Source organism: Hordeum vulgare, chromosome 3H (assembly GCF_904849725.1).
Source record: "Hordeum vulgare subsp. vulgare chromosome 3H, MorexV3_pseudomolecules_assembly, whole genome shotgun sequence".
Taxonomy (NCBI): Eukaryota; Viridiplantae; Streptophyta; class Magnoliopsida; order Poales; family Poaceae; genus Hordeum; species Hordeum vulgare.
This window is the reverse complement of record NC_058520.1, coordinates 450323543-450395631: the sequence shown is the minus strand read 5'-3', so window position 1 is coordinate 450395631 and position 72089 is coordinate 450323543.

Genomic DNA, 72089 nt, shown 5'->3' with positions numbered 1-72089 from the left:
ATATCATAGTTGGCGCAACAACCTCGATGGCAGCACAATGATGGAGATCATGGTGTGGTGCCGGTGACAATGAAGATCATGTCGGTGCTTTGGAGATGGAGATCAAAATCACAAGATCATGGCCATATCATGTCACTTATGATTTGCATGTGATGTTAATCCTTCTATGTGCCTTGTTTTTCTTAGGACGACGGTATCATTATAAGGTGATCCCTCACATAAATTTCAAGATAAAATTGTGTTCTCCCCGATTGTGCACCGTTGCGAAAGTTCGTCGTTTCGATACACCACATGATGATCGGGTGTGATAGACTCTACGTTCACATACAACGGGTGTAAGACAGTTTTGCACACGCGGAACACTCAGGTTAAACTTGACGAGCCTAGCATGTACAGATATGGCCTCTAAACACAAGAGACCGAAAGGTCAAACATGAATCATCTACTAGATATGATCAACATGAACATGTTCACCATTGGAGCCACCTCATCTCACGCGATGATCGGACATGGCTTGGTGGATTTGGATGATGTACCACTCGAATGACCAGAGGGATTTCAATTTGAGTGGGAGTTGTTAAATAATAATTTTAATTGAACTCATTATCATGAACATAGTTAAAACGTCTTTGCAAATTAGGTTGTAGATGATTAGCTTGCGATGTAGCTCCCCTTTTTTTTGGTATGTTCCTAGAGAAACTAAGTTGAAATATGATATAAGAAATTATGCAGACTAGGTCTGTAAACTGAGGAATGTCCTCAATGCTGCACATAAGGCTTATGTCCTTAATGCACCGCTCGGTTGCTACCCCCCCCCCCCCCCCCGAGCATCGCTTGTGGATGTTGGTAACGTCTGACATACACGTTTTGATGACTACATGATAGTTCAGTGTGTCTTGCTTTACGACTTAGAATTGAGGATCCAAAATGTTTTTGAACGTCACGGAACATATGAGATGTTCCAAGTGGTGAAATTATGTTTTCATGCTCATGACCGTGTTGAGAGGTGTAAGACCTCCGATAAGATTCTTTGTCTGCAAAGTAAGGAGGAAAACTCAATCGTTGAGTATGTGCTCAGATTGTGTGGGTGCTACAATTACTTGAATCAACTGGGAGTTGATATTCCAAATAAGATAGTGATTGACATAGTTCTCCAAAGTCACTGCCACTAAGCTGCTGAGCTTCGTGTTGAACTATAACATATCAGGGATAGAGATGATGATCCCGAGCTATTCGTGATGTTTGACACCGCGAAGGTAGAAATCAAGCAGGAGCATCAAGTGTTGATGGTTACTAAAACCACTAGTTTCAATATGGGCAAAGGGAATGAAGGGAAACTTCGAGAATGACAAGTCATTTGTCACTCAATGAAGAAACCCAAGGTTGAACTCAAACCCGAGACTAAGTGCTTCTATAATGAGGGGAATGATCAGTCTGGCGGAACTGCCCTAGACACTTGGTAGATAAGAAGGCTGGCAACATCAACAAAAATATATTGGATATACATGTTATTGATGTGTACTTTACTAGTACTCCTATTAGCACATGGGTATTAGATACCGGTTCACTTGATAAATGTTAGTAACTCGAAATAAAAGCTACAAATTAAACAGAGGCTAGCTAAAGGTGAGGCGATGATGTGTGCTGGAAGTGTTTCCAAGGTTGATGTGATCACCATCGCACGCTCCCTCTATTGGAGAACGTTGCATGGGAAACAAAAATTTCCTACGCACACGAAGACCTATCATGGTGATGTTCATCTACGAGAGGGAGATCAGATCCACATACCCTTGTAGATCGCTAAGCGGGAAGGTTAAGAAATGCGGTTGATGTAGTGGTACGTCTTCACGATCCGTCCCATGAACCGTCTCGCGATCCGTCCCATGATCCGTTCCGATCTAGCGCCGAACGGACGACATCTCCACGTTCAGCACACGTATAGCTCGATGACGATCTCCGCCTTCTTGATCCGGCAAGAGAGACGGGGAAGTAGATGAGTTCTCCGACAGCATGACGGCGCGCCCGTGATGGTGATGATCTATTCCTGCACGGCTCCGACCGAGCTCCGTAGAAATCCGATCTAGAGGGAGAACTACGAGGTATAGGTTTGAGTTGCACGTGGAAAAGTAGTGTCACAAAAATCCTAAAACCTCTAGTATATATAGGAGGAGCGGAGGGGCTAGCCTTGGGGCTCAAGGGAGCCCCTAGGGCGCCGGCCGAAGTGGAGAGGAGGACTCCAACTCCAATTCGGGTTGGGGAAGGAGGAGTCCTCCTCTCCCTTCCCACCTCCTTTTTTTTCTCTTTGATTTTTTCTTCCTAGCCGACATGGCCCTCTTGGGCTAGACTCACCAGCCCACTAAGGGCTGGGGCGCCAACCCTGCGACACCAGGCTCACTCCCGGGTGGGTGGGCCCCTCCCGGCGAAGATCCAGAACCCATTTGTCACTCCTTGTACACTGCCAGTAATGCCCGAAATCTTTTTGGAGACCAAATGAATCCATCCTATATATCAATCTTTGTTTCCAGACCATTCCGGAAACCCTCGAGACGTCCGAGATCTCATCCGGGACTCCGAACAACCTTCGGTCACCAACACCTATAACTCAACTATATCGAAACGTCACCGAACCTTAAGTGTGCAGACTCTGCGGGTTCGAGAACTATGTAGACATGACCTGAGACACTCCCCGACCAATATCCAATAGGAGGACCTGGATGTCCATATTGGATCCTACAGATTCTACAAAAATCTTATCGGTTGAACCTTTGTGCCAAGGATTCATATAACCCCGTATAACATTCCCTTTGTCCTTCGGTATGTTACTTGCCTGAGATTTGATCGTCGGTATCTCTATACCTATTTTAATCTTATTACCGGCAAGTCTCTTTACTCGTTCCGTAATACAAGATCCCTTGACTAACACTTGAGTCACATTGCTTGCAAGGATTATATGTGATGTTGTATTACCGAGTCGGCCCCGAGATACCTCTCCGTCACACGAAGTGACAAATCCCAGTCTTGATCCAAGCTAACTCAGCGGACACCTTCTGAGATACTTATAGAGCACCTTTATAGTCACCTAGTAACGTTGCAACGTTTGATACACACAAGGTATTCCACCGGTGTCAGTGAGTTACATGATCTCATGGTCATAGGAATGAATACTTGACACGCAGAAAACAATAGCAACAAAATGACACAATCACATACTACGTTTATAATTTGGGTCTTGTCCATCACATCATTCTCCTAATTATGTGATCCAGTCATCAAGTGACAACACTTGCATATGGTCAGAAAACCATCCTTGATCAACTGTCTAGTCAACTAGAGGCTTACTGGGGACATTGTTTTATCTATATATCCACACATGTATCTATGCTTTCATTTAATACAATTATAGCATGGATAATAAACGATTATCTTGAAACATGAAATATAATAATAACTATTTTATCATTGCCTCTAGGGCATATTTTCAACAATCTCCCACTTGCACTAGAGTCAATAATCTAGTCTCACATCGATATGCGATTTACATTGAAATCAATCTAACACCCATACAGTTCTGGTGTTGATCATGCTTCGCTCGTGGAAGAGGTTTAGTCAGCGGATCTGCAACATTCAGATCCGTGTGCACTTTGCAAATATTTACGTACTCTCCTTCGACATAGTCGCGGATGAGGTTGAAGCGTCGTTTAATGTGTCTGGTCTTCTTGTGAAACCTTGGTTCCTTTGCTAGAGCAATGGGACTAGTGTTGTCAGAGAACAAGGTTATTGGATTTAGTGCGCTCGGCACAACTCCAAGATCCGTCATGAATTGCTTCATCCAGACACCCTCTTTAGCTTCCTCCGAGGCAGCCATGTACTCCGCTTCACATGTAAAATCTGTTACGACGCTTTGCTTGGAACTGCACCATCTTACCGCACCCCTATTAAGAATAAATACATATCCGGTTTGAGACTTAGAGTCATCCGGATCAGTGTCAAAGCTTGCATCGCCGTAACCGTTTACGACGAGCTCTTCGTCACCTCCATAAAAGAGAAACATTTCCTTAGTCCTTTTCAGGTACTTCAGAATATTCTTGACCGCCGTCCAGTGATCCACTCCTGGATTACTTATGGCCAGGATGACGTCCGGTCTTGTGCACAACATTGCATACATGATAGACCCTATGGCTGAAGCATAGGGATGGTACTCATCTTTTCTCTATCTACCGCAGTTACTGGACCCTGAGTCTTACTCAACTTCATACATTGTAATACTGGCAAGAATCCCTTCTTGGACTGCTACATTTTGAACTTCTGCAAAACTTCATCAAGGTATGTGCTTTGTGAAAGTCCTATTAGGCGCCTCGATCTATCCCTATAGATCTTAATGCCTAATATGTAAGCAGCTTCTCCTAGGTATTTCATTGAAAAACATTTGTTCAAGTAATCCTTTATGCTCTCTAAAAACTCTACAATGTTTTCTATCAGCAATATGTTATCCACATATAATATTAGAAACGCTATAGAGCTCCGACTCACTTTCTTGTAAATACAAGATTTTCCAACAACTTGTATAAACCCAAATGCTTTGATCACCTCATCAAAGCGCTTATTCCAACTCCGAAATGCTTGCACCAGTTCATAAATGGATCACTGAAGCTTGCATACTTTTTTAGCATTCTTTGGATCGACAAAACCTTCGGGTTGCATCTTATACAACTCTTTCTTAAGAAAACCATTAAGGAACGCCATTTTGACATTCATCTGCCAGATTTCATAATCGGAAAATACAACTATTGCTAACATGATTCGGGCGGACTTAAGCATCACTAAAGGTGAGAACGTCCCATCGTTGTCAACTCCTTGAACTTGTGAAAACCCTTTGCCACAAGTCGAGCTTTATAAACGGTCACATTACCGTCTGCGTGTGTCTTCTTCTTAAAGATCCATTTGTTCAGAATAGCCTTGCGACCTTCAGGTAATACTTCCAAAGTCCACACTTTGTTTTCATACATAGATCCTATCTCGGACTTCATGGCCTCCAACCATTTATGGGAATCCGGGCCCACCATAGCTTCTTCATAATTCACAGGCTCATTTTTGTCTAACAACATGATAGATAAGACATGATTACTGTACCACTCAGGAGCAATACGTGATCTTGTCGACCTGCGAGGTCCGACAGTAACTGGATCCGAAGCTTCATGATCATCATCATTAGCTTCCTCCTCAACCGGTGTTGCCTCAATAGGGGTTTCCCCTTGCCCTGCGCCACCATCTAGAGGGAGCAGAGGTTCTACAACCTCATCAAGTTCTATCTTCCTCCCACTCAATTCTTTCGAGAGAAACTCCTTCTCAATAAAAGTTCCGTTCTTGACAACAAACACTTTGCCCTCGGATCTGATATAGAAGGTGTACCCAACTGTCTCTTATGGGTAACCTATGAAGAGACACTTTTCTGCTTTGGGTTCCAGCTTTTCAGGCTGAAGCTTTTTGACATAAGCATCACATCCCCAAACTTTAAGAAACGACAACTTTGGCCTCTTGCCATGCCATAGCTCAAATGGTGTCGTCTCAAAGGATTTTGATGGTGCCCTATTTAAAGTGAATGCAGCTGTCTCTAATGCATAACCCCAAAATGATAACGGCAAATCGGTAAGAGACATCATAGATCGCACCACATCTAATAAAGTACGATTATGACGTTCGTACACACCATTATGCTGTGGTGTTCCAGGCAGTGTCAACTGTGAAACGATTCCACATTGTCTTAAGTGAGCACCAAACTCGAAACTCAGATATTCACCCCCTCGATCAAATCATAGGAACTTGATCTTCTTGTTACAATGATTTTCAACCTCACTCTGAAATTGCTTGAACTTTTCAAACGTTTCAGACTTGTGCTTCATCAAGTAGATATATCCATACCTACTCAAATCATCAGTGAAGGTGAGAAAATAACGATATCCGCCGTGCGCCTCCACACTCATCCGACTGCACACATCAGTATGTATGATTTCCAACAAGTCACTTGCTCGCTCCATTGTTCCGGAGAACGGATTCTTAGTCATCTTGCCCATGAGGCATGGTTCACACGTGTAGTGATTTGAAATCAAGTGACTCCAAAAGCCCATCAACATGGAGTTTCTTCATGCGCTTTACACCAATATGACCTAAGCGACAGTGCCAAAAAAATGTGGCGTATCATTGTTAACTCTTCATCTTTTGGTCTCAATGTTATGTATATGTGTGTCATCCCAATCAAGATTCAATATGAACAAATCCCTCACATTGGGTGCATGACCATAAAATATATTACTCATAAAAATAGAACAACCATTATTCTCTGACTTAAATGAGTAACCGTCTCGCAATAAACAAGATGCAGATATAATGTTCATGCTTAACGCAACCACTAAATAACAATTATTTAAGTTCATAACTAATCCTGATGGTAACGAAAGTGACACTGTGCCGACGGCGATTGCATCAACCTTGGAACCATTTCCCACGCGCATCGTCACTTCATCCTTCATGAGCCTTCGTTTATTCCGCAGTCCCTGCTTCGAGTTGCAAATATGAGCAACACAACCGGTATCAAATACCCAGGCACTACTACAAGATTTGGTTAGGTACACATCAATAACATGTATATCACATATACCTGGTTTGGCGTTGGCCGCCTTCTTATCAGCCAAATACTTGGGGCAATTGCGCGTCCACTGACCCATCCCCTTGAAATAATAGCACTTAGTTTCCGGCTTAGGTCCAGCCTTGGGTTTCTTCGTCGGAGTAGCAACAGTTTTGCCGCCCTTCTTGGAGCTACCCTTCTTGCCTTTGCTATTTCTATTGAAACCAGTGGTCTTATTGACCATCAACACTTGATGCTCTTTCCGGAGTTCTCACTGTGCGACTTTCAGCATAGTGAATAACTCATCGGGTGACTTGTTATCCCTTGCATGTTATAGTTCAACACAAAGCTCTTGTAGCTAGGTGGCAGTGATTGAAGAATTCTGTCAGTGATAGCCTCTTGCGGGAGTTCAATCCCCAGCTCAGCTAGACGGTTTGAGTACTGATACGTCTCCAACGTATCTATAATTTTTGATGGTTTCATGCTAATATCTTGTCAAACTTTGGATGTTTTGCATGCCTTTTATTTATTTTTTGGGACTAACTTATTAATTCAGTGCCAAGTGCCAGTTCCTGTTTTGCATGTTTTTGACCCCTTTCAGAGGAGATTTTGAAACAGAGTCCAAACGGAAGAAAATCCCGAAAAAGAATTTTTCTGGAACGGAAGAAGATCGGAGGACTTGGGAGCCAAGCCAGAAGAGCCCCAGGGGCCCCACAAGCCCCCAGTCCGCGGCCAAGGGGGCCGTGCAATGCAGATTTGTGGGCCCCTGGAGGTCCCCTGACCTAGATCTTGCGCCTAGCAGGGGAACATCGTAATCACTTTTCCGCCGCCGCAAGCTTCTGTCTCCCCAAGATCCCATCTGGGGCATGTCCTGGTGCCCTGCCGGAGGTGGGATTCGGACACGGAAGGCTTCTCCATCAAGACCATTACCTCTCCGATGATGCGTGAGTAGTTCACCATAGACCTATGGGTCCATAGCTTGTAACTAGATGGCTTCTTCTCTCTCTTGGATCTTCAATACAAAGTTCTCCATGATATTCATGGAGATCTATCCGATGTAATCTACTTTTGCGGTGTGTTTGTCGAGATCTGATGAATTGTGGATTTATGATCAGATTATCTATGAATCTTATTTGAGTTTCTTCTGATTTTTCTTATGCATGTTTTCATATCCTTGTAATTCTCTTCGAGTTGTGGGTTTTGTCTGGCCAACTAGATCTATGATTCTTGTAATGGGGAATTGCTTGGTTTTGGGTTCATACCGTGCGGTGACCTCACCCAGTGACAGAAGGGGTAGCGAGGCACGTATCGTGTTGTTGCCATCAAGGGTAAAAAGATGGGGTTTTCATCATTGGTTTGAGATTATCCCTCTATATCATGTCATCTTGCTTAAAGCATCACTCTGTTCGTCATGAACTCAATACACTAGATGCATGATGGATAGCCGTCAATGTGTGGAGTAATAGTAGTAGATGCAGAAAGAATCGGTCTACTTGTCTCGGACGTGATGCCTATATGTATGATCATTGCCTTAGATATCGTCATGACTTTCTATTTTGAGAGAAGCCTCTAGTGAACATATTGCCCCGAGGGTCTACTCCACACCATATTTTCAGCCTTACACTTTTTTACTTCGTTGCACTTTCCGCCTTCAGATTTCACTTTGCAAACAATCTTGAAGGGATTGACAACCCCTTTGAAGCGTTGGGTGCAAGCTCGTTTGTGTTTGTGCAGGTACTCTGGACTTGACGAGACCCTCCTTCTGTATTGATACCTTGGTTCTCAAACTGAGGGAAATACTTACTGCTCCTGTGCTGCATCACCCTTTCCTCTTCAAGGGAAAAACCAACGCAAACCAGAGAAGTAGCAAGAAGAATTCCTACTTCCAAGGAAGGACTTTTGTTACCATAGCAGAAGAATTTTTGGCACCGTTTCCGCGGAGGAAGATCAAGTCAAGAACTCATCCAAGTAAGTGTCGCAAACTCATCTCTTGCATTTACTTTGTTTCAGTTGCCTCTCGTTTTCCTCTCCCCCACTTCACCAATTCACCTTTTTGTTCGCCCTTTTTCTCGCCTGCTTTTTGTTTGTTTGTGTGCTTGCTTGCTTGCTGAAGTCACCATGAACGAAAACACCAAACTTTGTGACTTCTCGAATACTAATAATAATGATTTTATTAGTACTCCGATTGCTTCCGCCACTAGTGCGGAGTCATACGAAATCAATGCCGCTTTGCTGAATCTTGTTATGAAAGAGCAATTCTCTGGCCTTCCTTGTAAAGATGCCGCATCCCATCTCAATACCTTCATTGAGCTCCGCGATATGCAAAAGAAAAAAGATGTGGATAATGACGTGATTAAATTGAAGCTTTTTTCCTTTCTCGTTGCGAGATCGCGCAAAAACTTGGTTTTCTTCTTTTCCCAAAAATAGTATCGATTCTTGGGTTAAGTGCAAAGATGCTTATATATCCAAGTCTTTTCCGCCGGCTAAGATCATCTCTCTCTGTAATGATATCATGAATTTCAAGCAACTTGATCATGAACATGTTGCACAAGCTTGGGAGAGAATGAAGTTAATGATTAGAAATTGTCCCGCTCATGGCTTGAGCCTTTGGATGATTATTCAAACCTTTTACGCTGGCTTGAATTTCTCTTCTAGAAATATCTTGGACTCCGCCTCAGGTGGAACGTTCATGGAAATCACATTAGGAGAAGCCACAAAGCTCTTAGACAACATCATGACAAACTACTCTTAGTGGCACACTGAAAGGTCACCTACTAGTAAGAAGGTACACGCTATAGAAGAAATTAACTCGTTGAGTGCTAAGATGGATGAGTTAATGAATTTGGTTGCTAGTAGAAGTGCTCCTTTGGATCCTAATGATATGCCTTTGTCTTCTTTGATTGAGAGTAGCAACGCTAGCTTGGACGTTAATTTTGTTGGTAGGAATAACTTTAGCAACAACAATGCTTTTATAGGAAACTATGTTCCTAGGCCTTTTCCTAGTAACTCCTCTAATAATTTTGGCAACTCCTACAACAATACTCATGGAAATTACAATAGATTACCCTCTGATCTAGAGAGTAATATCAAAGAGTTCATCAACTCTCAAAAGATTTTCAATGCGTCCATAGAAGAAAAACTATTCAAAATTGACGATTTGGCTAAGAGCGTTGATAGGATTTCTTGTGATGTTGATGCTTTGAAAGTTAGATGTGCTCCTCCCAAAATCAACATGGATGAAACTTTGAAAGCTATGCGTGTTTCCATGATTGAGAGCCAAGAAAGAACCGCTCAAGTTCGTGCTAGACATGAATGGCTTAAAAAGGCGTGTTCTCGTGATGAGAATCACGAAGATCTTAAAGTGCTTGGTGTGACTCCCATTGAATCTTTGTTTTCTTGTGTTAAACCTAATGATCATGGGGCTGGATATGAATCCACTTTGGTTGAAAAGTTCCCCAATGAGTCGGAGTCCATCTATCTTGATGCTAAAAGTATTAAAAGTGGAGTAGAAGACGTTAAAACTTTGAGTAGTAATGAAATTACTACCGTGGATTTCAAGGAATTCAATTATGATAATTGCTCCTTGATTGAATGCATTTCTTTGATGCAATCCATGTTAAACTCTCCACACGCTTATAGCCAAAACAAAGCTTTTACCGATCATATCGTCGAAGCTATGATGAAAGCTCTTGAAGAGAAACTTGAATTGGAAGTCTCTATCCCTAGAAAGATTCATGATGAGTGGGAACCTACCATCAAAATCAAAATCAAAAATTATGAGTGCAATGCTTTGTGTGATTTGGGTGCTAGTGTTTCTGCAATTCCAAAGTCTCTATGTGATGTTCTGGGTTTTAATGAGATTGAAGAGTGTTCTCTTAATTTGCATCTTGCTAATTATACTGTCAAGAAACCCATGGGAAGGATCAATGATGTTCTTATTATTGCAAATAGGAACTATGTACCCGTGGATTTCATTGTGCTTGACATTGATTGCAATCCTACATGCCCTATTATTCTTGGTAGACCTTTCCTAAGGACTATTGGTGCTATCATCAATATGAAGGAAGGGAATATTAGATTTCAATTTCCTTTAAAGAAGGGTATGGAACACTTTCCTAGAAAGAAAATAAGATTTCCTTATGAATCCATGATGAGGGCCACTTATGGTTTGAGCACCAAAGACGACGATACGTGATTCTATCGCTTCTATGCCTAGCTAAAGGCGTTAAACAATAGCTCTTGTTGGGAGGCAACCCAATGAATTTATCTTTTTATTTATGTTTTGTTGCGTCCACACTTTCATAATTCTGTTGTGATTGTGTTTTTGTGTTTCTTTTTGTGTTTAGCCAAGCAAAACCTTTATGACTAGTCTTGGTAATGGTTGTTTGATGCTGCTGGAAAAAGACAGAAACTTTTCGCTCACGAGATGATTTTTCATTTTTATTTAGAAAGAGATTTTGAGTTGATTCTTTTTTCTGCGGATTTATATGCTTTTTCCCGAGACCTTCGTAATGTTTCAGATATTTTGAGGTACCAGAAGTATACGAAGGACACAGATTGCTACAGACTGGTCTGTTTTTGACAGATTATGTTTTTGTTGGGTTGGTTGCTTGTTTTCATGAAACTATGGTTATTATCGGAGGGTACTAGCCATGGGAAAGTGAGAATACAGTAGCCCATCACAAATATAGATAGAATTCAAGTTTCCTACAGTACCAAAAGAAGTGGTAGTTTGTTTTCTTGTACTAATGTTATCACAAGTTTCTGTTTTAAGTTTTGTGTTGTGAAGTTTTACAGTTTTGGCTAATGTTCTCATGGAAAAAGAGATAAGGAGTGGAAAGAGCTCAAGCTTGGGGATTCCTAAGGCACCCCAAGCCAAATTCAAGGACACCAAAGATCCTAAGCCTGGGGATGCCCCGGGAAGGCATCCCCTCTTTCGTCTTCAATGCATCGGTAACATTACTTGGAGCTATATTTTTATTCACCACATGATATGTGTTTTGCTTGGAGCGTCTTGTATCATAGGAGTCTTTTCTTTTTTTGTTGTGTCACAATCATCCTTGTTGCACCCCTTTTTGAGAGAGAGAGACATGCACTCATTGTGATTTTGCTAGAATGCTCATAGTGCTTCACTTATATCTTTTGAGCTAGATACTTTTGCTCTAGTGCTTCACTTATATCTTTTGAGCTAGATACTTTTTCTCTAGTGCTTCACTTATATCTTTTGAGCTAGATACTTTTGCTCTTGTGCTTCACTTATCTTCTGAGCTAGATACTTTTGCTCTTGTGCTTCCCTTATATCTTTAGAGCATGGCGGTGCATTATTTGGTAGTTGACTTATGCTATGAAAGTAGTCCCATGTGCTATGTACCCAAAGAGGATGCAAAAACCTCCATCTTCATGTGCATTGAGTAGAAAGAGAAGTTTTGATTCCTCTCGATTAGTTTTGAGACATGGATTCTATGATATTAAAAGCTATGTTAGTAGGGTGTTGTGAATCTAGAAATACTTGTGTTGAAGTTAGTGATTCCCGTAGCATGTACTCATGGTGAACCTCTATGTTAGGAAGTCGGAGCATAATTGATCTATTGGTTGTCATCCTTTGTATTGAGGTCGGGATCACGCGATGGTTTACACCTACCAACCCTTCCCCTCGGAGTATGCGTTTAGCACTTTGTTTCGCTTACTAATAAAAACTTTCGCAACAAGTATGTGAGTTCTTTATGACTAATGTTGAGTCCATGGTATAGATGCACTTTCACCTTCCACCATTGCAAGCCTCTCTAGTGCCGCGCAATTCTCGCCGGTGCACAAACCCACCAAATTCCTTCCTCAAAACAGCCACCATACCTACCTACTATGGTATTTTCATAGCCATTCTGAGATATATTGCCATGCAACTACCACCATTCCGTCTCATGACTTGTGCCGTCACTCTCATATTGCCATTGCATGATCATACTAGATCATTGCACATCCCGGTACACTATCGGAGGCATTTCCTATGGAGTTATCATCATTGTGATCTTCGAGCTATGAGTAAATAAAAGTGTGATGATCATAATTATTAGAGCATTGTCCCTTGTGAGGAAATAAAAAAAAGAGTCCAAAGAGCCCAAAAACAAAAAAAGAGAAAAAAAGAGGCCTAAGAGCCCAAATAAAAAAAGAGAAAAAGAGAGAAGGGACAATGCTACTATCTTTTTCCACACTTGTGCTTCATGATTGCACCGTGTTCTTCATGATTGAGAGCTTCTTGCTTTGTCACTACCATATTCTAGTGGGAATCTTCACTATATAACTTGGCTTGTATATTCCAATGATGGGCTTCCTCGAAATTGCCCTAGGTCTTCGTGAGCAAGCAAGTTGGATGCACACCCACTAGTTTCCCTTTTGAGCTTTCATATACCTATAGCTCTAGTGTATCTCTTGTATGTCAATCCCTACTCATTCACTTTGATATCTATTAATGGGCATCTCCATAGCCTATTGATATGCCGAGTCAATGTGACCATCTCCTCCCTTTTTGTCTCACAACCACCACCACACTCTATTCCACCTATAGTGCTATATCCATGGCTCGCGCTAAAGTATTGCGTGATAGTTATAAAAAGTTTGAGAAAGTAAGACTGCGAAAACAATTACTTGGCCAAGTCCGGGGTTGTGCATGATTTACATTAGTTGTGTGAGGATGATGGAGCATAGCCAGACTATATGATTTTGTAGGGATAACGTTCTTTGGCCTTGTTATTTTGAAAGTTCATGATTACTTTGCTAGTTTGCTTGAACTATTACTGTTTTCATATCAATAGCAAACTATTGTTTTGAATCTTACGGATCTGAACATTCATGTCACGTGAAATAAGTTGCAAAGGACAACTATGCTAGGTAGCATTCCACATCAAAAATTCATTCTTTATCACTTCCCTACTCGAGGACGAGCAGGAGTTATGCTTGGGGATGCTTGATACGTCTCCAACGTATCTCTAATTTTTGATGGTTTCATGCTAATATCGTGTCAAACTTTGGATGTTTTGCATGCCTTTTATTTATTTTTTGGGGCTAACTTATTAATTCAGTGCCAAGTGTGAGTTCCTGTTTTTTCCATGTTTTTGACCCCTTTCAGAGGAGATTTTGAAACGGAGTCCAAACGGAAGAAAATCCCCGAAAAGATTTTTTCTCGAACGGAAGAAGATCGGAGGACTTGGGAGCCAAGCCAGAAGAGCCCCAGGGGCCCCACAAGCCCCCACCCCGCGTCCAGGGGGGCCGCGCCATGCAGGCTTGTGGGCCCCCTGGAGGTCCCCTGACCTAGATCTTGCGCCTATATATTCCCAAATATTCCCAAAAAATCAGGGGAGCATCATGATCACTTTTCCGCCGCCGCAAGCTTCTGTCTCCGCAAGATCCCATCCGGGCACGTCCTGGTGCCCTGCCAGAGGGGGGATTCGTACACAGAAGGCTTCTCCATCAACACTATGACCTCTCAGATGATGCGTGATTAGTTCACCATAGACCTACGGGTCCATAGCTAGTAACTAGATGGCTTCTTCTCTCTCTTGGATCTTCAATACAAAGTTCTCCATGATCTTCATGGAGATCTATCCGATGTAATCTTCTTTTGCAGTGTGTTTGTCCAGATCCGATGAATTGTGGATTTATGATCAGATTATCTATTTATCTTATTTGAGTTTCTTTTGATCTCTCTTATGCACGATTTCATATCCTTGTAATTCTCTTCGAGTTGTGGGTTTTGTCTGGCCAACTAGATCTATGATTCTTGCAATGGGAGAAGTGCTTGGTTTTGGGTTTATACCGTGCGGTGCCTCACCCAGTGACAGAAGGGGTAGCGAGGCACGTATCGTGTTGTTGCCATCAAGGGTAAAAAGATGGGGTTTTCATCATTGGTTTGAGATTATCCCTCTACATCATGTCATCTTGCTTAAAGCGTTACTTTGTTCGTCATGAACTCAATACACTAGATGCATGCTGGATAGCGGTTGATGTGTGGAGTAATAGTAGTAGATGCAGAAAGTATCGGTCTACTTGTCTCGGACGTGATGCCTATATGTATGATCATTGCCTTAGATATCGTCATGACTTTGCGCGGTTCTATCAATTGCTCGACAGTAATTAGTTCACCCACCGTAATGCTTGCTATTTTGAGAGAAGCCTCTAATGAACACTATGGCCCAGAGGGTCTACTCCACACCATATTTTCAGCCTTACACTTTTTACTTCGTTGCACTTTCCGCCTTCAGATCTCACTTTGCAAACAATCTTGAAGGGCTTGACTACCCCTTTGAAGCGTTGGGCGCAAGCTCGTTTGTGTTTGTGCAGGTATTCTGGACTTGACGAGACCCTCCTTCTGTATTGATACCTTGGTTTCTCAAACTGAGGGAAATACTTACTGCTCCTGTGCTGCATCACCCTTTCCTCTTCAAGGGAAAAACCAACGCAAACCAGAGAAGTAGCAAGAAGAATTCCTAGCGATTTTGTTGCCATACCAAGTACCCAGACATTTTGAGCACATGTTTGCTGATGCAACAAAAGACCTTCCAACGGCGCCAGAAACACGTGCTGACGGGAGACTGTTCTTGTCTTGATTCTCCTCAGCAATGGCACTAGGAATCCTTCTGCTACGGCTACGCCTTTAGGGACTTCCTAGGCAAATATGCAAAGGATTTCCCCGTGGCCTTGGAGCCTTGCGTTGGTGTTCCCTCGAAGCGGAAAGGGTGATGTAGCGCAGCGGTGGTAAGTATTTCCCTCAGTTTTGAGAACCAAGGTATCGATCTAGTGAAGGAGTATCACAAGTACGTGCACAAACACAAAGAACCTGCACCCAACGCTATGAAGGGGTTGTCAATCCCTTATAGATTGTTTGCCAAGTGAGAACAGAAAGCAAGAAAGTAACAAAGCAAAGTAAAAGCGGAGGTGTAAACGATAGGTGTGAATAGACCCCGGACCCTAGTGTTCATTAGTGGCTTCTCTCATGAAAGCAAGTAGACGGTGGGTGAACAAATTAATGTCGAGCAATTGATAGAACCGCGCAAAGTCATGATGTCATCTATGGCAATGATTATATCTATAGGCATCACGTCCAAAACAACTAGACCGATACTTTCTGCATCTACTACTATTACTCCACACGTCAACCGCTATCCAGCATGCATCTAGTGTATTAAGTCCAAAAGAACAGAGTAACGCCTTAAGAAAGATGACATGATGTAGATGGACAATCTCATATCTACAACAAAGCTCACCTTGTTACCCTTGATGGCAACTACACGATGTGTGCCTTGCTGCCCCTACTGTCACTGGGAAAGGTCACCACACGGTAAGAACCCAAAACCAAGCACTTCTCCCATTGCAAGAATCGTAGATCTAGTTGGCCAAACAAAACCCAAGACTCGGAGAGACTTACAAGGATATCAAATCATGCATATAAGAAATCAGCAAAGACTCAAATATATATCATAGATAATCTGATCACAAATCCACAATTCATTGGATCTCGACAAACTCACCGCCAAAGAAGATGACACCGGATAGATCTCCATGAAGATCATGGAGAACTTTGTATTGAAGATCCAAGAGAGAGAAGAAGCCATCTAGCTACTAACTACGGACCCGTAGGTCTGAAGTGAACTACTCACGAGTCATTGGAGGGGCAATGATGTTGATGAAGAATCCCTCCAACTCCAAAGTCCCCTCCGGCAGGGCACCGGGAAGGGTCTCCAGATGAGATATCGCGGAAACAGAAGCTTGCGGCGGTGGAAAAGTGTTTTCGTGGATGCCCTGATTTTTTCTGGATTTTTATAGAATTTATAGGCCAAAGACCTAGGGCCTGAGAGCGCCAGGGGGGCCACAAGCTTGGTTGCCGCGGCCTCCCCCCTGGCCGCGGCAACAGGGCTTGTGGGCTCCCTGTGGGCCCACTTGCTTGGCCCTCAAGCCTCCTGATCTTCTTCCGTTCTGGAAAAAATCATTTTGGGGATTTTATTCCGTTTGGACTCCGTTCCAAAATCAGATCTGAAAAGAGTCAAAAACACAGAAAAAAACAGGAACTGTCACTTGGCACTGAGTTAATAAGTTAGTCCCAAAAAAGATATAACTGGTAAACAAAACATCCAAAGTTTACAAGATTAGAGCGTGAAACCATCAAAAATTATAGATACGTTTGAGACGTATCAATGTTCACTGACAGACAAATTCTCCTCCATCTTGCAAGCATATAATTTATCGGAGGTCTCATACCTCTCGATCCGGGCGTTCTTCTGAAAGATAAAATTCAACTCGTGGAACATCTCATATGCCCCATGACATTCAAAGCGTCGTTGAAGTCCCTGTTCCAAGCCATACAAGACTGCACATTGAATTACTGAGTAGTCCTCCTTACGTGATTGCCAAGCGTTCAAAACATCTTGGTCAGACGTAGCGGGTGGTTCATCTCCTAGCACAGCATCAAGGACATAATTCTTTTTCCCAGCTTGTAGGATGAGCCTAAGATTACGCGCCCAGTCTACAAAGTTGCTACCATCATCTTTCAGCTTAGCTTTCTCTAGGAACGTATTGAAATTCAGGGTTGCTACTCGTGAGCAATTGATCTACAACATAAAATATTGCAAAGTGGACTTAGACAATTTTCAAGATAATTAGAGTTTAACTAATCAAATTACTAATAAACTCCCACTCAAATAGACATACCTCTAGTTACTTGAGTGTGGCATGATCCAAATTCACTAACTCAAATCCGATCATCATGTGAGTTGAGCGTAGTTTCAGTGGTAAACATCTCTATGCTAATCATATCAACTATACGATTCATGTTCGACCTTTCGGTCTCTCGTGTTCCAAGGCCATGCCTGCACATGCTAGGTTCGTCAAGTTTAACCCGAGTGTTCCGCGTGTGCAACTTTTTTTCACCCGTTGTATGTGAACGTTGAGTCTATCACACCCGATCATCACGTGGTGTCTCGAAACGACGAAATGTCGCAACGGTGCACAGTCGGGGAGAACACAATTTTATCTTGAAATTTAGTGAGGGATCACCTTATAATGCTACCTTCGTTCTAAGCAAGATAATGTGCATAAAAGGATTAACATCACATGCAATTCATAAGTGACATGATATGGCCATGATCTTGTGCTTCTTGATCTCCATCACCAAAGCACCAGCATGATCTTCATTGTCACCGGCGCCAGACCATGATCTCCGTCATCGTGCCGCCATCGAGGTTGTCGTGCTATCTATGCTATTACTACTAAAGGTACAACATAGCAATATAGTAAACGCATCTGCAAACACAAACATTAGTTTAAAGACAACCCTATGGCTCCTGCCGGTAGCCGTAGCATCGACGTGCAAGTCGATATTAACTATTACAACATGATCATCTCATACATCCAATATATCACATCACAAGCATACCCTGCAAAAACAAGTTAGGCGTCCTCTAATTTGTTGTTGCATGTTTTACGTAGCTGATATGGGTATATAGTATGATCGCATCTTACTTATGCAGAAACCACAACGGAGATGTGTAAATTGCTATTTAACATCTCTCCAAGGACCACCTCGGTCAAATCCAATTCAACTTAAGTTGAAGAAACAGGCACCCGCCAGTCATCTTTGTGCAACAAGTTGCATGTTAGTCGATGAAACCGGTCTCTCGTAAGCGTACGAGTAATGTTGGTCCGGGCGGCTTCAATCCAACAATACCGTCGAATCGAGAAAAGACTAAGGAGGGCAGCAAATCGAACATCAACGCCCACAAAACTTTTGTGTTCTACTCGAGATTACATCTACACATGAACCTAGCTCATGATGCCACTGTTCGAGAACGTTGCATGGGAAACAAAAAAATTCTTGCGCACACGAAGACCTATCATGGTGATGTTCATCTAGGAGAGGGAGATCGGATCCATATTGATACAAGTAGAGCTTTTCTTAACGGTGATTTTCACCATCATCATTAGTCTTCCTTTAAAGATCCATCTGTACTTAACGGTCTTACGACCATCAAGTAGTTCTTCCAAAGTCTACACTTTGTTTTCATACATGGATCCTCTCTCAGATTTCATGGCCTCCACCCATTTGCCGGAATCCGAGCCCACCATCGCTTCTCCATAGCTCGTAGGTTCAATGTTGTTCAATAACATGACCTCCAAGACATGGTTACTATACCACTCTGTAGTAGTACGCAACCTTGTCGACCTACGAGGTTTGTAGTAACTTGATCCGAAGCTTAATGATCACCATCATTGGTTTCCACTTCAATTGGTGTAGGCGCCACAGGAACATCTTCCTCTGCCGTGCTACACACTGGTTGAAGTGAAGGTTCAGTAACCTCATCAAGTTCCACCAGTCTCCCACTCAATTCTTTCGAGAGAAACCTTTCCTCGAGAAAGGATCCGTTTCTAGAAACAAACACTTTGCTTCCGGATCTGAGATAGGATATGTACCCAACTGTTTTGGATATCCTATGAAGATGCATTTATCCGCTTTGGGTTTGAGCTTATCATACTGAAACTTGTTCACATAAGCGTCGCAGCCCCAAACTTTCAAGAAACGACAGCTTAGGTTTCTCCAAACCATAGTTCATATGGTGTCATCTCAACGGAAATATGTGGTGCCCTATTTAAAGTGAATGCGGGTGTCTCTAATGCATAACCCATAAACGACAGTGGTAATTTGATAAGTGACATCATAGTATGCACCATATCAAATAGGGCGTGGCTATGACGTTCGGACACACCATCACACTATGGTGTTCTGGGCGGCATGAATTGCAAAACAATTTCCACATTGTCTTAAATGTGTACCAAAACTCGCAACTCCGATATTCATCTCTATGATCATATCATAGACAGTTTATCCTCTTGTCACGATGATCTTCACTCTAAGATAGCTTTGAACTTTTCAATATTTCAGACTTGTGATTCATCAAGTAAATACTCCTGTATCTACTCAAATCGTCAGTGAAGTAAGAACATAATGATATCCACTGCATGCCTCGGCACTCATTGGACTGCACACATAAAAAATGTATTACTGCCATCAAGTTACTTTATTGTTCCATGTTGTATGATTTGCATGTCTCACGTGATTCAAAATCAAGTGAGTCCAAACGATCCATCTGCATGGAGTTTCTTCATGCGTTTATACCAATAGGTATGGTTTGCATGTCTCAAACATTTCAAAAATGAGTGAGTACAAAGATCCATCAGCATGGAGCTTCTTCATGCATTTTACACCAACATGACTCAACTGGCACTGCCACAAGTAAGTTGTACTACCATTACTACTTTGCATCTTTTGGCATCAATATTATGAACATGTGTATCACTACGACCGAGATTCAATAAACCAATGAAGGTAATTATTCAAGCAAATAGAATAACCATTATTCTCTTTAAATGAATAATTGTATTGCAATAAACACGATCCAATCATGTTCATGCTCAATGCAAACACCAAATAGCAATTATTTAGGTTTAACACCAATCCCGATGGTAGAGGGAGCGTGCGATGTTTGATCACATCAACTTTAGAATTACTTCCAACACACATCGTCACCTCACCCTTTCTAGTATCCTTTTAGTCCGTAGCTATAACTTCGAGTTAGTAATACTTAGCAACTGAATCGGTATCTAATACCCTGGTGCTACTAGGAATACTAGTAAGGTACACATCAATATCAGGTATATCCAATATACTTTTGTCGACTTTGCCAGCCTTCTCATCTACCAAGTATCTACCAAGTGTATAGAAATATTGTGTAGTAATTTTATATTAAAAAGAAATTCCAGTAAATCACAGAAATTCTGCACTGTATGCTAATTTTTTTATTTTTGGATCGTATGAATTCTACTAATCATACAAGTCATCCCAAAGGTTTTACTTGGCACAAACACTAATTTAAACACAAAAGCATAATTATTATAGAGGAAACAATCATGTCATGAAACATAAATATCAAGTAAAATACAAAAAATAAAGATAACTATTGGGTTGCCTCCCAACTAGTGCTATTGTTTTACGCGCCTAGCTAGGCATAATGCATACGATCAAGTGTTGTCATCGTTTCAAAGATGACTTTCCATGCTATAATAATGTTATCTTCTTTCAGCAGAAAGTTTCCTAATTGGTAAGCAAAAATTATGGAAAGGACTGAATGTCACAACACAAGGATCCGTTTGGTCTACGTTGAGAGGAATAGGATGCCTTTGTTTAGTTTTTTCATAAGTGATAGTCAACTACTCATTGTAGAGGTTTAGATATAGGTATTTTCTTAATTATCTCTAAATCTCATAACCCAATCCAAGTTCTAGTATAGAAAATTTGTCATTATGTTCAGAGATCTTATCAACTAACACATTAGGTGGAACCTTCTTTCTAAGGTTTTCCTCATAAACAACATAGTCCGTGGATCTTAGTTTTCTTATTTATTCCAATTCATAAAGAATCCCTTCTATGGGTGGGCACTCACCACTAACCCTATAATGAGAAAAAGTATCTCTAGCCTCTTGTAGCGACCCGACTCAAAACGAGTCAAGCCTCTGTGTTTCTGTGCCATCCCTGGATCAGTATGCTGGCACACACAGTACATCAATGTATATATCAAAGTGCAATCACATGTAAATAGCGTAAAACTGATATATACCTTAAATATTTCAGCAGAAGCAGTCAAGGGAGTGGAGTCCCAATAAACACCAACGGCAAGTTGAGTGTAGACCGTAACCCTGAATCGTACTCTTACTCGTCGAAGAAAAATATCTGCAACATAAGACGTTGCAGCCGTGTAGGTCAGCATATTGAATATGCCGGCAAGTCACATAAGAGAGGGGTGAAATGTAATCATCTATACTATATGCATATATGGCAGGTGGGGCTATAAGCTTTTAGCGAAAAGCAAGTTTTCTCCTACATCAAGAGAGGGCTAAAAGCAAAATGTTACTACATTGTTGGTTGTTAACGAGATGGTTCCACCAACCAATTCTCGTACCCATGTTGTCAATAATACCCAAATCAATATTATTATTTGTGTTGAGAATTTCAGATAACTTCAGTTCCTTTGGCTCAAGTTGTCCATGACCGTGGACACGGCTAATCGATTAGGTTTGAGTACTCTGTAGAGTTTTGCACATGTTCCCCACAAGATTTGATCGCCTCCGTGTATGTCCTCGCACTTCAGGATGTTTGAAGACCAGATGATCAAAACATGGTCTTTCAACGGGTCCCTCTGAATCCCTGTCGGTGCCCATCCAATCCTACCGTCCTTCTACATCTCCTAGCACCGCCTGTCCAGAGTCGCCGCGTTGTCCAACCAAGCCAGAGCCCATAATGACTTGTGGCTGTGCAGGTAAGCCTTGGGTCTTGAAAATATCCATCCATCTCTTTGAGCCTGGGTGAAGCTTTCCGCAAGATTCCATTTATTCATGATGTTATTACAATCTCAGGGACTTCTGTTACAAAAAATTTCACTCCATGATCTCATGAAAAACAAGAGTTCGTCAGATTACACTAATTGTCACGGTCAAAACTTAACTACTCCTTTTTAGCTTTCTTCCTTTGTGGGCAATCGCTAGAGAAATGTCCTGCTTCCTTGCAACGAAAGCAAATGAATTCTGACAAGTCTCGAGGCGTCTTAGTGTTTGCTTTTGCTCCTTGGGTTTCCGGTTTCCTTCCTGAGCACATGTATTTGTGGTGGCCAAATTCCATACACTTGTAACATCTGACATGACTCAGGTCTATATCTGCAGAGATTTGGCTCTTCCAAGGGTACTTTTTCTTCTTTCCGGACTTCTTTATTTTGGCCAGTTCTTCTATTTCAAGTGGATCAAACTCCACTTTTTCCGTCGGGAAGTTTCCCAGATACTCTTGGCTTCCCTTCGTGCAATCCTGTGAATAATGTCCTTCTTCTCCACATGAGTAGCTTGCATTGGAGAAAAATCTAGTCAGACCTTGTCCATCAGGGTCTTCAATATTTTCGTTCATCACCAGCTCTTCTAGAATCTTCTTCTCGAGTGTTTCCTTCATTTCTTCTTTCTGCTGCTGGACAACTTGTTGTACCTTGGGGTAAATGTGACATTGAGTTGGGTAGTGGGTGGTCCCTTCACAAAGGAAACAAGTCATCTGACTACTTGGGCACTCCTCAGCTGGGTGATTTTCTTCACAATGAGTGCATCAATCCTTGTGTTCTTCCTGGGTGTGTCCTATTTCTCCACAGATCTTGCATGCACAAGTCTTCTCCTTTGGATTGTCATAGCATTTCTGAATAAGTCGGGATCTTAACAGAGTATTCTTGAATTCGTCCCAAGTTTCTGCTCCACTAAATCCTTGTATGGCATGGTGCATTTTCCACCAGATAGCAACACTTTGGGTAAAGTACTGAAGAGCATGTTCCACTTCATACTTCCTTGAGATCAAGTTGCTCCCGAAGTGGTTCTCCATGTTCTGAATCCATATATCCGCCTCCAGCTGGGTAATTGGTCCAGAGACTACAAGTCCAGCTTCATACTCCATCTGGTAGGGTTGAGGTTTTGGGGATGAGACGGGTAAGAGAGGGAGGGAGATACACACAATACAAACAATATTTTTGAGAATAGGTTTTATTTGTCGCCGTCGGAAAACACACACCAATGACGGCTCACAAATCATCGTAACTAACGTGGGTATATAACAGGGGTTTGGACTTCTAATGGTCATATAAATATTCGAACGTTTTGGGGTCTTCGAGTTCTTCGGGTCTTAAGAGTCTTCAATTGGTGTAGCTTCAATTGCATGATGAAATCCTCTTTACTTTGACGTAGAACTCCGTTGATTCTTCTTGAGGTTAAAGGGGTAAGGGGATTGTATAACTATTTGAGGTGAGAGAGAACATTTGATGAAATCAGAAGAGATGAGAAGTAAAGGATGTATTTGAAGAATTTTTAGAGAGATCCTATCCTAAGAAATTTCCTGTTTCTAGGGTCACGTCCTACAGTCAACATGTGCTCTGATACCATTTCTGTAGCGACCCGACTCAAAACGAGTCAAGCCTCTGTGTTTCTGTGCCATCCCTGGATCAGTATGCTGGCACACACAATACATCAATGTATATATCAAAGTGCAATCACATGTAAATAGCGTAAAACTGATATATACCTTAAATATTTCAGCGGAAGCAGTCAAGGGAGTGGAGTCCCAATAAACACCAACGACAAGTTGAGTGTAGACCGTAACCCTGAATCGTACTCTTACTCGTCGAAGAAAAATATCTGCAACATAAGACGTTGCAGCCGTGTAGGTCAGCATATTGAATATGCCGGCAAGTCACATAAGAGAGGGGTGAAAAGTAATCATCTATACTATATGCATATATGGTACGTGGGGCTATAAGCTTTTAGCGAAAAGCAAGTTTTCTCCGACATCAAGAGAGGGCTAAAAGCAAAATGTTACTACATTGTTGGTTGTTAACGAGATGGTTCCACCAACCAATTCTCGTACCCATGTTGTTAATAATACCCACATCAATATTATTATTTGTGTTGAGAATTTCAGATAACTTCAGTTCCTTTGGCTCAAGTTGTCCATGACCGTGGACACGGCTAATCGATTAGGTTTGAGTACTCTGCAGAGTTTTGCACACGTTCCCCACAAGATTTGATCGCCTCCGTGTATGTCCTCGCACTTCAGGGTGTTTGAAGACCGGATGATCAAAACATGGTCTTTCAACGGGTCCCTCTAAATCCCTGTCGGTGCCCATCCAATCCTACCGTTCTTCTACATCTCCTAGCACCGCCTGTCCAGAGTCGCCGCGTTGTCCAACCAAGCCAGATCCCATAATGACTTGTGGCTGTGCAGGTAAGCCTTGTGTCTTGAAAATATCCGTCCGTCTCTTTGAGCCTGGGTGAAGCTTTCCGCAAGATGTCATGGCCGTCTCCAGCATCCCGGGTCATCCACTGGTTTTCCAAGGAGCCGATCAACCGTCCTTCACCCAGAGTTGCATTGCATCACGAGGTCTTGAAAAGTCTTGATTTAACCGGTCTTGGTTATTAAATTACTCTCGCATCACTCGTAATAAACTCTCAACCAGAATCCCGTCTACTCAAGCATAGCAATATGAAATTTGTCGTCCCGGGCCAAGTAACGGGGTTGTTGGGTGCCTACCACATGATACTACAATATGTAACCATAATTTCCAAGTACCTACTCAGCATGCAATTGGGCATAGGATGGTTGAACTACGATGCATAAAACACAGGTGATACATGATCAAATGACTTGCCTGGTGATGTTGACGAAGAAGAATTTCTCGAGAAATAACTTGATAGACTACTCGCCACTCTCCGATGAAATCTATATAACAAACATATCATTCACATAAGCACTCATACTAGCAATCATTCTAGCAATCAAAACAAAAGAGAGAGCGAATAGGAATCCGAAGGAAACTTCAAATAAGACTAGGGAGTCTTCTACTACATCAAACACTAAATAATTTTTGTCTAACATAAAATAATAACAGGGAACTAAGATATAAATTTAACTAAGATAAAATAAAGTATTTTTCACAAAATTATTTGAAAGTATTTCCAAACGGGATTTGAAACAGTGGAGAAACCAATTGCAAGTTATTAGAGAACTAGAATTGATTTCATGACAACATATAAAAATAAAAATCAAAACTTGTTGCAAACCTACTGTTAACTAACAGAAACAAAACATAATCTTTCTGAAATATAAAAGAAAATAATTTAAAAACAATTATAGAAAAGGAAATGGCCATAATCCTAAAAGAGGTGAAACAGAAATTGTTTCACAAGAAACAATGAGCTAAAATACTCAAATAATTCTGAAACTTTTACCACCGATAACTAAGATCACTCGTGATCAGTAGCAAAAAGAATCAAATTAAAAGATATTTTTAAACTCCTGGAATAAGCAAAACAAGGTTTGAACTAAATCTGATCTAATTCAAATTTCAAAATTTTAAACATAGAAAAATTATATGTTTTTAAAAATTACAGAAACATTGTGATCTACTGGAACAAGTTTCAACTCCATTGGAATTCGGGATCAAAAGCTATGATCAGAACAATTTTGAAACTTTCTCTGTTTTAGAATTAAACAGAAAAAGAGAAAACAAATTCTAACACACATGGGTACACGTGGCAGCCCCTGATTGGTCGCGGGGTGTGTTTGCTGCGGGAGTAGTAAGCAAATGGCCGATAACTAAACAAAACTCCGGCTAAAATTAAGTGAGACAGAAAACCGTTCGGTTCTTTAACTAAAACCGAAGGGGTAAGTTGTTTTTAATGTACGCGGTTGGATCTAGATCTAACGATAGGCTACACAATACAAAAACAAAAACAAAACGGACAAAAGAAAAAAAGAAAAGGAGGAGTTACCTCCCGTGGATGGAGTTGCTGGGCACGACAGAGGTGCTCCGGCGAGGGGGTTACGCCGGCGTGGTGGGGGAGAGGAGCTCCGGCGTGGGGAAAGGGTCGCTGGTGGGGTGGGGTGGCGGAGGAGGGGGCCGGTGGAGGAAGGGGTCGCTGGTTGGGGGGGGGGGGGAGAGGCGCTCCTGGGCGAGGGAGCGCGAGCTCCTGGAGCTCCTGGTGATGGCCGAATTCCGGCGAGGGGTGGTGCGGTGGCGTGGAGCGGCGATGGGTCGGGCTAGGGGGAAAAATGGGACGCGGTGGTTGTGGGGAACTTGCTGGTGGTCTCGGTGGTGCGTGGGGGCGAGGTGGTGACCGGGGCGGAGCGGGGAAAAATTCATGTGGTGTTGCTCCGGTGAGCAACAAAGGCAGGGGCGAGGTGGCGTGACGGCGAGAGGAGGAGGGGTCCGAGAGGGTGGTGCGGCGGCGGTTTATATAGGGGCAGAGGGAGCCGAAGGAAGGAAGGGGGAGGGGGAATCGGGGGGGGGGGATCCCATCGAATCAGGGGTGGCAGGAGGTCACGCCATGGTTGTGCGCTAGAAAGGAAAAGTGTCACGTGGGAAGAAAAAAAGGAAGGAAGAAGAAAGAAGGAAGAAAAAAAGAAAGGAAAGAAAAGAAAGAGAAAGAAAAAAGAAAGAAAGGAAGAGGGGTGCGTTGGAGGGTTGGATGCTCGTGGGGATGGCCAGGAATCTCTCCCAGCGATGGGGTGATCTGCCGAGGAAAATCTCCCGATTTGTTTTTTTTAAAACAGCAAGAGAAAAAAATAAAAGGAAATAATTTATATGGAGTATTATATACCAAATCGATCAGAAAAATATTTCCTAATTGATTATCATTTTTCCAAAACCAAAATAAAAACTTTTCAAAAATGTTTTTTTTCAGAAAAAACCCCTTATGCTATATTTTCTTTTGGCAAAATATTTTCCCCATAAACTTGGGTCTTCTTGGCTTAAAATATTTCAGAAATGCCTCACATTTTGGAGGGCATTTTCCTCCGCTCTTTCTTGCGTGCAAGAATTTTGTCGGGGCATTTTCTCGGGGAAGAAAAATATGGAAGCAAGGGCAAATATTTTGAAGGGATTCAAATGCAAACTCCATTCAAATTCTTTATAGTTGAAGAAGTCATGTCATCTTCTCTCTTTGCTTTTAAAAGGTTGAATTTGAATTCATCGAAGATGGGGAAAGTCATTTTATTCCCTCTCATTCAAAAGTTTTTGAAAAGTTTCAAATTTCACTCAAGCAAACAAACAAACAATATAATAATTATATTAACATTCCAAAATTTGGGATGTTACAAAACTACCACACTTAAAATGAATCTCGTCCTCGAGATTCGAAGACGCTAGAAAGAAAGGTTAGGGTTTGGGGTCTTCTAACAAATCCAACTTCCGGCAAAGTGGGATGCTACCACACTTAAAATGAAGATTACTGGTCCCTCAAAATGTTTTAACGATCCTCTGGGGTTTTGGCAACTGACTTCGCACAGTCTTCATATTAAATCCTTTGGTGATGCTCTCCCGTTATATTCATAACGTTTCCATCAAAATCGAGGGTTCCTCTGTGGATATAAGCTTCTTCCATTACTGGGTCTTCTTAACTGACAGTCGCACGGTCAATTCTAAATAACCTATCGATGATTCTCATGGTGGTCTACCATTTGTGGTTATCCTGCAGAGAGAGAGGTCTTGTCTTCATCCTCACCGTAAAATTTCCTACGCGTGACAACAAGTGCCATGTACATGGGGCTTTCATCATACCATTCTAAGGCTTAAACAAAAGCTTCAAAGTACGTCGTCTCTCACTATGGGTAAGTCTCTCAGATTTACCATTCCGAATAGCAAGAGAATGATAATAGTAAGTCGTCATGGTGGCCAAGCCATGTCGCACTGAAATCATTACGTTGTATAAGGCTTAGTGAATCTCGTATTCTAACACTTGGGCATCCTCACAAGCGTTGCAGAGTTCTCTTGTCCACGAACAAAGTTCGGATAAATCCAATGATTCTACAAGCTGAACAAACGTCTATCGTTTCTTCACAACTCTTAGGTTTTCGTATGCTCCTAAGAAAACGTTTGCTGAAACAAGTTTCCTTCTCCAAAAAGATTGTACTTGATCCTCGTTAGTCCCGGGGTCTGTGGGTTTCAAGCATACTGGGGATTACTCCGCCTTTAAATTTCCATAGTGTTTCAATCCATCATATTCTTGGGGTAACCATCATATAATAATAATCCTCACACTTGTTTTTGGTACACACTCCACTCTGTGGGATGCTTTCCGCTGGTGTGTTTACCATGAAAATGTATTGGTTAATCCATAAATCATACTCATTTCATAATCAATCCTTTATTACATCCTTAATTTCTTCTCAAAAACTTCAATTCGAAAGTTCTCTATTACAATGCTGCCATCCACATTGTTCGGTATGGTCAAGCATTTCTGCCAACTTTATTCATCTATCTCTCTTGGAGGTACTTTAGTTCCACTCGAACTTTCCGTGGAGCTCCTTGAAATCATCCATCTTTTGCTTCATCATGGTGGCCATTAGCTTCATCTCCATCATCTCCGCATGCACTTCACTCAGGTATTCCTCGGTATGACGGAGTCTTGCTTCAAGTATTTCTCCAATCTGACGTATGGCTTCCAGGGCAGCTTCACGAACAACATCAAAGAAGGTTGCTCGTGGTACACGTGAAATGAAAAAGTATTGCCCCATAGTCTTTGGACAAACTCCTTCCACACGGTGGAGATGTACTTCCACATACCAAAGTTCCACTCCACTTTCCATGAATGGGTATCCTTTGTAGACTGCATCACCTTCAAGATGAATGTGCTTCATCGTGCCCTTCAGGATTTTTGGGTAATCATGGTCACTGGTCAGGGTCATGATCGTTTCTCGGCCCTTGAGGAATGACTCGTAGAGAGTTGTCATCTGCAGGTGTCAGTAAATAGGTACTCAGAGGAATGTATATGTCTCCTTGGTATTTATGGTACATTCCTACTCAGTGGATCCTGTGGGTTTTACTGATTACTACCACACTTAAAATGAATTATACTCATGCCTGCATAGACCATATTTTCTCATATCCTCATAATTGTTCAGAGATCTTTGTTCGAAGAGAAACAACGCATACAGTTTCAACATAGGCAATCATGAGACAATAAATTCCATTTATTCATGATGTTATTACAATCTCAGGGACTTCTGTTACAAAAAATTTCACTCCATGATCTCATGAAAAACAAGAGTTCTTCAGATTACACTAATTGCCGCGGTCAAAACTTAACTACTCCTTTTAGCTTTCTTCCTTTGTGGGCAATCGTTAGCAAAATGTCCTGCTTCCTTGCAACGAAAGCAAATGAGTTCTGACAAGTCTCAAGGCGTCTTAGAGTTTGCTTTTGCTCCTTGGGTTTCCAGCTTTCTTCCTGAGCACATGTATTTGTGGTGGCCAAATTCCATACACTTGTAACATCTGACATGACTCAGGTCTATATCTGCAGAGATTTGGCTCTTCCAAGGGTACTTTTTCTTCTTTCCGGACTTCTTTATTTTGGCCAGTTCTTCTATTTCAAGTGGATCAAACTCCACTTTTTCCGTCGGGAAGTTTCCCAGATGCTCTTGGCTTCCCTTCGTGCAATCCTGTGAATAATGTCGTTGTTCTCGACATGAGTAGCATGACTTGGAGAAAAATCTAGTCAGACCTTGTCCATCAGGGTCTTCAATATTTTCGTTCTTCACCGGCTCTTCTAGAATCTTCTTCTTGAGTTTTTCCTTCATTGCTTCTTTTTGCTGCTGGACAACTTGTTGTACCTTGGGTAAATGTGACATTGAGCTGGGTAGTGGGTGGTCCCTTCACAAAGGAAACAAGTCATCTGACTACTTGGGCACTCCTTAGCTGGGTGATTTTCTTCACAATGAGTGCATCCATACTTGTGTTCTTCCTGGGTGTGTCCTATGTCTCCACAGATCTTGCATGCACAAGTCTTCTCCTTCGGATTGTCATAGCATTTCTGAATAAGTCGGGATCTTAACAGAGTGTTCTTGAATTCGTCCCAAGTTTCTGCTCCACTAAATCCTTGTATGGCATGGTGCATTTTCCACCAGATAGCAACACTTTGGGTAAAGTAGCGAAGAGCATGTTCCACTTCATACTTCCTTGAGATCAAGTTGCTCCCGAAGTGGTTCTCCATGTTCTGAATCCATATATCCGCCACCAGCTGGGTCATTGGTCCAGAGACTACAAGTCCAGCTTCATACTCCATCTGGTAGGGTTGAGGTTTTGGGGATGAGACGGGTAGGAGAGGGAGGGAGATACACACAATACAAACAATATTTTTGAGAATAGGTTTTATTTGTGGCCGTCGGAAAACAAACACCAATGACGGCTCACAAATCATCGTAACTAACGTGGGTATATAACAGGGGTTTGGACTTCTAATGGTCATATAAATATTCGAACGTTTTGGGGTCTTCGAGGTCTTCGGGTCTTAAGAGTCTTCAATTGGTGTAGCTTCAATTGCATGATGAAATCCTCTTTACTTTGAAGTAGAACTCTGTTGATTCTTCATGAGGTTAAAGGGGTAAGGGGATTGTATAACTACTTGAGGTGAGAGAGAACATTTGATGAAATCAGAAGAGATGAGAAGTAAAGGATGTATTTGAAGAATTTTTAGAGAGATCCTATCCTAAGAAATTTCCAGTTTCTAGGGTCACGTCCTACAGTCAACATGTGCTCTGATACCATTTCTATAGCGACCCGACTCAAAATGAGTCAAGCCTCTGTGTTTCTGTGCCATCCCTGGATCAGTATGCTGGCACACACAGTACATCAATGTATATATCAAAGTGCAATCACATGTAAATAGCGTAAAACTGATATATACCTCAAATATTTCAGCGGAAGCAGTCAAGGGAGTGGAGTCCCAATAAACACCAACGGCAAGTTGAGTGTAGACCGTAACCCTGAATCGTACTCTTACTCGTCGAAGAAAAATATCTGCAACATAAGACGTTGCTGCCGTGTAGGTCAACATATTGAATATGCCGGCAAGTCACATAAGAGAGGGGTGAAAAGTAATCATCTATACTATATGCATATATGGCAGGTGGGGCTATAAGAATTTAGTGAAAAGCAAGTTTTCTCTACATCAAGAGAGGGCTAAAAGCAAAATGTTACTACATTGTTGGTTGTTAACGAGATGGTTCCACCAACCAATTCTCGTACCCATGTTGTCAATAATACCCACATCAATATTATTAGCTGTGTTGAGAATTTCAGATAACTTCAGTTCCTTTGGCTCAAGTTGTCCATGACCGTGGACACGGCTAATCGATTAGGTTTGAGTACTCTGCAGAATTTTGCACACATTCCGCACAAGATTTGATCGCCTCCGTGTATGTCCTCGCACTTCAGGGTGTTTGAAGACCGGATGATCAAAACATGGTCTTTCAACGGGTCCCTCTAAATCCCTGTCGGTGCCCATCCAATCCTACCGTTCATCTACATCTGCTAGCACCGTCTGTCCAGAGTCGCCGCGTTGTCCAACCAAGCCAGAGCCCATAATGACTTGTGGCTGTGCAGGTAAGCCTTGGGTCTTGAAAATATCCTCCCGTCTCTTTGAGCCTGGGTGAAGCTTTCTGCAAGATGTCATGGCCGTCTCCAGCATCCCGGGTCATCCACTGGTTTCTCCAGGGAGCTGATCAACCGTGCTTCACCCAGAGTTGCATTGCATGACGAGGTCTTGAAAAGTCTTGACTTAACCGGTCTTGGTTATTAAATTACTCTCGCATCACTCGTGATAAACTCTCAACCAGAATCCCGTCTACTCAAGCATAGCAATATGAAATTTGTCATCCCGGGCCAAGTAACGGGGTTGTTGGGTGCCTACCACATGATACTACAATATGTAACCATAATTTCCAAGTACCTACTCAGCATGCAATTGGGCATAGGATGGTTGAACTACGATGCATAAAACATAGGTGATACATGATCAAATGACTTGCCTGGCGATGTTGACGAAGAAGAATTTCTCGAGAAATAACTTGATAGACTACTCATCACTCTCCGATGAAATCTATATAACAAACATATCATTCACATAAGCACTCATACTAGCAATCATTGTAGCAATCAAAACAAAAGAGAGAGCGAATAGGAATCCGAAGGAAACTTCAAATAAGACTAGGGAGTCTTCTACTACATCAAACACTAAATAGTTTTTGTCTAACAGAAAACAATAATGGGGAACTAAGATATAAATTTTACTAAGATAAAATAAAGTATTTTTCACAAAATTATTTGAAAGTATTTCCAAACGGGATTTGAAACAGTGGAGAAACCAATTGCAAGTTATTAGAGAACTAGAATTGATTTCCTGATAACGTATAAAAATAAAAATCAAAACTTGTTGCAAACCTACTGTTAACTAACAGAAACAAAACATAATCTTTCTGAAATATAAAAGAAAATAATTTAAAAACAATTATAGAAAAGGAAATAGCCATAATCCTAAAAGAGGTGAAACAGAAATTGTTTCACAAGAAACAATGTGCTAAAATACTCAAATAATTCTGAAATTTTTACCACTGATAACTAAGATCACTAGTGATCAGTAGCAAAAAGAATCAAATTAAAAAATATTTTTAAACTCCTGGTATAAGCAAAACAAAAGTTTAAACTAAATCTGATCTAATTAAAATTTGAAAATTTCAAACATAGACAAATTATATGTTTTTAAAAACTACAGAAATTTTTTGATCTACTGGAACAAGTTTCAACTCCATTGAAATTCGGGATCAAAAGCTATGATCAAAACAATTTTGAAACTTTCTCTGTTTTGGAATTAAACAGAAAAAGAGAAAACAGATTCTAACACACAGGGGTACACGTGGCAGCCCCTGATTGGTTGCGGGGTGTGTTTGCTGCGGGAGTAGTAAGCAAATGGCCGATAACTAAACAAAACTCCAGCTAAAATTAAGTGAGACAGAAAACCGTTTGGTTCTTTAACTAAAACCGAAGGGGTAAGTTGTTTTTAATGTACGCGGTTGGATCTAGATCTAACGGTAGGCTACACAATACAAGAACAAAAACAAAACAAACAAAATAAAAAAAGAAAAGCAGGAGTTACCTCCCGTGGATGGAGTTGCTGGGCACGACAGAGGTGCTCCGGCGAGGGGGCTACACCGGCGTGGTGGGGGAGAGCAGCTCCGACGTGGGGAAAGGGTCGCCGGCGGGGTGGGGTGGCGGAGGAGGGGGCGGTGGAGGAAGGGGTCGCTGGTTGGGGGGGGGGAGAGGCGCTCCTGGGCGCGGGAGCTCGAGCTCGTGGAGCTCCTGGTGATGGCCGAATTCCGGCGAGGGGTGGTGCAGTGGCGTGGAGCGGCGATGGGTCGGGCCAGGGGGAAAATGGGACGCGGTGGTTGTGGGGAACTTGCTGGTGGTCTCGGTGGTGCGTGGGGGTGAGGTGGTGACCGGGGCGGAGCGGGGAAAAATTCCTGTGGTGTTGCTCCAGCGAGCAACAGAGGCAGGGGCGAGGCGGCGTGACAGCGAGGGGAGGAGGGGTCCGAGGGGGTGGTGCGGCAGCGGTTTATATAGGGGCACACGGGGCCGAAGGAAGGAAGGGGGAGGGGGAATCGGGGGGGATCCCGTCGAATTAGGGGTGGCAGGAGGTCACGCCATGGCTGTGCGCTGGAAAGGAAAAGGGTCACGTGGGAAGAAAAAAAGGAAGGAAGAAGAAAGAAGGAAGAAAAATAAGAAAGAAAATAAAAGAAAGAGAAAGAAAAAATAAAGAAAGGAAGAGGGGTGCGCTGGAGGGTTGGATGCTCGTGGGGATGGCCAGGAATCTCTCCGAGCGATGGGGGATCTGCCCAGGAAAATCTCCCGATTTTTTTTAAAAAAACAGCAAGAGAAAAAAATAAAAGGAAATAATTTATATGGAGTATTATATACCAAATCGATCAGAAAAATATTTCCTAATTGATTATCATTTTTCCAAAACCAAAATAAAAACTTTTTAAAAATGTTTTTTTTCAGAAAAAACCCCTTATGCTATATTTTCTTTTGGCAAAATATTTTCCCCATAAACTTGGGTCTTCTTGGCTCAAAATATTTCAGAAATGCCTCACATTTTGGAGGGTCATTTTCCTCCGCTCTTTCTTGCGTGCAAGAATTTTGTCGGGGCATTTTCTCGGGGAAGAAAAATATAGAAGCAAGGGCAAATATTTTGAAGGGATTCAAATGCAAACTCCATTCAAATTCTTTATAGTTGAAGAAGTCATGTCATCTTCTCTCTTTGCTTTTAAAAGATTTAATTTGAATTCATCGGAGATGGGGAAAGTCATTTTATTCCCTCTCATTCAAAAGTTTTTGAAAAGTTTCGAATTTCACTCAAGTTTCAATCACTCAAGCAAACAAACAAACAATATAATAATTATATTAACATTCCAAAATTTGGGATGTTACACCTCTTGCATGATATTACAAAATTCTTGGTCAAGAAATTTAGAGGCTATGTGTTTGGTAGAAGCTTCTTGAATATTAGAATTTCTAGAAACGACCATTGTATGAAAGGATTCAAGTGCACAAATTGCCTTTACAATTGTACGATAAGTAAAGATATAGCATCTGCATAACTTGTAGTTCTAGCAACACTAGAGCCTCCTATCAAGGGTAATGATCCCGCACAAGTAAAAAAAGTCTTGAATTACACTCTTCCAATAATATTACCAGTACCTATGCAGAGTTTCTTTGTTTGCATAATAGGTTCTCCCCTAGGAGGATCATCATCTGCAAGATTATCAAGTTTTTCTTTAGCAACTTCATCATAGCATTCTCATCACAAGGTGAAGTTAGATAATTGAGGAGGTGGAAGCATCACTAATTTCAAACTCCCACATCATAGCCAATTTCAAGCAATCAAAGTAGTAAACTAGCAACAAACAAAGATAAATGTTTTTGTATTTTTTATTTTTTGGAGCAAGAAAAATAGAGCAGCAAATAAAAAGAAGAATAAGTGAATGATACTCTGTGTGAAGTGTCTTGATAGTAGGTTGATGATACTCCTCGGCAACGGCGCCAGAAATCCTTCCTGATGCTTTTGATCTGCGTTGGATTTTCTGTGAAGATGAATGGGTGATGCAATACAATATAGGTAAGCATTTACCTTAGTACAGAACCAAGGTTGATCGAACCAATAGGAGTAACAACCAACCCCCGTCTTCAGCAACTGCATACAGAAGAAACAAAGACTTGCACCCAAGGCGGGCAAGAGGGTTTTCAATCCCATTGTCTCGTTATTTGCAAGCAAGTAGTGTGGTTTAAAGTTGCAAAGTGGAAAGTAAATAACAATTAATTAAAGGCAGCGAGGAATTTGTAGTGTTTTAAATTTATAAGTGAATATAATCGGGGGCCATAGTTGATGAGGGTATCAATACCATTTTTAAACCCACACCCCAGGTGCTATACATACTCGGCCAGTTACTAGAGGTCGTACACGCCAATTGAATTACCAGGTACTTTCGTTTCTTCGAAATCCTTCGAATGTTCATGAACATATGATACAACCTTAGTTAGATACTGTTGTTGTACTTATGAATCAAGGACCTAGCATGGACAAGAAGGATATCCGTTGGAGCGGGATCAAGCATGGAGAATAAGGTGCACGCGCGGGAAAGAACAATGGAGCTTCCACTCGTGATTTTCGCACTTGGAAGCCACCATAAGGAGAGCATGAAGGCTTGGACGAAATATTTTTAGGCCATATGCTAATATAGGTGTTGCGGCACCTTATTTTGGGCCACTTCCATGTAATTTCGAAATACCATATTATAGGATATTTTTAGAGTTTGTATGTGTGGGGAAACTGAGTTAGGGTCAGTTTCGTACCCCTCCTCCAAGGGGTCACAAAATTCCTCCTCTATTCCCCATATATACACCCCTTAGGGTGCCGTTTAGACTCGGGTTTTGTTTAGATTACAAGTTCTCCATAGCTACAACTTCACGTCCTTCGTTTGTGTTCCACAACCACATAGAGGCATCAGAGAACCGCACTTGCATCAATAAAGCTTTCCTCTTATATTGGTAATATCCAGATTGCAATCATACTTTCTTGCTTGTTCTTCGTTTGCCTGCAGGAAACAAACCCTCGTGGTCAGGTTGATCGTGCTCCGGCATGGTCAATAACCTCTCGGAGTTGGTTTAGCTATTGCTAAGGTGCAACGTCCTGACACGTCCGTAGTCGAATCGTGAAAGTCTACTCCACCAAAAACGATAACCACCATCTCATTGAAAGATAGGGATAACTTTGCCTCTATCAAGTGGTATCAGATTTCCGGGTTGCTCAGTGAGATTTATCAGTTTTTCGTAGTTTGATCGCATCTGTTCTTCATACCTATAGTCCACGGAAAAGCCACAAAAAATTGGGTTAGATCATCTATCCAAACCAATCTGAGCCTTTGCATATTCTTTTTAGTATTTTCCTTTGTTGAATCTGCGGTTACATCAGCGTATCAAGTTGCTGGTCTTAGTGTCTAGTCCTTCAGAGTTTCGAGTTCTGTTCACAAGTTGTCACGCCGCCACCGCGCCATCTTTCATCGCGGCCATATACCACCACCACGCTACCATCATCGTTGTTGCCATATACCACCACCACGCCACCGTCATCCTTTCTACCATATATCACCACCACATATCCACCACCAATCCTAGTTTGAGTCCTTTATATATTAGGTTAATTTTGAGATCCTCTTGTTTTCGGTTTCGCATTTCCTTGCCCGAGTAGGTTTCACGAAAAAAATTAGGGAATGTGGCACGCTTTTCACGACACTTTTTAGGCCAAAATTTCGGAGGGTGCATTTTTTCCCTATCGTTTTGTTAGGCTTTATAAAGAGTTTTGAGACACTCGCCACCATAGTGCTTTTTGTCGCAATTTTTGGTCGTCGCAGCCCCGAATTGCTCCAGAAAAAAATCAACAAAAAAAATCCATGCTTATCCTGTTTTTAGTCCTTCGGAAGAATTTTGAGACACTCGCCATTATAGTGATTTTATGAAAAAAAGAAAAAGAAAAAGAAAATCAGAGTGGCTCTTCCCTTTATTACGTGTAGCATCGTGATTTTGTTGGTGTCCTAGGATCGCGTCTCTAGTACGGTCTGGCCTAGGACTAGCACGGTACCGTCGTTGAGCGTCCTTTCAACTTTGCATATTTGAGCTGATTATTGTTGACCCTTTTTGCTACCATATTATAAGCCTTCCCAGCTCCACATACATCTACATCATGTGTTTGACACCACCTGGTAATCGGTCTATCCAAACTTTGAGAGTTTTGACTACACCGGTTGTCGATCACGACCTGCTGGTCGGTAAAAATTGGTAAGAATATGAGATTTGCTTGACCACCACCACCATCTCCTACTAGTCGGTAGGTTCATATTCTTCCGTGTTCCTATTGATGCTAACCATGCCAGGGTCACAAGACGACGAGGTCAACAAGGAGAGCCTGACCAACCGGGAGCTCCATGATAAATTTCAGCTATGATGGCTGACCAGGTACAAGACTTTGTGACCAGCCTAGGAGAGGCCATGGCGAAGTTAGACGGTCTGGAGAAGTCATTCGGCACCAAGATGGACGCCAAGTTCAATGAGGTGCTTGCCCGTCTAACACCACCAGCTACAGCATACATCCCTCTCCAACAAGAACAATAACAACAACAACAATGAGGCCCGAATTTTGTGGGACGAGCACGACATGTGCCTTCTGGCCAAGTCAAGAATTTTGGTGTTGTTGCTCGTGCTGCTACTACTGAGGTTTCTATGGCTGAGAAAAATGAGTATTATGATGGTGATTACGATGATGAGGGACAGGTTGCTCCAAATCAGCACCAGGGTCAACAACCACCACCACAAGCCGCAGGTCATCCACATGGATACAATCTCAATGGTAGGGCTGCACCACCACCTCAGGTACGGGATCATGACCATCTCCCTAAACTTAAGTTGAATATTCCTACATTTGATGGACGATATGTTCCTGATATATATCTTACTTGGGAGTTAGAAACAGTGCAACATTTTACATGCTTACAATTTCTTGAGGATAGACGTGTTGCTTCTGCTGTTTGTTCATTCACTAGTTTTGCTTGTGTTTGGTGGTCCGAACATTGCGAATACATCATGCTAATATTCGAACTACTTGGGATGCTTTGAAAACTACTAGGTGTACTCGCTAGGTTCCACCATATTATCAAAGTGAATTACTTCAAAAAATTGCAGTGCCTAAGACAAGGAAAAAATTATGTAGAAGAATATTATCAGGAATTACAAATTGGCATGATTAGATGTGGTATTGTTGAGGACAATGAAGCTATCCTTTCATGTTTTATGGGTGGATTAAGTAGAGATATTCAGACTATTCTGGAATATAAGGATTATAACACTATCACTCGTTTGTTCCATCTTGCTTGCAAAGCTGAACGTGAAGTGCAGGATTGACACGCATTGGCGAGAACTAACTTTTCTGCAGGTCGCACTTCCTCATGGACTAGACGGACCTCATCTACTTCCACACGTCCTATTGCATCAACACCACCTACTTCAGCCACCAACTCCAACAAAGATACCATGAAATAGGCCCGTGCCCCACCGTCCACCAAGAGCACACCTTCTGGGCCAGCATAGAGCTCTTCTTTATCCATGGCATGCGCATGGAAAACACATGAGGTTATGTGTCATCATTGCAAGGGTGTATGTCATTATGCGAGAGAGTGCCCATCCAAGGGTGTGATGATTGTTACTCGGGATGGTGGATATGACTGCTAAACAAGAGACAAAATACATGGCTGCTGATTATGCTGATAGGTATGAAAGCTTAGTTGCTCAACGTGTTTTAGTGTGCAGGTAACACATGCCGAGCAAAATCAGAGGCACAACTTGTTCCATACAAAGGGAGTTGTGAAGGAACCTTCTGCTCACGTAATCATCGATGAAGGGAGTTGCCACAACTTAGCTAGCATGGAGATGGTGGAGAAGGTGTCTCTCACCACCAGACCACATCCTCATCCTTATTACATCCAGTGGTTCAATAATAGTGGCAAGGTTAAGGTAACACGTATTGTTCGTCTGCATTTTAGCATTGCTACATATTCTGATTTTGTTGATTGTGATGTGGTACCCATGCAAGCATCCTCTCTTTTACTTGGTCGATCATGGAAATTTTAAAAAAAATGTACACCATGGAAGGACAAATCATTATACTCTTGTTCATAAGGATCAAAATACAATTTTTCTTCCTATGTATGTGGAACATATTATCAAAGATGACATTGCTAGAGCTAGTAAAGCAAAATAGGACATACATAAGAGTGAAAATCAGATTGTAGCAAAGGAATTTGAGCAGCACAATAAGCCTACTAAACCATCATCTAGTGTTGCATCTGAAATAAAACTGAAGAGTGGTTGTTTACTTGCCACTAAATCTGATATTACTAATTTGGATGTTCCTACATTTGTTTGCTATGCTTTCATATGGAAAGAGGTATTATTTTCATTCGATGACATGCCTCCCTCTTTGCCTCCTGCTGTCATTAACCTTCTCACGAATGCACTGACGACTTTCCGCAAGATGTGCCACCGGGATTACCACCTATTAGAGGGATTGAGCATCAGATTGACTTAATTACCGGTGCATCGCTACCCAACCGTGCACCATACCGCACCAACCCAGACGAGACAAAGGAGATTATGCGTCATGTCACTACAAGAAATATGCTCATATGTGATGTTTTTTAAAATGTCGTTGACGAATTCGTCATAAATCTATGACGATTTCATCCGAGATCATCGTAAACCGTTTGAGGGGATCAAATCTACATATAAATTACGACGATGTGAGTCAAAACGTCGTAACCGCATAAGATGAGATCGTCATAACTTTTACGACGATTGTAAAAATGTCGTAACATGTTCTAACTATGTTGACATGTCACTCGTGGGTCCATTTTATCCCACCTTATCCTAGTTTGTGAAGCAACCTACTATTCCATCATTCCGAAAATTCTCGAAAAAATCTCATAAATACTTTGGACTATATATTTCTCAAATATGTGAAAACCCTCCCTTCCATAGTTCAAAAATAATTCAAAAATATTCATTTTCCTATTCTGTTCAGAATAGCACTTTGTGAAGGAAGTGCTATTTCTATTTCTTTGATTACCCTCATATTGTTTGGGCACTCTTTCCTATCCAACTCATTGCCTCATGAAAACTTTCGTAACGATTTGCCTAGTAAATCTTTCTCAGCAAATTTCCAAAGTTTGTGTTCAGCTAACAGCTTTGTGAAGGAAGTACTAGATAGGAATATCCTGATGAGTTGAATTTTTTCCACATCATCTATGTGCCCAAAACGTAGCTCTCCATAAAAGTTTAGCCACATCTAACAATTCATGTGAGCTCATCATCCAATCTTTGTTTTTGGTAATATTTTCATTTTGTGAAGCAACTATGTTTTATATTGCTTTATAGTTGATGAAAAATTTACCACGGGATGATACTGACCATATAACCTCACTGCACCAAATTTTAGCTCATTTAATTCAGCCAGTTTCTCTCAATATTTTTCCCAGTATTCTATTTAGTCGAGAGCATTGTGAAGGAAGTACAATTTTTGTTTATCCAAATTTTATGAATTTTTTACAGTACCTTAATGTGCCCAAATTATCATCCTCCTCCAAATTTAAGCTCAATCCAATCATCTATGTGAGCCCAGTTTTAATTACCATTTTCTGTCCAGATTGGCACATTGTGAAGGAAGTGTCACTTTGGCATGTCCAAATGGTATAATTTTTATACAGTGCCTTTATATGCCCAAATTAACATCATACACCAAATTTCAGGTCAATCCATTCATTCATTTGATCCTAGCTTCAACATCCATATTTCTGCACAATGTGTTACTTTGCAAAGCAAGTGCCACCTAGATTCATCCATTTGAGATAAAAATTTGCCAAGAGAGTCTCCTTAGTAGATGATCATCCTCAGCCAAAATTTAGGCCCATTGTCTATGTGAATTACCCGCACCGCTAATCAAACACTTGGCTGCTAATTCATGTTTGTGCTTAGTTCAGTCTCCTCATGAGATTATTCTATTGTATTATTCTTGCTAACACCTATCGAGGGATTGTCCAACCCACCAGACATGACTATTCCACCTAGAACGCGTGGCAATGCAACGGTTAGGCGGTGACCATGCGACTAGCATGCAAGTTCACGCACTCTGGAGTTGAGGCCCTCGACCACCATGCAAACCTCGACGTCAAGGCACCACACCATGTATTTCTGATTAAATAGATACTTATATACCTACAAATGATTTTTGGGAAAAATAAATAGCAAACTATAATGCAGCTGCAGTTCAAATTTGACCCGCTTCCAGTTGAATCGACATAAATTTGTCTTTTTCACGAGAGGTGGATAAAATCTTTTAACACGCAACCATTTTGTCAATTGTATATTAAATAAGGACTAGTATTTTATAAAAATGATTTGGTCCAATTTGAAAACAAATATATGGTAGGTCCTTCACAAAACAACTCATTTTGATCACTTGAAAAATGGAAAATAATTTTTTCATACAAGGAAAATGAAAACTTCCTTAATCAACATTGTTTGCCATTCCGATATGCACCCTTGTGCATAATATTATATCATTTCAACAAACTATGTCATGAATGTGGCTATAAGATTGATCATTTGGCTTGAAAGTCATGAATCTTCACACATGATAGTTCATTTCTAAGAACACTTGTTTAAAATAATTGTCGTATTACAAGTTTATTATTTTTCCTGGTAACTTTGTCACATATAATGACACAATGCAATGGTTTTCCATTTTTTTGAAGTTATTTGAATTTTCCATGGCCATTTCAAAACGCGGTCAAAATAGCGGGTATGACCGTTCATACCTAGTGGTTGAATCTTGGAAATGCTTTGATGTTTCTATGATTAAATAGATACTTGTGTACCTATAAATTGTTTTTAGCAAAAATATAGAGCAAACTATAATGTAGATGCAGTTTAAATTTGACCCGCTTTCAGCTGATTGAACGAAAATTTGTCTTTTTTAGGAGAGATCGATAAAAGCCTTTAACACCCAACCATTTTGTCAATTATACATTAAATATGGCCTAATATTTTAGAAAAATGAATTGGTCCAATTTTGAAACAAATATATGGTAGGTCCTTCACAAAAATGTTCATTTTGGACACTTGAAAAATGGAAAATGATTTTTACATACGAGGAAAATGAAAACTTCCTTAATCAATATTGTTTGTCATTCCAATATGCATCCTTGTGCATAATATTATATCATTTTTACAAAATATGTCATTAATGTGGCCATAAGATTGATAATTTGGCTTGAAAGCCATGGATCTTCATACATGATAGCTCATTTTTAAGAACACTTTTTTAAAATAATTGTCGTATTACAAGTTTATTATTTTTCCTGGCAACTCTGTCACATATAATGACACAATGCAAAGGTTTTCCATTTTTTTGATTTGTTTTTATTTTTTCATGGCCATTTCAAAATGCGGTCAAAACAGCGGGCATGACCGTTCCTACCTAGTGGTTGAATCTTGAAAATATTTTGATGTTTCTCTGATTAAGTAGATACTTGTGTACCTAGAAATGATTTTTCGGAAAAATAAAGATCAAACTATAATATAGCTGCAGTTCAAATTTGAGACGCTTCAAACTGATTCAACGAAAATTTGTCTTTTCCACGAGAGCCGATAATATAGCTACAGTAACCTATGTAATTAACTTTTCAAAATTTGTATGGTGCACTTTTGCAAAATGTTTTTGATAGATGCTTCATAAAATTCCTCTATTTTTAGTACTCGAAAATTATTTTAAATCATTGATTTTTTGAAGGGAAATTTGAAGATTTGCCACAAGTTTGTTTACACTTTGAGGATTTACCCCTGTTTTTCTTGTTACTAATAATTAGCCACACCTTTCTGAGAGTCTTAATGATTTTCCCCTTATGGATGACATGGAAATATAACACAAAATCAATGACCAAACTGCCCGAGCCCAAATTAGCTAGCTTCATGTTTGACCGTTCCCGTTTCTCTGTTCGTTCGTATCCCGGCTGCTCGTCATGGCTCGCAGCAGTGTCTCTCGTTGCTGTGGCTCGTGAACCCGCCTTGTTGTGCTGACCACTCCGCTCCAGACCAAGAAGGCCGAGGTCGACGGCCAAAATAGGTAAGCCACCGTGGCATTGTATAGTTCTGAACGTTGAGTAGCTAGGACACTGTGTCCTTAGACCGCACAAAACAGGAGTCAATGACACAAAGGAAGAGGACTCCTTGTAAAATATGGTGCATATTATTATGTGTTCTGATTAGTTGATGTCTAGTTGCTATGGAAAATAGTTGGTATCTTTGAATTGATCTGTGAATTAATGAAATAATGGTCTGCTAGCATATATGTTTGTCCACCCTTGTGTGTTTCTTCTCTGTTTATTATCTTATACATGGTCTGCTAGCATATATGTTTGCTTCTAGTTCTATGGGTGCGTAGAGAGGTCGGTATTAGTTCATGAGGGTGCAAGTTTGTGCCAGGTCTTATAGCAGTATTAGATATAATGTGTTTCAAATTCAGTTACATGACTGCTACTAAGGCCGTAGTGCCCGAGGTATGGACTATGGTCTATGTAGGCCGTATGCTTCGATTATTTTTACATAAGAGGGAATCATTTGGTCAATTTGTACATAAAACAGGTCGATTATTTTTGAAAATTGTTGCGGTTCACTTTTGTAACTAATATTTGATAGATTCTTCATATAGGTAAAAAAAATAAGAGAAACAAAAAAAGATAAACACATTTACATAAGCTTTATTTTCATTGGTGGAGATGTTTGTGCCATGGATTGATGACATGGCACACATCCATCCATCCATCCACGACCGAACCCTAACTCCCATCTGCCCTCACCTTGGCGTTTTTCCTTCTACACCCCGCCTCCCTTTCTTTCTTTCCTTCAACGCACGATCTCCTCTCTCCCCAACGCTCTCCCTCTCCCCCCACCCCCACTCCACTCCGATCCCCCGCCCCGCACCGCCGCCCCCAGATCCGCCCCAACCCTAGCGTCGCCGTCGCCCCCCTCCCCGGCCCCGCCGCCGCCGCCGCCATTACAAGTCCGTACCCACCCTCTCCACCACGCTCGCCGGGATTCCCGGGGTTTCCGTTCGAGCGCACCCGCGGCGCGCGTTGAGCCGAGCTGAGGCCCGGGCCCAGCCGCGGCAGATCGATCTGCGGCATTACCTAGTTCGTTCCTCTTGGGTTTATTCTCGTCGGCGCGAACTGGTTCGATCTGACGCGGCTCGTCGGCGCAGGGTGATCCAGGAGGGAGAGGGGGAGAAGCGCGGCCGATCGCTCGGTCAGGGTGGGGACCAAGGAGCGGAGGATGTCGAGGAGGGCGGTGAATCCCGGCCGCCGGGCCTCGGACGGGGGCCTGCCCACCGTCGCCAGCCTGCTCCACCACAAGTCCCGCTCGCCGTCCGTGCTCACCATCGCCCTGCTCCTGCTGGTAAACCGCCTCTACACCCTCGCACGAGTGCCAGCGCTGCTGCTCATTGGGATTCTAGACTCTGACGGCGCTTCTGCTGCCGGTTGTTTGTTTGCAGGGGGTGATTATTCTGATCGTCTATTTCAACAGCGGCTCAGGTGGGTTGCAAATTTTGTTCGTGCATGGCATGGATGTCGTTAGCAGTTAGTGGCAGGGAGTTCGAGGGCGTCTTCCTCGACTACGCGATTGGCAGGGAGTTCGAGGGCGTCTTCCTCGACTACGCGAGGCAGCAGGCCACCAATCCGTCTCGGTTGGGATTGGTGGTAGCTTCCTTGGGCCTCTCTTTGTGCATACGGCTCTCCAGACCGGTAAAGGAACATGTCATCCACTCCTTTTCTAGGTCTTCTAACCTGAGACTTAGATTATTTACTGCCAGATTTAACCTGAGACTTAGATTTAGAATTCGGGTGAAATGGTTGGACCATAGGTGCATGTGTGCAGTATGCACTAGTTAGGAACGTGTCTCATTTGCTTGTCAGATCAATAGCATGGAGAACAGATCAGTGCTCCATGTGGGGGGGGGGGGCTGTGACTAGTGCTTCAATTCTGGGGTTCGCTGATAGTTAGTTAGTTACCCTGAAATTTTATATCTTGGTTCAATTAATTCAAACTTTTGACTTATAGAGCTCTAAAAAAATAGAGGTGTTTGTTAAAACTCGATCCCACAGTTTGTCAGTCTAATCGTCATTGTTTTGAACCAACATTTAACAGCATGGACTGCATTACTGAAAGATATTTTGTCTACTCTTCAGTTCTAGTTACCTAGGCTAGTTTCCTTATGCCGACGGAAGGAAATACCCTGTTGGATCAAAATACAAATTCCTTCTTTCTGTTGTATTAAGCATTCTCTTTTTACTAATCCCATTTTGGGTTCTCTTACTTTCCTATTCTCAGGAGCAACCTCCAGCTACTACCTCTGGCACTACAGCTCCAGTTTACCCTGAATGGCCCGGCTTTCAGGTTATTCTATGATTTTTCTACCAACGAAAATGGACGTGCTTTTATTTTACTGAATCAATTATGTTATTTAGTGTTGTCATTGACTTTATTATCTTGGAAATCTTGGCAGGGCTACCCAGCGATGCCACCACATGGGTTTTTCCCCCTTGCTGTTGCTGCAGGCCAAGCTCATCCATACATGTGGGGAGCTCAGGTGCCCTCTATAGGAAACTTTGTCTCTTTTCCTCATAAGTCCCTGTTCAGCTTAAAGAAGACCGGCAAAGTATGAATTTGTGCTGTTTGGAATCTTAGTCTCTATTATTAGGGACTGATCATCTGATCCTACCTCTGTTGATGTCTGCCTCGGCTTGAATACTGGAACCTATGTTGCGAGGACGTAGTTGAATAAATTATTATAAAACTGTCTAGTAACACTGGAACCACCGAGAGAATAGGAAAACTAAGGCGTTAGTCTCTTGATCTATTAGCCATTTCTATTAGAAGCTTATTTTATATGGTGTTATGACTTATGAGTCCCCTTATATTCTTGAATTGTTTTTTGTTTAGTTTGGTGATGTAATGCTGAAATGTACCTTCTGTATCCTCTACACCGTCGTCGCGTTCCCTCTTGCCTACTTGCTTGTTATGATTGACTTACATGATTAATATGTTAACTAGTTGCCAATTTAGAATTCGGGTGAAATGGTTGGACCATAGGTGCATGTGTGCAGTATGCACTAGTTCAGTTCAGTGGCATGCTCTTTATTTCAGGACTTGCTTTGGGATGTGTGCACATGTGCAGTACATCATAAACATATCCTATTTTTGCATCTCACATAGTTATGTTGTTGGATTTTTGGTACCTGTTGTCAAGTTGGTAGTAATGCACGTGCTTTAACTTTTGAGATCTGTTTAATTAATGTACTTTTGAAATCTGCCACAGCTATGTTCATAATCAAATCTTCGCACCACTAATTCAGCTGCAAGCCTGCAACTGAGAGATCATTATCTGTTATGCTATTGTTGTACAATACGCACACACACACACACATTCTTTCTTCTCAACACAAAATATGTGTAGATACAATTGACTTGTGGTTATATTTTGTTGCAGTAGAACGGATAAATCATTTGTGATACGAAGGATATTTTTAACATCATCTTCAGGATGAACACAAATCTTTTTATTTCTAATATTTTTTATATTTATTTCTTTTTGATTGATTCATGTGCAGTGTAATGTTCTTGTAGGATGAAAAGTTGTTGCATCTCAAGCATGTCTCATAGGAGAGAAGAATGAAATCCATTGTAGTGTTGGGATTGTAGCAGATGTGCCATTGTTCTGTTGTGTAATTTTGTTCGCTCTTGCTATATTCCTGTGTAAGGAAATGTATTGATGAGATGAGTTATTGTGTTATGTAAACCTGGGAGATGTATTATGTGATGTTATATGATGGATGATTTTGATTCGACTTGGAGTTTTCTTAATTTGAATATGAAATATTGGACAAATAATTGGTTGAAAAGGCCCAATAAATAGAAATGAAACCAAGTTCTTGAAAAAAAAGTTGCTCAATTCAAAAATGAAAAAAAGGCCAAAACTGAAACTGGACCAAATGTATTTAGGCACTAAAAGGCCAGGGCCCAAAAAAAATTCGAAAAAGAAAAACTAAAAGTGGATGTAAATAGGCCAAGGCCCAAAAAAAGCCCAATAAGAAAAGCCCAAAAAAAAATAAAACGAGCCGATGTGATCAATTGAAATGGGTTGGGCTGATTTCAGCCATGACGTTTTGATTTCGTCGTAATTTTGCCACGTAGGACTGGGTTTGATTGTCAGTGATGATTTAGGATCGTCGTAAAGGTTACGACAATCCAGGAATCGTCGTAAAGTTATGACGATTTTGATCAAAACGTCGTGGCTGTTCATTTCTGACGCTCCGTTTCCGACGCTTGGTTTTTCGTCGTGCGATCGTCGTAAATGAAAAACCGTGACGATGTAGCGACGAAAAAATAGCGTCGTGTACTAGCATATTCCTTGTAGTGTGTATAGGAGCTGCTTGATACGTCTCCAACGTATCTATAATTTTTGATGGCTCCATGCTATTATCTTTTCATCTTCGGATGTTTTGTATGCATCATTATGCTATTTTATATCTTTTTTGGGACTAACCTATTAACTCAGTGCCAAGTGCCAGTTCCTGTTTTTTTTCATGTTTTTGACCTTTTTCAGAGGGGAATATTAAACGGAGTCCAAACGGAATAAAACCGGTGGAAGGATTTTTTTCCATAATAGAAGACACGCAGGAAACTTGAGAACTAAGGTAGGGGACCTCGGAGGAAGTCACAAGCCACCCAGGCCCAGCATAGGGGGGGGGGGCTAGCAGGCTTGTGGCCCCCCTGTGGCTCCCCTGCCCTAGTTCTTCTGCCTATAAATTCCCAAAAAATCTGAAACCACGGGAGAGAGCCACGAAAATACTTTTCCGCCGCCACAAGCTTCTGTCTCCGCAAGATCCCATCTGGGGCACGTTCTGGTGCCCTATCGGAGGGGGGATTTGGACACGGAGGGCTTCTCCATCAACACCATTGCCTCTCCGATGATGCGTGAGTAGTTCACCACAGACCTTTGGGTCCATAGCTAGTAGCTATATGGCTTCTTCTCTCTCTTGGATATTCAATACAAAGTTCTCCATGATCTTCATGGAGATCTATTCGATGTAATCTTCTTTTGTGGTGTGTTTGTCGAGATCCGATGAATGGAGGATTTATGATCAGATTATCTATGAATGTTATTTGAGTTTCCTCTGATCTCTTATATGCATGATTTCGTATCCTGGTAATTCTCTTCCAGTTGTGGGTTTTGTTTGGCCAACTTGATCTATAATTCTTGCAATGGGAGAAGTGCTTGGTTTTGGGTTCATACCGTGAGGTGTCCTCACCCAGTGACAGAAGGGGTAGCGAGGCACGCATTATGTTGTTGTCGTCAAGGGTAAAAAGATGGGGTTTATATCTATTGCGTGAATTTATCCCTCTAGATCATGTCATCTTGCTTAAGGCGTTACTCCGTTTGTTATGAACTTAATAAACTAGATGCATGCTAGAGAGCCGTCGATGTGTGGAGTAATAGTAGTAGATGCAGACAGTATCGGTCTACTTGTCTCGGACGTGATGCCTATATGTATGATCATTGCCTTATATATCATCATGACTTTGCGCGGTTCTATCAATTGCTCGACAGTAATTTGTTCACCCACCGTAATATTTGCTTTCATGAGAGAAGCCTCTAGTGAACACTATGGCCCCCGGGTCTACTTCACATCATATTTTTAGCCTTACACTTTTACTTTGTTGTAGTTTCCGCCTTCAGATCTCACCTTGCAGTTAATCGTGAAGGTATATACAACCCCTTTATAGCGTTGGGTGCAAGTTTGTTTGTTTTTGCGCAGGTACTTTGGAGACTTGCCTTGATACTCCTACTGGATAGATACCTTGGTTCTCGAACTGAGGGAAATACTTACTGCTACTGTGCTGCATCACCCTTTCCTCTTCAAGGGAAAACCCAACACAAGCTCAAGAGGTAGCAAGAAGGATTTCTGGCGCCGTTGCTGGGGAGGAGGATCCAGTCAAGAATAGTCTACCGTCAAGGTGCCAATTTCTCGCGCTGTTGCCGGGGATTATCAAGTCAAGAATAGTCTTCCTCCAACGTGTCAATTTCTCGCACCGGGGACTGTTCTAAGTAAATCTTATCCAAGTAACTTTCACAAACTCATCTCTTGCATTTACTTTTTTTTTGCCTTTTGCCTCTCGTTTTCCTCTCCCCCACTTCTGAAAAACAAAAAGTTACAATTTTTTTGCCTTTTTCGTTCGCCCTTTTCTTTCGCTTGCTTTCTGTTGCTTGTGTGCTATGTGCCTTCAATATGCTTGCATCTTCGCTTGCTGAAAACCTATTGATATGGATCCTCATCCTGTTGCTAATCTCTTTAAGAGATCCAATTATGTTGAACCATTTGCTAGTGAGTTGAGTGCACTTGACTTTCTCTATGGAGTTTTGCTTGAGATACGTGAATCTGAAAATCGTGATGAAGAAATTTATGAAGTGATTCATGAGGGATCCTTGAATTCAAAGCATGATTGCAATGATTTCATTATAAATTCCATTAATGACAATCATGCTAAAAATATGCAAAACCCTAAGCTTGGGGATGCTCGTTTTGCTATGTCCACTACTTGTTGCAATGATCATGATTGGGGTAATGATTTTTCTTATGATCTTGAAAATTTGTTTAAGCCTCATGATGAATATGATATTTGCAATAATATTGAATGTGGGTTTGGAGAAGTCATGACTTAGTTGATGATAATCCCACTATTTTTGAAGAGCGTCAATTTGCATGCATGTGGATCATGAAAGAATATCCTATGTGATAGCTATATTGTTGAATTTGAATATGATCCCACATGTAATTGTTATGAGAGAGGAAAATATTGTGGTAGGAATTTTCATATCACTAAATCACCTCTCGTTATGTTGAGATTGCTATTGTCTCTTTCTTCTTCCTTGCATATGGTAACTATTGGTTGTCTTGACAATTTGTTTTCCTATAAAATGCATATGCATAGGAAGTATGTTAGACTTAGATGTGATTTTCACATGCTTTATGATGCCCTCGTTGTGCTTCAATTCTTGTCTTTTATGTGAGCATCATTGAATTATCAATGCCTAGCTAAGGGCGTTAAACGATAGCGCTAGTTGGGAGGCAACCCAATGAATTTATCTTTGATTTTCCGCTTTCTGTTTTGTTGTGTCAACACCATCATAATTCTGTTATGCTTGTGTTTTTTGTGTTTCTTTTTGTGCTTGAGATAAGTAAAACCTTTATGACTAGTTTTGGTGATGGTTGTTTGATCTTGTTGAACAAGACAGAAACTTTGCTCTAACAAAATTATTTTTCATTCCTATACAGAAAGAGCTTTTGAGTTGATTCTTTTTGCTGATAGTTTATATGCCAATTGCCCAAATTGTCATAATGTTTCAGAATTTTTGAGATAGTAGAAGTATGCGAAGTATACAGATTGCTACAGACTGGTCTGTTTTTGACAGATTCTGTTTTTGTTGTGATTGATTGCTTATTTTGATGAAACTATGGATAGTATCGGGGGGTACCAGCCATGGCAAAGTGAGAATACAATAATCTAACATAAATATAAATAGAAATCAAGTTTGATACAATACCTAAAGAGTTGGTAGTCTGTTTTGTTATGCTAATGATATCACGAGTTTTTGTTTAAGTTTTGTGTTGTGAAGTTTTCAAGTTTTGGGTGATGTTCTCATGGACAATGGGATAAAGAGTGGAATTTGCTCAAGCTTGGGGATGCCCAAGGCATCCCAAGCCAAATTCGAGTACACCAAAAAGCCTAAGCTTGGGGATGCCCCAGGAAGGCATCCCCTCTTTCGTCTTCAATCCATCGGTAACGTTACTTGAAGCTATATTTTTATTCACCACATGATATGTGTTTTGCTTGGAGCGTTGTGTATTATAGGAGTCTTTTCTTTTTGTTGTGTCACAATCGTCCTTTCTGCACACCCTTTTGAGAGAGACATGCACTCATCGTGATTTTGCTAGAATACTCATTGAGCTTCACTTATATCTTTTGAGCTAGATAATTTTGACGTAGTGCTTCACTTAGATCTTTTTAGAGCACGGCGATGTCATATTTTGGAGAAATAAAAACTCTCGATCTTCACTTATATATTTTTGAGAGTGCTCTCTCTAAGTAACTTGGTAATTGGCTTGTGGTATGAAAGTAGTCCTAAAGATGATAGGCATCCAAAGAGGATATAATAAAAACTTCCATATTCTTGTGCATTGATTAGTAAAGAGAAGTTTGATTCCTAACAATTAAGTTTTGAGACATGGATTTGGTGATATTAGAGTTATGTTAGTAGGGTGTTGTGAATCTAGAAATACTTGTGTTGAAGTTAGTGATTCCCGTAGCATGCACGTATGGTGAACCGCTATGTTAGGAAGTCGGAACATAATTGATTTATTGATTGTCATCCTTTGTGTTGCGGTCGGGATCGCGCGATGGTTAACACCTACCTACCCTTCCCCTAGGAGTACGCGTTTAGCACTTTGTTTCGATTACTAATAAAAATTTCGCAATAAGTATATGAGTTCTTCATGACTAATGTGGGTCCATGGTATAGATGCACTTTCACATGCGCCCATTGCTAGCCTCTCTAGTGCCGCGCAACTTCCGCCGGTGCACAAACCCACCATATACCTCCCTCAAAACAGCCACCATACCTACCTAGTATGGTATTTTCGTAGCCATTCCGAGATATATTTCCATGCAACTCCCACCGTTCCGTCTCATGACTTGTGCCGTCACTTTCATATTGCCATTGCATGGCCGTAAGATAGCTAGCGAGATGCTTCAACGTCATACGCTAAGCTAGATCGTTGCACATCTCGGTACACTGCCGGAGCAATTTCCTATAGAGTCATCATTGCTCTAAGTATTGAGTTGTAAGTAAATAAAAGTGTGATGATCATCATTATTAGAGCATTGTCCCATGTGAGGAAAAAAAAGAGGCCAAAGTTGCCCACCAAAAAAATATGAAAAGAGGCCAAAGAGCCCAAACAAAAAAAATGAGAGAAAAAGAGAGAAGGGACAATGCTACTATCTTTTTCCACACTTGTGCTTCACAATAGCAGGATGTTATTCATGATAGAGAGTCTCTTGTTTTGACACTTCCATATACTAGTGGGAATCTTCATTATATAACTTGGCTTGTATATTCCAATGATGGCCTTCCTCAAAATTGCCCTAGGTCTTCGTGAGTGTCACATCCCTGGATCCGTAACTAGGTTTTAGTATTTGTGCTCATGTTTTCTTCCATTGCATTCAAGAAATTGAAACAAACTCAAACCAAAAACTCTAGCCACTTCTAATTCAAGGAAAATTCAAATCTTGTCAAAATCAATGAATCCAAAATGGCCTTCTTAAAAGTTCAATATTTCTGATAAATATTGTAAACAAGTTATCAGGGGAGAAAATTATTTTTAAGACATCCTTGGCATTTTAAATTTAATTCAAAAAGCCCCTGAATTCAAACTTAAATTTGAATTCAAATATTTTCAAGTTTCAAAAATGTTGCAAAGCTCAGGAGTAGTTGGGAATATTCCAACTATCACTCATGGCTATTCAAAATAATTTTTGAACTAATTTTGGAGCCAAAATAAATGGCAAATCAAATCAGCAACAAAATAGAAAACAAAACAGAAAAAATGGGAAAAACTTACCTGTCGCTCACCCGAGGAAGCCCACCCCACAGGGGCAGGGGCGTCTTCTTCCTCTTGCCTTCTAGTAGAGGAGTGAACGCCCACGGCGACTCCTCCTCCTCCTGCTTCACCGTAGCGTGCTTTAGTGCCCCCCCCAGGACAGCGCGATGGCGGGAATGAGACCCCGGCACGCGTCCTTATCTTCTCCCGTTCCCCATTCCCCCCTCCTCTTGGCTTTCTTCCTTTCTTCCTCTGCCGCCATGGACAGAGCACGAGCTCGAGCTGCCTGAGCCCTCTAGCCACAGGATAGTTCCTCCGAGTGCTCCATTCTCTCCGCCTCGTCAAGCTAGCCGTGTACGCCGAAGCATTTGACCTCCTCGAGCTATGCTGCGCCACATCGCCGTCGTCTTCAACCTCGGGCCGCCGGCAAGCTTCCGTTGATTCGACGTCCACAACACCTCCCCGAGCCGTCTGAGCTTCCCATCGCCTCCACCGTGAGCTTACGCGTGTTTCCCCTCTTCTTCCCCTCATTTTCCTACACGCTAGCCACTAGACCGACGAGCCCGAGCTCCGGCTGCCGCCTCAGCTCGTCGCCGGTGACCTCCGGTCATTCCCAGTCCTTCCTAAAGCCCGTAATGGATGAGGCCGAGCCTGGGGATCCTCCCAGTGCTCTCGGCACTCGATCCCGAGCACCACTGCGATCTCTGGCGTCTCTCCGGCGAAGATCCGCCGCGGATCTGGTCGCCGCCGGTCAGTCTCCGGCAGGGGATGACCTGGCCGCACTAATCCACAAGTTTAAACGATAAACACACGCTGACAATGGGCCCCAGTCTCAAGTCAAACTCACTTAGGGGCTGGTTAGCGCGGGATTAGCCCTGTGACACTGACAAGTGGCCCCCACCTGTCAGGTTTGACCTGACCAGGTCGTCCGACAGCTGACGCCATGCTGACGTGGGCCTGACGCAATAAATAGCTTTTCTGTTATAAAAGAATTCCAGAAAATGCCCAAAACTTCTAAAAATCATAAAAAAATAATCTGTAACTCCAATGAAAATAATTTATATATGAAATAGTATCAGAAAAATCCAAGTAATCTGATTTTGATATTTTCGAACATGTTTGAAAATGTTAACATCACCAAACAGATTAAATGATGATTGTGATAACCTTATTAAATAATATAGATTTGGAATTTGAAATCCATTTGAATTCCACTTCAAATATTATGACCAAGCCATGATCAAGAAGAACCAGCAACCCAACATACCATCATCTTGCATGCTAAAACAAGATTACCTGAGCATCAGGTCAAATCAATTAAAAGGGTATTTGAAAATACCTTGTTTGAAGTGATATTTGAATCTTGATTCAAATCAACTTCAACTTAAGAAATGGTAGTCACATTAGCCTACCACCTTTCATTTTCTTGCCATGCTCATGCATCATCTTGTTGCATACGATTGTTATTGATTGATATTGTTTTTACCGGTAGGCCCCGCGCCTCCGGATTCCACCGAATATCCGACTGACGGATATTGTCCCTCTGCTGAGCAACAAGGCAAGCAACCATTTTGATCATCCCGATGAATCCCATGTTCTCGCTCCTGCTCTTATTTCTTGCATTAGGGAAAATTCTTTCACTGCTTTTACTACGCTAGTTGAACCCACTTCGTTTGCATGACATGTCTTTGTCACAGTAAATAGCTGAACCTTGCAACCTAGCATACCTGGTAGATGCTTGAGCCATGATGTGCCTTATCCTGCTATGCATGCTATGCTTAGAGTTGTGTATGGTCTGTAATCTGGGTGATGAACAGAATTGTGAGAATGTGTTCAGTAAGTAAAGGTTGTGTGTTGAACCTGATTTGGTAAAGGTAACGGTTAAAGGCTATGTAGGAGTACATGGCGACTTGTTTCATTGGAACCATCCTTAGGAATTGAGTTCCATGTATGTAATCCAAGACTAGATACTACCACACGTTGGGATACTTAATTGACCCTCTGGACTTATTAATCGCTTAGTACTCGGTCCAGGAGTTGCAAGTTGTCTCTAGTGTTTATAGTCATGCTGGAGGCCGTGCGTAGCGCTGACCTTAGAGATGGGCTATGATGCGGTAGGCAGAGGCACGGTGTACCAAGTGGCACCCGGATGGTGGGCTTGGGAACCCTGCGCACATCGTTTGGGGCCGTGGCGGAAACCTCGGACGGACTTCCGTGTGGGTTACCCTCAAATAGGCGATAGACCTTGACTAAGTATTAGCGTGGTTAACGGTCGTGGCCGACTCCCTCGTTGGGCTTCCGCTTCAAGGTTTCCGAGGTGCATGACATGCACATGGCGATAAGTGGCGAGAGCGTGTGTGAAGAAGTACACCCCTGCAGGGTTATGATCTATTCGAATAGCCGCGTCCGCGGATATGGACTACTTGGAAGCATATGTTGTTCATAGATAACTTTAATGGCTACTCATAAAATTGTCAAGATAAGTGTGAATGTCGTGGACGGCATTTCCATATGGAGACGGAATGATCCTACGATGGAGTATTATTGTGGTGTTAGTGGACTCATGTGCGAGAAATCAAGTTGTCAAAATTATTTAAAAATGCAAGTTGTCTAGCCACGAGTCAAATGCTGGCTTTCCGCATGAAACCTCACAATTCCTTATTGATACATTGCATGAGTAGATAGCTTATCCTAAAGTGTTGTTGAGTACTTTTGTACTCATGTTTGCTTAATAATTGTTGCAGAGGTTGTTAATGACCCTAATGGAGGGTTCTACCTAGACATAGACGACGACGAGTAGCTGGTATCCCAGCTACAATCTGGCCCTAGGATGGGTCTGTAGATAGTCAGGCCATGTGCCTTTGTCTTCCTTCTATGTGTACTCAGACATCTTTACTCTTCCGCTGGTTTGTAAGAATTGTGTGTATGACTTGTGATGATGGGTCGTGAGACCCCTACCTTGTAATATTATGTGTGTGGCTCTTCCGAGCCTTCTAAATAAAGTTTGTATGTTTATGGTTATGTTGTGATGCCATCGATGTATCTATACATATCGGTATGCCATGCGTACACGTGTTGTACTTGATATGTATGGGGTTCGATTACCTAGCCGTAGGCTTTAGTAGCATTCCTTACATGGAAATGCCCTTTTGTGATCCAACGAGCCATGGTAGTTCGCTACTGCTCCGGACACATTGGTTGACCGGCATGTGTCCTTCTTAGCTGTTGTGTCTGTCCCCATTGGGGAAATGTCACGCGATGTAATGGAGTCCTTGTAGCTTGCTACGACTCGTCTACATTCGCTGGTGACCGACACCTGCTTTGCTGGGTCATGTATGCATGTCCGTGTGCGGAACTGCCGCTTTGGTTTATGACTAGACATGTCGATCTGGGTTCTTTGTCATTGGATTGCTAGCGACACAATTGCATACGCGAGTCAAAAGGCGCAAACGGTCCCGGCTAAGGTAACGCTGCCGCCATGGGGAAAACCGTGCGTGAGACCGCAAAGAGATGCGATGTGTTACAGGCTGGATTCCTATGGCTTAGGATCGGGGTCCCGACAGCGTTGGTATCAGATCCTGACTGACTGTTGGATTACTAAGCCAAACTTGTCGAAGTTGAGTCTAGAATTGCTTTAGTTATATATAAGGGAATTGTTTGTGGAAGGGAACGTAAGACTCTTGTTCTGTTCTCAAGTTATTCTATTCTGGTCATCCTCGTCTTTTCTACGGGGATTAAGGACTAGGTTACTCATCTTCTTTTAGGCTCGTGTTGCTGCTCGGTAGATTATAGGACAACGGGTCGAGAGTTATTTTGGGTTTCTTTTATCCCTAGGAAAAGGAAGTAAGTTTGATGATCAGAGAATTGAACTTGATAGTTGAGTGGTTACGCTATTCTATTTTATGGGTTGTCTCAAAATTGTTTTTGAGCATTTACAGCCATTATGCTGCCCAATTTTGTATTTAGAGCTCTAATGCTTTTGCATTACTCTCTATTTTCAGATGCCTGGCCGTCCTTCTCGTCAGGTGGTTCGTCTGACTAGGTGCATTGATGTGCCGGGTCATACGGCCATGCTAGTCAGGATGATGTTTGTGTCCGGTTACCGCTGGTACCCAGAGTACAGAGTGGAGGAGCAGTACCGGGATTTTAACCAGAGCCAGTAGCTCGTCACTGTTAGGGTATTCCCAGATTACCCTGGAGCTGAGGAGCCAATCCATTGGTCTTATGGATTGGGGGTCACTGTTGACATGGCAGTACAAGATGCTGCCTATTCTATGCTGACCATCATGAGGGCTAGACATGCACTGCTGCAGAACTCAGAGTTCTGTTATGTTCCTGCCTCTCAGCCAGGTGAAGAAGGATACCTCAGTGGGGTCTACTTTGATTCCTCTATGAAGGATCCGCTCCCGCAGTCCACTGCTGAGATGCTAGAGAATAGAGACAGGGATGCTCGTGCCCTTCGTATGGAGCTCTATGCTACACTTGCCCGTCTGTGGACGGCTTTGACGCAGCTGGCACCGGTAGTCCAGACATGGTATGGAGATATGGAGATGCTGAACCCTATTAGAACCCATCTTCCGGCTCATGTTGACTGGCCTGCTATAGGAGGAGTCACCCCTCTTTGGAGACCTCTACTACCACCAGTCAGGGGACCAAGGCCACACCCGCGTCCTTATGGATCCCAGGGGTCTCAGGCTGGAGTATTTCCTGATCCGCAGGTTGAGCTTCTAGGCCATGGAGGCAATCTTTATGAGATGTTCTATGCGGATGCCTGAACCGTGTGTGAAAGGATAGTATGGTAGTAGTTGTACTTTCACAGTCCTGTGTGACTTGTGAAGTATGCTTGTGTCGTGAAATGAATTCCAGAGGCATAGATAAATAATGTATAGGAAGCTTGGAAGCCTCTGATGAGTAGTTTCATAATTTCAGTAGTTTTCTCTTCGGTTAAGGTTGTACTGAACTATGTAATGGTGTGTATGAACCATGGTGTATATATAGCAGTTGCTTGTTACCATGTTGTTCGGATATTCATTTCCGCATTCCATGTGTTCAGTGCATTCTTAATCCATAGCTAGCATTGATGATGATATTGGTCTAAGCTGTGAGTTTGTGTGTCAGGATGGTGTTCACCAGGTTGAACCGTGCCCCTGCTCATGAGCAAGGCGAGAGTAGTCAAGCGTCGCAGGAAGAACTGCCTCACCCGCCCTCTCTGGCGGAAGTTATGCTTGAGGCAGAGAGAAACAAAAGGGAGACCAATCGACTGTTAGAGAGTATTGAGCAAAATACGGCTCGTCAGCCTCGGAATGGTGCAGTGTCCCTCAATGACTTTGTGAAGCTGAATCCTCCAAAGTTCCATGACTCCGTCGATCCCCTCGACGCTGATGATTGGTTGTGCAGTATTTACGTAAGATTCCCTCTACGAATGTTTCTAAGGCCGACAAGGTGACCTTTGTGGCGTACTTTCTGGAAGGACCCGCCAATCTGTGGTGGGAGAACTTTGAAGCTATGCATCCTGCTGAACCAGCAGCCACGTGGGCAAACTTTAGTGCAGCCTTCCGTCTGCACCATCTTCCAGAGGGCCTGATGGACAAAAAGAGAGAGGAGTTCTATGCATTCACCCAGGGAAAGTTGACCGTGGATGCCTATAGCCGCGAGTTCGGTAACCTCGCCCGCTATGCAACAGAGGAGGTGTCTATTGATGCCAAGAAGCAAGCAAGATTCCGTAAGGGTCTGAGCCCCGAGCTTCGTCGTGATTTGCACCTCCACGAATGTACAAGCTTCCAAGCCCTGGTCAACAAGGCGATCAGTGTCGGGAATGGTCATACCGACTATGAAGCCACAAAGAAGCACTCCCGTGACTTTGGCTCGTCATCTGGTTCTGCGTTTCGAAAACGCAGGCTGTGGGTTCCAAATAGTTCTCTGCCGGCAAGATACACTCCGAGGCCATCCTATGTGGCGCCTCAGACAAATCAAACCAACCCTCCAGCAAAAACCTATGGTGGTCCAGCTAGCAATGCTGCACCACGTGCTAATCAGATGATCTGTTACAAGTGTGGAGAATCAGGGCACTATTCCCGAGAGTGTCCTTAGAATGTGGGTGCCAAGCAACCCGGAAAGTCCGTTGGGCAAGGCAAGTCGGGCAAAGCTTACTATGTGAAGCCAACTCATGCACGTGACCGTGTGAACTATGTTTTAGCAGAAGAAGCTGCAGAGGATCCCGACGTCATACTGGGTACGCTCCTTGTTAATCATCACCCAGCGTCTGTTCTTTTTGACACTGGGTCTTCTCATTCCTTCATTTCAGAAAGTTATGCACAGTTTCATAACAAGTCTTTCTGTGATATGCCAATCCCATTGGTTGTCCAAACTCCTGGTAGTAAGTGGCAAACCTCCAGGATAACCTATGACAATGAAATTCTAGTAGACATGCTAGTTTTTCTAGCATCATTGATAGCCCTGACATCTTCGGCATATGGACTGGATGTCAACTCACTATGCCAAGATTGATACTCATTCCAGAAATATTCAGCTTACCCATCCCTCGGGTGAGATAGTCAATGTCTCTACTCGAGTTGCCAAATGCCAACTCTATTCCCTCAATGCCAACCCTCTTTCGGAACTTGAAGACATTCCGGTAGTCCATGACTTCCCGGATGTTTTTCCAGAGGAACTGCCAGGAATTCCACCTGACAGAGATGTAGAGTTTGTGATAGATCTTGTTCCGGGAACTGTTCCAATAGCCAGAAGACCATATAAGATGGCACCCCTGGAGCTAGCCGAACTAAAGAAGCAACTAGATGAGGCCTTGAATAAAGGTTTCATTCGCCATAGCTCTTCTCCTTGGACTTGTCCCGTCCTCTTCGTCAAGAAGAAAGACGGAACGGATCGGATGGTTGTAGATTACCGACCAGTTAATCTGGTCACCATAAAGAACAAGTATCCGCTCCCCAGGATCAACGAACTGTATGATCAGCTCGTTGGGTCCTCAGTCTTCTCAAAAATGGATTTGAGGTTGGGATACCATCAAATCAAGATCAAGAACGAGGACATTCCAAAAACGGCTTTTGTCACTCGTTATGGCCAATACGAGTACACTGTCATGTCCTTCGGTTTAACCAATGCCCCAACCACTTTCTCTCGCTTGATGAATTCAATCTTCATAGAGTATTTGGATAAATTCGTCGTAGTATACCTCGATGATATTCTCATCTACTCGAAGAACGAACAAGAACATGCCGAGCATCTAAGGCTGGTATTGATGAAACTTCGAGAGCATCGCCTTTATGCCAAGTTTTCAAAATGTGAATTTTGGTTACCAGAAGTGACCTATGTAGGTCACGTAATCTCTGGTAAGGGTATTGCTGTCAATCCCGAGAGAGTTCAAGCTGTCCTTAATTGGACTCAACCTGAATCGGTTAAGCAAGTTAGGAGTTTTCTTGGTCTAGCGAGCTATTGTCGTCGCTTTGTCGATAATTTCTCCAAGGTTGCAAAGCCTCTAACTGAACTCCTCAAGAAAGATAAAAAGTTTGAGTGGACACCATAGTGTGAGCATAGTTTTCAGGAACTCAAAAGACGCCTGACTTCCGCACCTGTGTTGCTACGACCAGATTTTTCTAAGGACTTTGTTATCTATTGCGACGCCTCGCGACAAGGATTAGGTTGCATTCTCATGCAAGATCGTCATGTGATTGCATACGCATCTCGACAGTTGTGTCCACATGAGGATAATTATCCCACACATGATCTTGAGCTTGGAGCTGTAGTCCATGCACTTAAAACCTGGCTACATTACCTTGGTAATCGTTGCGAAATATTCACTGATCACCAAAGTTTGAAATATATCTTCACCCAACCGGATTTGAATCTCAGGCAAAGACGATGGATTGAGTTGATCACGGACTACGACTTAGGGATAACTTACATCCCGGGGAAGGCCAATGTTATGGCTGATGCACTAAGTCGTAAGTCTTATTGTAACAATTTGATGCTACAACGAGGTCAACCACATCTCCATGAGGAATTTCGGAAGTTAAATCTTCATATTGTTCCTCAAGGATTCCTTTCTACCCTGGTGGCGAAGCCTACTCTTAGGGATCAAATCATAGCTGTGCAAGCTTATGATAAGGGTATATCCCGGATCAAGGAGAATATTGCTAGCAGAAACGCTAGGGATTTCTCCATCAATGAGAAAGGTGTTGTGTTCTTTCAGAACCATTTAGTTATTCCTAAGAGAAAACGTCTGCGGCAATTGATCCTTAAGGAGGCTCATGATTCTCCTCTCACCATTCATCCTGGTAGTACTAAGATGTATCAGGACCTACGCCAGAGGTTTTGGTGGACTAGGATGAAGAGAAAAATTGTTGAGTTCGTTGCTAACTGCGATGTTTGTTGTCGAGTTAAGGTAGAACATCAAAGGCCTGCTGGCACCCTTCAACCTTTAGCTATTCCCGAATGGAAATGGGATAAAGTCAGTATGGATTTCATTACCGGATTTCCCAAGACCAAGAAAGGAAATAATGCTATCTTTGTGGTCATTGACCGTCTTTCCAAAGTACCTCATTTTCTTCCAGTTCGTGAGAGTATAACAGCTAGCCAGCTAGCAGAGTTATATATCTCTCGAATAGTGTCTCTTCATGGTGTTCCCCTGGAGATGAACTCAGACTATGGAAGTATCTTTACTTCTCGCTTCTGGGAAAGTTTTCAGAATGCTATGGGGACTCACTTATCGTTTAGCACTGCTTTCCATCCTCAATCAAGTGTTCAAGTAGAAAGAGTGAATAAAGTCCTAGAAGATATGCTCCGAGCTTGTGTTATATCGTTCGGTATGAATTGGGAGAAGTTCCTCCCATTAGCCGAATTTGCTTATAACAAGAGTTATCAATCAAGTTTGGGCAAAGCCCCTTTTGAAGTTCTCTATGGACGAAGATGTCGAACACCTCTTAAATTGTCAGAAACCGGAGAGAGGCAACTCTTTGGCCCGGATATGATCCAGGATGCAGAAGAGAAGGTTCGCATTATTCGTGAAAAGTTGAAAACATCCCAGTCTCGTCAAAAGAGCCAATATGATCGTCATCATAAGGCTGTGACCTTTGAAGTTGACGAGAAGGCTTACCTTCGGGTTACACCTTTGAAGGGTACCCATCGATTCGGTATCAAGGGCAAGTTGGCTCCTCGTTACATTGGTCCTTTTCGTATTCCTGCCAAACGAGGAGAAGTTGCCTACCAATTGGAACTTCCTCCGCATCTTTCCAAGGTTCATGATGTCTTCCACGTCTCACAACTCAGGCGTTGCTTTTCGGATCCTATCCGCGAAGTGGACCACGAAACGCTTGATCTCCAAGATAACCTTTCATACCGAGAATACCCTCTGCGTATTCTTGATCAAGCTGAGTGTACCACTCGTATTCTTGATCAAGCTGAGCGTACCACTCGACGTCGAAACCTCAAGTTTCTTAAAGTTCAATGGTCAAATCATTCTGAAAAGGAGGCAACATGGGAAAGAGAGGATCGTCTCCGACTTGAGTATCCTGCGCTATTCCCGACGACTTCTAAATCTTGGGACGAGATTCTTTTGAGTGGGGGTGAGTTGTCACATCCCTGGATCCCTAACTAGGGTTTAATATTTGTGCTCATGTTTTCTTCCATTGCATTCAAGAAATTGAAACAAACTCCAAGAAGTGGTGAAACTCAAACCAAAAACCCTAGCCACTTCTAATTCAAGGAAAATTCAAATCTTGTCAAAATCAATGAACCCAAAATGGCCTTCTTAAAAGTTAAATATTTCTGATAAATATTGAAAACAAGTTATCAGGGGAGAAAACTATTTTTAAGACATCCTTGGCATTTTAAATTTAATTCAGAAAGCCCCTGAATTCAAACTTAAATTTGAATTCAAATATTTTCAAGTTTCAAAAATGTTGCAAACCTGAGGAGTAGTTGGGAATATTCCAACTATCACTCAGGGCTATTCAAAATAATTTTTGAACTAATTTTGGAGCCAAAATAAATGGCAAATCAAATCAGCAACGAAACAGAAAACAAAAACAGAAAAAAACAGGAAAAACTTACGTGTCGCTCACCTGAGGAAGCCCAGCCCACACGGGCAGGGGCGTCTTCTTTCTCCTAACTTCTGGTAGAGGAGTGAACGCCCACGGCAACTCCTCCACCTCCTGCTTTGCCGTGGCGCACTCCGGTGCCCCCCAGGACAGCGCGATGGCGGGATTGAGACCCCCGCACGCGTCCTTATCTTCTCCCGTTCCCCATTCCTCCCCCTCCTCTCGGCTTTCTTCCTTTCTTCCTCTAGCGACATGGACAGAGCTCGAGTTCGAGCTGCCCGAGCCCTCTAGCGACAGGATAGTTCCTCCGAGTGCTCCATTCTTTCCACCTCATCGAGCTAGCCATGTACGCCGAAGCATTCGACCTCCCCGAGCTCTGCTGCGCCACATCACCGTCGTCTTCAACCTCCGTTCGCCGGCAAGCTTCTGTTGATTCGACGTCCACAACACCTCCCCGAGCCGTCTGAGCTTCCCATCGCCTCCACCGTTACCTTGCGCGTGTTTCCCCTCTTCTTCCCCTCATTTTCCTGAACGCTAGCCACTAGACCGACGAGCCCGAGTTCTGGCTGCCGCCTCAGCTCGTCGCCGGTGACCTCCGGTCATTCCCAGTCCTTCCTGAAGCCCGTAATGGATGAGGCCGAGCCTGGGGATCCTCCCTATGCTCTCGGCACTCGATCCCGAGCACCACAACAATCTCTCGCGTCTCTCTGACGAAGATCCGCCGTGGATCTAGTCGCCGCCGGTCAGTCTCGGTAGGGGATGACCTGGCCGCACTAATCAAAAAGTTTAAACGATAAACAGACGCTGACAATGGGCCCCAGTCTCGAGTCAAACTCACTTAGGGGCTGGTCAGCACGGGATTAGCCCTGTGACGCTGACCAGTGGCCCCCACATGTCAGGTTTGACCTGACCAGGTCGGCCGGCAGCTGACGCCATGCTGACGTGGGCCTGATGCAATAAATAGCTTTTCTGTTATAAAAGAATTCCAGAAAATGCCCAAAACTTCTAAAACTCATAGAAAATAATCTGTAACTCCAATGAAAATAGTTTATATATGAAAAAGTATCAGGAAAATCCAAGGAATCTGATTTTGATATTTTCAAACATGTTTGAAAATGTTAACATCACCAAACAGATTAAATGATGATTGGGATAACCTTATTAAATAATATAGATTTGGAATTTCAAATCCATTTGAATTCCACTTCAAATATTATGACCAAACCATGATCAAGAACAACCAGCAACCCAACATACCATCATCTTGCATGCTAAAACAAGATACCTGAGCATCAGGTCAAATCAATTAAAAGGGTATTTGAAATTACCTTGTTTGAAGTGATATTTGAATCTTGATTCAAATCAACTTCAACTTAAGAAATGGTAGTCACATTAGCCTACCACCTTTCATTTTCTTGCCATGCTCATGCATCATCTTGTTGCATACAATTGTTATTGATTGATATTGTTTTTACCGGTAGGCCCCGCTCCTCCGGATTCCACCGAATATCCGACTGACGGATATTGTCCCTCTGCTCAGCAACAAGGCAAGCAACCATTTTGATCATCCCGATGAATCCCATGTTCTCGCTCCTGCTCTTATTTCTTGCATTAGGGCAAATGCTTTCACTGTTTTACTACGTTAGTTGAATCCACTTCCTTTGCATGACCTGTCTTTGTCACAGTAAATAGCTGAACCTTGCAACCTAGCATACCTGGTAAATGCTTGAGCCATGATGTGCCTTATCCTGCTATGCATGCTATGCTTAGAGTTGTGTATGGTCTGTCATCTGCGTGATGAACAGAATTGTGAGAATGTGTTCAGTAAGTAAAGGTTGTGTGTTGAACCTGATTTGGTAAAGGTACGGGTGAAAGGCTATGTAGGAGTACATGTCGGGTTGTTTCATTGGAACCGTCCTTAGAAACTGAGTTCCGTGTATGTAATCCAAGACTAGATACTACCACACGTTGGGATACTTAATTGACCCTCTCGATTTATTAATCGCTTAGTACTCGGTCCAGGAGTTGGAAGTAGTTTCTAGAGTTTATAGTCATGCTGGAGGCCGTGCGTAGCGCTGACCTTAGAGGTGGGCTATGATGCGGTAGGTAGTGGCACTGTGTACCAAGTGGCACCCGGATTGTGAGCTTGGGAACCCTGCGCACATCGTTTGGGGCCGTGGCGGAAACCTCGGTCGGACTTTCGTGCGGGTTACCCTCAGATAGGCGATAGACCTGGACTAAGTATTAGCGTGGTTAATGGTCGTGGCCGACTCCCTCGCTAGGCTTCCGCTTGAAGGTTGCCGCGGTGCATGACATGCACATGGCGATAAGTGGCGAGAGCGTGTGTGAAGAAGTGCACATGGCAGGGTTATAATCTATTCGAATAGTCGCGTCCATGGATATGGACTACTTGGAAGCATATGTTGTTCATAGATAACTTTAATGGCTACTCATAAAATTGTCAAGATAAGCGTGAGTGTCGTGGACGGCATTTCCGTATGGAGATGGAATGATTCCACGATGGAGTATTGTTGTGGTGTTAGTGGACTCGTTTGCGAGAAATCAAGTTGTCTAAATTATTTAAAAATGCAAGTTGTCTAGCCACGAGTCAAATGCTGGCTTTCCGCATGAAACCCCACAATTCCTTATTGATACATTGCATGAGTAGATATCTTATCCTAAAGTCTTGTTGAGTACTTTTGTACTCATGTTTGCTTAATAATTGTTGCAGAGGTTGTTAATGACCCTAATGGAGGGTTCTACCTAGACATAGACGACGACGAGTAGCTGGTATCCCAGCTACAATCTGGCCCTAGGATGGGTCTGTAGATAGTCAGGCCATGTGCCTTTGTCTTCCTTCTATCTGTACTCAGACATCTTTACTCTTCCGCTGGTTTGTAAGAATTGTGTGTATGACTTGTGATGATGGGTCGTGAGACCCCTACCTTGTAATATTATATGTGTGGCTCTTCCGAGCCTTCTAAATAAAGTTTGTATGTTTATGGTTATGTTCTGATGCCATCGATGTATCTATACATATCGGTATGCCATGCGTACGTGTGTTGTACTTGATATGTATGGGGTTCGATTACCTAGCCGTAGGCTTTAGTAGCATTCCTTACAGGGAAATGTCCCTTTGTGATCCAACGAGCCATGGTAGTTCGCTACTTCTCCGGACACATTGGTTGACCGGCATGTGTCCTTCTTAGCTGCTGTGTCTGTCCCCGTTGGGGAAATGTCACGCGATGTAATGGAGTCCTTGTAGCTTGCTACGACTAGTCTACATTCGCTGGTGACCGACACCTGCTTTGCTGGGTCATATATGCATGTCCCTGTGCGGAACTGCCGCTTTAGTTTATGACTAGACATGTCGATCCGGGTTCTTTGTCATTGGATTGCTAGCGACACAATTGCATACGCGAGTCAAAAGGCGCAAACGGTCCCGGCTAAGGTAAGGCTGTAGCCGAGGGATAACCGTGCGTGAGACCACAAAGAGATGCGATGTGTTACATGCTGGATTCCTATGGCTTCGGATCGGGGTCCCTACAGTGAGCAAGCAAGTTGGGTGCACACCCACTAGTTCTCCTTTTGAGCTTTCACACAATTATAGCTCTAAGTGTGTGACGCCCTCGATTTAATCGTATGCTAACCATACACACAAATGCGTACGATCAAACCCAAAGACTCACGGGAAGATATCACAACACAAATCTAGACACAAATAAAATAACATCAGCTTCATATTACAAGCCAGGGGCCTCGAGGGCTAGAATACGGAAGCTCGATAAACACACGAGTCAGCGGAAGCAATAAATATCTGAGTACATACATAAAACATGGGGTGCCTTAGAGAAGGCTAGCACAAAAGATACAACGATCGAACGAGGCGAGGCCTCCTACCTGGGAACCTCCTAACTACTCCTGATCATCAGCGGCCTCCACGTAGTAGTAGGCACCATCGGGGTAGCAGTCATCGGCGGCGGGGACCTCCATCTCCTGGGCTCCATCATCTGGTCGCAGCAAATGGATCAGGGGGACAAGGGGGGAGCAAAGCAGCGGTGAGTACTCATCCAAAGTACTCGCAAGTCTTACATCAGAACTATTCTAATTATGCATCAGTATCAAAGGAGGGGGTTATATGTGGACTGACTGCACCAATGCGAGAATAGAGAGAGAAGGCCTAGTCCTATCGAAGACTAGCATCTTCAGGGTCTTGCAGCAATAGACGAGAGTAGAACAGGGGTAACACATTAATAGTCATATTGTTGCAGCTATATTAAAGTGAGGTCACGCCTAAAGATCCTCCCTCGACTCCCTGCGAGGAAGCAATCCCGAGGCAAACTAATGATCCAGTTAAGTAACAATTGTAGTTGTATAAGATCGAGGCACAACTCCAAGTCGTCCTGTAACCGTGGACACGGCTATCCGAATAGTTAATTTTCATCCCTGCAGGGGTGCACCACATGTCCCGTCACGCTCGATAACACTCTAGCCGGACATACTTTTCTGGGTCCTGCCCGGCCTCGGAATATCGACACGTCGCAGCCCCACCTAAGACTAATCAGAGAGGCCAGCCCGCCGGTCTAACTCCTAAGCACAAAGGGTTCGTGGGCCCAGTTCCCCTTCGCGCTCCTGCACGTGGCGTGGGCGGCCGACGTCAGTCCTAGCATCCCTTAATCACAAGCGCGATGCATCTCGGGACCACTCGGGCACGCGCCGCTACATTGCTGGCATCTGAAAAGCTTCGGCTGATACCACGACGCCGAGTACCCATAATTCTTCCCGCGTAGCCGGTTAGTGCGAAAAGGTCTTCGACCAACCCAAATCAAATACCCAAATCCATTAACATTTTAATTAGGCCAACAACACAATCTCACGGGAATCCACCCGTCTTACAACTAATCACCGAAGATCCCAGTAACATGGTCGAGTAACTGTGTGGTTGTAACATCGGGGGGAATCCGAGGTATCACCCTCGTTGGACTCCGAACGATGTACCCGTCAAGGTGGGCTTGGAGGAATCACCCTCGGGGGTCCCACACTTGAGGGGTTGCACGACAGAGGCGTCATCGGGAATGGTGAAAGAGGAATCACCCTCGATAACCACGACCGACTAGCTATACTACAGAGGTATCATCAGGAGCACTTAGCGAGGTGTCACCCTCGGTACTGATGGGGAACGTCGCATGGGAAACAAAAAATTTCCTACGCGCACGAAGACCTATCATGGTGATGTCCATCTACGAGAGGGGATGAGTGATCTACGTACCCTTGTATACCGTACAGCAGAAGCGTTAGTGAACGCGGTTGATGTAGTGGAACGTCCTCACGTCCCTCGATCCGCCCCGCGAACTATCCCGCGATCAGTCCCACGATCTAGTGCCGAACGGACGGCACCTCCGCGTTCAGCACACGTACAGCTCGACGATGATCTCGGCCTTCTTGATCCAGCAAGAGAGACGGAGAGGTAGAAGAGTTCTCCGGCAGCGTGACGGCGATCCGGAGGTTGGTGATGACCTTGTCTCAGCAGGGCTCCGCCCGAGCTCCGCAGAAGCGCGATCTAGAGGAATAACCGTGGAGGTATGTGGTCGTGCTGCCGTGGAAAAGTCGTCTCAAATCAGCCCTAAAACCTCCGTATATATAGCTGGGAGAGGGGGGGCCTTGCCTTGGGGCTCAAGGAGCATCAAGGGGGTCGGCCGAGCCAAGGGGGGAAGGTCTCCCCCCAAACCGAGTTGGGCTTGGTTTGGTGGGTGGGAGTCCTTCCTTCCCTTCCCACCTCCTCCTTTTTTTTTCTTTCTCTTTGATTTTTCTTCCAATGCGCATAGGGCCCTTTTAGGCTGTACCAGCAGCCCACTAAGGGCTGGTGCACCACCCTCAAGGCCTATGGGCTTCCCCGGGGTGGGTTGCCCCCCGGTGAACTCCCGGAACCCATTCGTCATTCCCGGTACATTCCCGGTAACTCCGAAAACCTTCCGGTAATCAAATGAGGTCATCCTATATATCAATCTTCGTTTCCGGACCATTCCGGAAACCCTTGTGACGTCCGTGATCTCACCTGGGACTCCGAACAACATTCGGTAACCAACCATATAACTCAAATACGCATAAAACAACGTCGAACCTTAAGTGTGCAAACCCTGCGGCTTCGAGAACTATGTAGACAAGACCCGAGAGACTCCTCAGTCAATATCCAATAGAGACCCGAGATGCCCATATTGGATCCTATATATTCTACGAAGATCTTATCGTTTGAACCTTAGTGCCAAGGATTCATATAATCCCGTATGTCATTCCCTTTGTCCTTCGGTATGTTACTTGCCCGAGATTCAATCGTCAGTATCCGCATACCTATTTCAATCTCGTTTACCGGCAAGTCTCTTTACTCGTTTCATAATACAAGATTCCGCAACTTACACTAAGTTACATTGCTTGCAAGGCTTGTGTGTGATGTTGTATTACCGAGTGGTCCCCGAGATACCTCTCCGTCGCACGGAGTGACAAATCCCAGTCTTGATCCATACTAACTCAACGAACACCTTCGGAGATACCTGTAGAGCATCTTTATAGTCACCCAGTTACGTTGCGATGTTTGATACACACAAAGTATTCCTCCGGTGTTAGTGAGTTATATGATCTCATGGTCATAGGAACAAATACTTGACACGCAGAAAACAGTAGCAACAAAATGGCACGATCAACATGCTACGTCTATTAGTTTGGGTCTAGTCCATCACGTGATTCTCCTAATGACGTGATCCAGTTATCAAGCAACAACACCTTGGTCATAATCAGAAGACACTGACTATCTTTGATCAACTGGCTAGCGAACTAGAGGCTTGCTAGGGATAGTGTTTTGTCTATGTATCCACACATGTAAATGAGTCTTCATTCAATACAATTATAGCATGGATAATAAACGATTATCTGGATACAGGAATTATAATAATAACTATATTTATTATTGCCTCTAGGGCATAATTCCAACAGTCTCCCACTTGCACTAGAGTCAATAATCTAGCCCTCACATCATCATGTGAATTACATTGTAATAAATCTAACACCCATACAGTTCTGGTGTTGATCATGCTTTGGCCGTGGAAGAGGTTTAGTCATCGGGTCTGCTACATTCAGATCCATGTGCACTTTGCATATATTTACGTCCTCTCCTTCGACGTAGTCGCGGATGAGGTTGAAGCGTCGTTTGATGTGTCTGGACTTCTTGTGAAACCGTGGTTCCTTTGCTAAGGCAATGGCACCCGTGTTGTCACAGAACAAGGTTATTGGATTCAGTGCGCTTGGCACCACTCCAAGATCCGTCATGAACTGCTTCATCCACACACCCTCCTTCGCCGCCTCCGAGGCAGCCATGTACTCCGCTTCACATGTAGAATCTGCTACGACGCTTTGCTTGGAACTGCACCAGCTTACCGCACCGCCATTAAGAATAAATACGTATCCGGTTTGCGACTTAGAGTCGTCCGGATCTGTGTCAAAGCTTGCATCGACGTAACCTTTTACGGCGAGCTCTTCGTCACCTCCATACACGAGAAACATCTCCTTAGTCCTTTTCAGGTACTTCAGGATATTCTTGACCGCCGTCCAGTGATCCACTCCTGGATTACTCTGGAACCTACCTGCCATACTTATGGCCAGGCTAACGTCCGGTCTAGTGCATAGCATTGCATACATGATACAGCCTATGGCTGAAGCATAGGGGACGGAGCGCATATGCTCTCTACCCTCATCAGTTGCTGGGCACTGAGTCTTACTCAATCTCGTACCTTGCAAAACTGGCAAGAACCCCTTCTTGGACTGTTCCATTTTGAACCTCTTCGAAACTTTATCAAGGTATGTGTTTTGTGAAAGTCCTATCAGGCGTTTTGATCTATCCCTATAGATCTTAATGCCTAGAATGTAAGCAGCTTCTCCTAGGTCCTTCATAGAGAAACTTTTATTCAAGTAATCCTTTATGCTCTCCAAAAACTCTACATTGTTTCCAATCAACAATATGTCATCCACATATAATATTAGAAACGCCACAGAGCTCCCACTCACTTTCTTGTAAATACAAGATTCTCCAACCACTTGTATAAACCCAAATGCTTTGATCACCTCATCAAAGCATTTGTTCCAACTCCGAGATGCTTGCACCAGTCCATAAATGGATCGCTGGAGCTTGCACACCTTGTTAGCATTCTTAGGATCGACAAAACCTTCGGGTTGCATCATATACAATTCTTCCTTAAGGAAACCGTTAAGGAACGCCGTTTTGACATCCATCTGCCAGATTTCATAATCGAAAAATGCAGCTATTGCTAATATGATTCTGACGGACTTAAGCATCGCTACGGGTGAGAATGTCTCATCGTAGTCAACTCCTTGAACTTGTGAAAAACCCTTTGCCACAAGTCGAGCTTTATAAACGGTCACATTGCCATCAGCGTCCGTCTTCCTCTTAAAGATCCATTTGTTCTAAATAGCCTTGCGGCCCTCAGGCAGTACCTCCAATGTCCACACTTTGTTCTCATACATGGATCCTATCTCGGACTTCATGGCTTCTAGCCATTTGCTGGAATCTGGGCCCACCATTGCTTCTTCATAATTTGTAGGTTCATTGTTGTCTAACAACATGATTGCAAGACGGGATTACCGTACCACTCTGGAGCACCACGTGGTCTCGTCGACCTGCGTGGTTCGACAGAAACTTGAACGGGAGTTTCATGATCATCATCGTTAACTTCCTCCTCAACCGGCGTCGCAACGACAGAGGTTTCCCCTTGCCCTGCGCCACCATCCAGAGGGATGAGAGGTTCGACAACCTCGTCAAGTTCTATCTTCCTCCCACTCAATTCTCTCGAGAGAAACTCCTTCTCGAGAAAATCTCCGTTTTTAGCAACAAACACTTTGCCCTCGGATTTGAGATAGAAGGTGTACCCAACTGTCTCTTTTGGGTAACCTATGAAGATGCACTTTTCCGCTTTTGGTTCCAGCTTTTCACGCTGAAGCTTTTTGACATAAGCATCACATCCCCAAACTTTAAGAAACGACAACTTTGGCCTTTTGCCATACCACAGTTCGTACGGTGTCGTCTCAACGGATTTTGATGGTGCCCTATTTAAAGTGAATGCAGCTGTTTCTAATGCATAACCCC